General features: G+C 42.0%; 1 protein-coding gene across 2 annotated transcripts; it reads left to right on the top strand.

The window, feature by feature from the left end:
* The first annotated feature begins 15,380 nt into the window (after positions 1-15,380).
* ACP3 (acid phosphatase 3) lies at positions 15,381-61,687 on the top strand. 2 transcript variants are annotated; one of them, XM_025882222.2, is made up of 11 exons: positions 15,381-15,660; positions 22,652-22,747; positions 25,979-26,065; positions 26,728-26,880; positions 31,985-32,083; positions 36,105-36,197; positions 38,204-38,336; positions 42,613-42,695; positions 44,751-44,854; positions 47,786-47,955; positions 48,602-50,152. In XM_025882222.2, the coding sequence occupies exons 1-11, from the start codon at positions 15,544-15,546 to the stop codon at positions 48,619-48,621; spliced, it is 1,155 nt and encodes a 384-aa protein (XP_025738007.1). In that variant the 5' UTR covers positions 15,381-15,543; the 3' UTR covers positions 48,622-50,152. The 2 variants fall into 2 exon arrangements, with proteins under 2 accessions (XP_025738007.1, XP_025738000.1); XM_025882215.2 differs by lacking the exon at positions 48,602-50,152 and adding an exon at positions 59,085-61,687 and having other exon boundaries at positions 15,413-15,660.
* The last annotated feature ends 10,402 nt before the right edge of the window (positions 61,688-72,089 follow it).

The following is a 72,089-nucleotide window of genomic DNA, read 5'->3' as shown; positions in this document are numbered from 1 at the left end:
AAACATCACCAAAGGCAAGGGAAGCAAGGATAAAAATGAACTATTGGGACCTCATCAAGATAAAAAGCTTTGCACAGCAAAAGAAAGAGTCAACAAAGCCAAAAGACAAGTGACAGAATTGGAGAAGATATTTGCAAATGACATATCAGATAAAGGGATAGTATCCAAAATCTATAAAGAACTTCTTAAACTCAACACCCAAAGAACAAATGATCCAATCAAGAAATGAGCAGAAGACATGAACAGACATTTTTCCAAAGAAGACATCCAAACGGCCAGTAGACACATGAAAAAGTGCTCAACATCGCTCCGCATCAGGGAAATCCAAATCAAAACCTCAATGAGATACCACCTCACACCAGTCAGAATGGCTAAAATTAACAAGTCAGTAAACGACAGATGTTGGCAGGGATGTGGAGAAAGGGGAACCCTCCTACACTGTTGGTGGGAATGCAAGCTGGTTCAACCCCTCTGGAAAACAGTATGGAGGTTCTTCAAAAAGTTGAACATAGAGCTACCATACGATCCAGCAATTGCACTACTGGGTATTTACCCCAAAGATAACAAATGTAGGGATCTGAATGGGTACATGCACTCCGATGTTTATAGTAGCAATGTCCACAATAGCCGAACTGTGGAAAGAGCCAAGATGTCCATCGACAGATGAAGGAATAAAGAAGATGTGATATATATATATATATATACACACACCCACATATACACACACACACACACACACACACACACACACACACACACACGCAATGGACTATTATGCAGCCATCAAAAAGAATGAAATCTTGCCATTTGCAATGACATGGATGGAACTGGAGGGTATTATGCTGAGGGAAATAAGTCAGAGAAAGACATGTATCATATGACCTCACTGATATGAGGAATTCTTAATCTCAGGAAACAAACTGAGGGTGGCTAGAGTGGGGGTGGGGTGGGAGGGATGGGGTGGCTGGGTGATAGACATTGGGGAGGGTATGTGCTATGGTGAGCGCTGTGAAGTGTGCAAGACTGTTGAATCACAGATCTGTACCTCTGAAGCAAATAATACATTATATATTCAAAAAAAAAAAAAAACAACAACAAGAAGAAGAAGATAGCAGGAGGGGAAGGATGAAGGGGGGAAATCGGAGGGGGAGATGAACCATGAGAGACTATGGACTTTGAAAAACAAACCGAGGGTTCTAGAGGGGAGGGAGGTGGAAGGATGGGTTAGCCTGGTGATGGGTATTAAAGAGGGCACGTTCTGCGTGGAGCACTGGGTGTTATATGCAAACAATGAATCATGGAACACTACATCAAAAACTAATGATGTAATGTATGGTGATTAACATAACATAAAAGAAAAAAAAAGATGTGCGAATTGTTATTTTCCTGTGCAACCTTCCACTGTGTTCTGGATCCCATTCCTTCCTCCCATTCCTTCCTCCTATTCAAGGACTTTCCTCTATACTCTAGTACATCATCATACAAACTCAACACTTTAAACACTCACAAACACAGAAGGGGGAAAGCCCCCATCTTCTTCCTCAACTTTTCCATCTGTCTCCCATTTTCCTCTCCTTTTCACAGCTAATATTTTCCAGAGTCATTGATTGTTGCTGCTTCTACATCCTCACTTCTCAGTGGGTTCTGACTCTACTTCCATCTCCCCCACTCCACGGGCGCTGCTCCTTATCAAAGTCAACATGCCCTCATCTTGCCAAATCCAGTGGTCACTGCTTCTGTCCTCATCTTTCTTCTGCAAACACTCGGGGCTTTCAAAACCATCAACCACTACCTCTGTGAAATTCTATCTCTGCCCAGCGTCTGTGATTACACCTCCCTATTCCCTTCCAAGTCCTCATCACACCTTTCCAGGCCCCTCCTCTGTTTGCATGCCAAATATTGCTGTGCCTCAGGGCTCTGTTCTTCTTTTCTTACATCATTGAGGTATAATTATACCATAAAATTCGTCCATTTTAAGCATACCATTCAATGATTTTTAGTAAATTTACAGAGTTGTACAACCATCACCACTATCCAGTTTTAGAACATTTCTCTTGCCACAATAAGATCCCTCTTGCCAAGTTATAGCTAATTCTGGTTCCTACATCCAGCCTAAGCAGCTACAAGTCAACCTGCTCTATATATAGATTCACTTTTCCTTTTCTCTTTCGACACATTCTCTGTAGGTGATTTCATATACGCCTGTGGCTTTATACCCCATCTCTACGTCCAGGGTAACTGGATTTATGTCAAGAGCCCCAGTGTCCCTGCCAAACTCCAGACTCACATATTCAACAAGCATTCAACATCTCTACTTGGATTTTTAATAGACATTTCAAACACTTCTAAACAGGATTGTTGCTTATAACTCCACATGATATAGTGGCTAGGAGTGTGCCTGCAGCCAGACATCCAGGGTTTGAATATTGACTTCTCACTTATTAATTGTGTGACCTTAAGCAAGTAACTTGATCGCTCTAACTTTAATTCCCTCATCTATAAAATGGTGTTTAATAATGGTACCTATCTCATTGGACTGTTAAGGGGATTAAACAAATTAACCACCCTAAAGCATTTTAAACAGAGCCCTCAGTATAGTAAATCAGTGGTTCTCAAATTTTCCAGCACATTAGAATCTCTTGGGGCAGCTTTTAAAATTCTGGATGCCCAGACTACTACAACCCATATCAAGTAAGTTAGAATTTCTGGAGGTGACAACCAGACACAGATATTTTTTGATTCCCAAGTGATTTCAATGTGAGGTTCAATGTGAGAACCAGGGCTGTAAGAGCTCGCTAAGTTTGTATTAAATAAGTAAGATAAAACTGTTTCTCTCTCGGGGCACCTGGGTGGCTCACTCGGTTAAGTGTCCAACTCTTGATTTCGGGTCAGGTCACGATCTCAGGATTGTGAGATCGAGAGCCACATCGGGCTCCACACCTGGGATTCTCTCTCTCTCTCTCTCTCACTCTCTCTCTGCCCCTCCCCACAGCTCATGCTCTCTCTCTCTCCCTGTCACTCTCTCAATAAAATAAAATAAGAAAAAAAACAGAAAACGTTTCTCTCTCAAGCTTAACTTCCTGCTCTTGCCTGTCCACGAATCTGTATCTGATACTTTTCTTGCTTACCCACAGCATCCACCCACAGTTATTTCTTGCTAAAGGAATGCAAATCTTGTTCAGGTACCAGTCAGGTGCTTCATGGGACTAGGCCCCTTCCCAGCTCCAGGGAATAACTCATGGTTGGTGTATGTCAATCATAGCGATCCTACCCCCTACCAGTGATTGGTTTAGGTGTGGTGGTGTTGATGTAATTTTAGTCAATAAAACATGGAGTTTTCTTCACTGATTAAGTGAGCCATAATGAATGAAATATCCATCGTTTTTCTACACCTGGCTGTTTCCACCTACATGCTATAGTATCATGGCTACATTATAGTATAGCAGCTATACCTACAATGTGGTAGCCACTTTGAGACCATGAATAGAGCTAATCTAAAAGAGAAAAAAAAAGGTGAAATAGTCCCAGGCTCTTAAAGACATCCTTGAGACCCTAAATTAACCAACGCTGGAATATTCTACTTCTGTATTACTTGTTATATGAAAATTGAGATGGCTTTTCAGCAACTCATGGCCCAAAGCACCCTGATATGTGACCTTAGGAACAAGAGAACCATTCACCCAATTTCTCAAACCCAAGGTCTAGGGATGCTCCTTGATTCCCCCACCCCTCACGTCTCATATCCAAGACTGGTCAGCCCTTCCTTCCAAATATGTATTTTTCCATCCATCCATTTCTTTCCACCTCCCTTAGGTCTACTCTGATCTAAGCCATCTATCTCCTGGGCCAGTGTCATAGCCTCTGGGCTCTTCTCTTTTCTCCCCCTTTTGCTCCTCTATAATCCATTCTAGATAAGCAGCCACAGTGATTTGTAACACATATCACTCTCTTGATTAAATTCCTCATTTGCCTTCCCATTGCATTCAGAATTAATCCAAACTCTTCACCACAACAAACAAGACCCTGTGTGATTTGGCAACCCCTCACCTCTCCAACCTTCTGCCCTCCAGTCCTTCCCCCATGTTCACTAATCTCCAACCACACTGGCCTTTTCTTCTTTCTGATACAACAACCCCATTCCTGTCTCAGGGCACATCGGTCTCCACCTGCTATTCACTTTGCCCAGTCCACTCCGCTCCAGAGGCTGTTGTAGCTCACACCTTCACTTCATTCAGGCCTCATCTCAGATGTCACCTGAGGGAAACCCTCCCTGGCCACCCATCTTAAGTCACCCCCTTCCACCCACAGGATTGCTCAGTGTCATATCACCTCATTTTATTGTACTTACAATAATTATTACTACCTGAAAGCATCCTGTCCATTCCTTGGACAGGATGGACACTCAAGCAACTGAGCCACCCAGGCACCCCCCCCCAGTGACATTTTTGTTCTAAGTCCCCATTGACCTTTACTTTGCTTTGTTCAGTTAGATGAGGCAAAAATTCTCTTCCTTGCCTGAGATGAACAAATCTGTCACCTGCCACCAAAAGAATCTTGAGTACCAAGGTAGGTTGCAAGCTTCAGAGAGGGCTCTGAGCGCCCTCCTAAAGGAAGCTCCACATCAGCCATTCAGACGGGGTGGAGGGCCCCGGTCAGGAGTCAGTTACCTTGACTGAGGCCCCACTCTCCCTCTCATCAACACCTAGCCAATGAGAACGGCCCTTCATTATCTGAAAAAGTAGCAGCAACAAAATTTCTGAGCACACATGGCAGTGTGACACTCAGATCTGCCTTCAAGAATAAACTTGCCAGAAATTCCAAGGAGTGCCCGTTAGCTAGCAGCCTCCATTTGCACTACTTTTGGGATCCACTGTAGCATTTGAGTTGAGGCCACCTTCTTCTCAGGCAGCCCCCAGACAATGACTGAGCATGGTGGGATACTGAACTTTGGCCCAATTCAGGATTCCTCTATTGCCCAGGAGTCCCCATTTTGCAGTCTGAGTGTTTGCAGTCTGAGCCACAGTTTGATGCTTTCTACCTAATCCTTCCATCCATCACTCCTTGTCCCAAGTACAAGGACCTGTCCCAAGTACCTGCATCACAGTCTGAAGTCCTTCCCTGCCTACTCTTCTTCGTCTCCTCTCTAATAGGCATTATCCCCAATAAAAAGCTTGTGCTTCTAACCCTGTCTTGGCCTCTGCTTCCTGGAGGACCTAACCAACACATTAACCAAATGCAAGGCAAGGCCAACAGCCCTTATGCTATCTGAGGGCCAATATACGGAAGAAAGCATGAGACGTAGGCAGGATGGAAGGAGTGGAGGCTCCTGGAGGATCCACACCTTAATAGTTGCAGGGCAACAAGCTGCTTGTATTTGGCAGGCAGCTGAGAGCCTCTGTTGAAGGAAGGATAGAGAGAGAAGGAGCAGAAGACCATCAACAGAAGCAGGGGTGGAAATAAAGCAGAGCTCAGCACCACCATCTCCCTGGGATCTTTCCCTCCTCTTCCCTTGTTGGGGCTGTGTATGGATAGCCATGATTCAGATGTTTTTAACTCTGGATTCCTGCATTTTGCCTATAACACATTCCTTTAACTATCACACTGATTTTCATGCTGCTGGCGCTAGGCACACAGAGCTCTTGGCATTTCTTGGAAAGGAAGAGAATAATTTTCTTTCATCACAAGAGTGTGTTCTGTCTTTTGGACACCATAGACATTCCCCTTAGGAAGCTGCTTCATCAGGCCCTAACCTTTCCAGGTCCAACACCTTGTGGTCTTGCTTTCACACTGATGCTGCCCTGGCCTCAGGATCTGTCTGCTTACTTTTTGCTTCCAGTTATCCCTAGTCCACTACCCTGTCAATTTTCTGTCCTTCCTGATGAAATGAGAAGAGTAGGGATTTTGAAGTTAGATCTGAGTTCACATTCTTACACTGTGCCCTTTAGCTATCTGCCTTTCAAGTATGTTGTGGGGATTCAATGACATAAGAGGTGACTTGTGACTGGCAGCGTTCACAGCATACAGTAGGAACTCCATCAATGTTATTGCCCTCTCTTCCTCTCTTTTTTGTCTAAGGGGCACTTCTATTTCCAACATCTAGCGTTCACTCTCTGACCTTGACTTTATAATTACCATTCTTTACCCTTCTGTTTGAGCCTCTTGCACAATTTCCCTGGCCAACCCACGCTTTCCCATAACTACACCCATAACTGGAGTTTTACAATCTCCCACCTGTCTCTCAGTCAGGATGTCCCATATTCCTCCTCCTCCAAAATGAGGAAATTGTAGTGACGCCATACTTAACAATGTAGTACTAACACAATGGTGGATCCAGTGGTGTGCTGGAGCCAGCTTATACTGGCTTGTGAGAACCAAATGTTGACTTTTCAGGAATTTTGTAAGCTGGTTGCTAAGCTCAGCCATCATTAAAAATTAAACTATATAAACTTAAAATTAAGTAAGTTATATTAAAAACAAAGTTAAAAGGCGCCTGGGTGGCTCAGTTGTTCAGTGTCTGCCTTTGGCTCAGGTCATGATCCCAGGGTCCTGGGATCAAGTCCCACATTGGGCTCCCTATTCATCAGGAAGCCTGCTTCTCCCTCTCCCACTCCCCCTGCTTGTGTTCTTTCTCTCGCTGTGTCTCTCTCTGTCAAATAAAGAAAGAAAATGTGCAAAAAAAAAAAAAAACAAAGAAAACAAAGTTAAGAAATACTCAAAATTCATCACTTCCAAATTATTTTACTACACTGTATTATTATCCATTCTCTTGAGGTTACTTACACTCATGGTGAGTGTACTAACTATGGTGGAAATATTATACAATGGTGTGCTTAGTTCTTCCCAGCTGCCTATTCAGTGACAACATGTTGGTAGCTTGAAATGGGCCATGGTGGGAATATTTACACCATGGAAATTGGCAAATGCTACAAATCAGATTTTTTTTTTCAGATCCAGTTGCTAAACATTTACAACATATTCAATGGATCATTTTGAATATAGTCCAGCAATAATCACCAAATATACAAAAGTAGCTAAAGACATAAGGTAAGTTTAGAAAAGATGTTTTTACCCTTAAGATACCCCAGTACAACTACTTGCAGTTCCCCAGAATGCATCATGTTCTCTGATTCCTTCATATCTTTTCTACTGACCTAAATACTAGGTTAATAATTGTTTAAGTCAATGTTCCTCTTCTTAGCAACCATGACATTCTGTGCATGTTTCACTGGCCTCATCACGTTACTATTGTTTGTCCTCCCCCACAAGATAGTATGCTCCCTGAGGGTGGGGTTGTGTCTGCCCAAACTTGGTCTTCCCAGGGCCAGTTCATAATAGATACTCAAAAAATTTTTTTAATCTCTGGCTGTCAGTAGCAATAATTCTCAAACATTTGAGGGTCTTAGGACCCCTTTATACTCTTAAAAATAGTTGAAGGTGCTTAAGAGCTTTTGTTTGTGTGGTTTGTATCTACTGATATTTACTGTATTCAAAATTAAAAATGAGGACATTTTAAAACACAAGAATACACAAGCACGCATTCAACTTGCCATCAGAGCAATGATGTCATTACATGTTATGTAGACTTTGGAAAATTCCAATGAGTACTCATGAGAGACAGAGAATGAAAAAGAAAATAATATTTTAGCATTGTTATAAAAATAGGTTTGACTCCACGGACGCTCAGAAAAGATCTCAGAAATCTTCTGGAAGGATCTCAGGGATCCCCTGAAGGGTCTCAGAGTCCCCAACTTATACTTTGAGTACCACTGCCTACTGCCTTATGGTAAATATTCACCTGAACAAACCGATTCAGAAAAAAATACTCTCTGGGGCACCTGGGTGGCTCAGCCGGTTAAGCGTCTGCCTTCGGCTCAGGTCATGATCCCAGGGTCCTGGGATCGAGCCCCACATCAGGCTCCCAGCTCAGTGGGAAGCCTGCTTCTCCCTTCCCCACTCCTCCTGCTTGTGTTCCCTCTCTCACTACGTCTCTCTCTGTCAAATAAATAAATAAAATCTTTCAAAAAAATAAAGTAAAAAAATAAAAATAAGAAAAAAATACTCTGTCCCGGATTGGGTACTGTGGATTTGACAAAAGGGATGATGATTTAGGATGGAGCATAGCAGCTACGTCCCAGTGGGGTCTTTGAGAAGAGGTGGAATTGACAACCATTTGATGTGAATCATTGTTTTGTGGATTAAAAGATGGAATTTTATAAAGCCATAACATGGTATTAAGCACATCAATAAAATATACTTTTTGATAGGACTTCGCTAAGCTAAGGTAGTTTTTGTCATACAGACAATTTGTATTTTTCAGCAACTGTTATGTTGGGATATATTTTGTGACTCCTTACACTATTTTTCCATAATGCCAGTAGCAGCACTAACTTTAAAATCCTTGAGCTACAAGGACCCTACTCTTCTGTTAGGCTTTTTGACAACAAAAAGAAGGGGCACATGAATGGAGACTCTTGTGGCTTTCCTTTGAATTATAAGACTCTTCTGATTGAAAAAATCATGTAGACTTATAATCTGGTCTAATCCACTAATATCTATACATAAATGCAGTAATTTCCTTTAAGAATTTACTGTGTCATACAAAATTGGGACTATAAAAATATTTTTGATCCTATATCTACATGATATCCAAAATTATAATTAAATTGAATTTTTCTCATGCTAAGAGTAATATTTCTGTATTCAACATTATTTCTAATGACCAGTGTCAAGTAAAGAATATGAACCCCATGTTACTCAATTTTATTTGAACAAATGTAGCCTAATAAATTTATTGAGAAGTGAAGAAGGATGAAATAGGGTAAAGTGGATATATTTAGAATGTTTTAGGAAGGCTACTCTCAATTTCACTATTATATAACAGGGGCCATCTTACTGCCTGCCACAAAGCTTCCCCATCAAGTATTACAAGGGGTCCTCATGTTTTCTTGCCTTAATACCCCTTTAAGGATGATTAATGCCACACTTCCAGAGGTATATTTATCCTGGGGTACGGATTCGTGAGTGTGTGTGTGTGTGTGTGTGTGTGTGTGTGTGTGAGAGAGAGAAAGAGAGAGAGAGAGAGAGAGAGACAGGACTGAGAGGGCAAAATCGTCATGGAGTGTGTACCCCATGATAAGTAATTTATTTTTTTTTCTTTTTCTTTACCCATCTTCCCACCTGCCTCCCCTCTGGGAACCTAACCATCAGTTTGTTCTCGATAGTTAAGAGTCTGTTTCTTAGTTTGCCGCCCCACTCTCTCTTTTTTTCCTTTGCTCATTTGTTTTGTTTCTTAAATTCCACATATGAGTGAGATCATATGGTATCTGTCTTTCTCTGACTGACTTATGTCGCTTAGCATTGTACTCTCTAACTCCATCCATGTCATTGCAAATGGCAAGATTCCATTCTTTTTATGGCTGAATAATACTCCATTGTGTATATATACCACATCTTCTTTATCCATTCATCTTTTGGTGGACACTTGGGTTGCTTCCATAGTTTAGCTATTGTAAGTAGGCTGCAATACATATAGGGGTGCATATATCCCTTTGAATTAGTGTTTTTGTATTTTTTGCATAAATGCCCAGTAGTGCAATTCCTGGATCATAGGTTAGTTCTATTTTTAACTTTTTGAGGTGATAAGTAATTTAAAATATTTTTATTACAATAAAACACAAACATTATCACATAAAATGAAGAAGTTATATTAATTTTTCACATCAAACATGGAATTCAAAAATGTCTCCTTCATCTGACTGTTTCCCCCAAAATACATCCCACTTGACAGAAATTAGCGGAGAGCCTCAAGTCAGCAGTCAAATACTGGAGAAGAGGACTTAGAAAATCACAAAACTTTGAAAGTCTCAGAATCAAGAGATAAAGACTTACATGACTTTATTTATCCAAAGAAAAACCCTTCTGGGAATGGAAGAAACAGAATACCAGTTTAGAGATATTATAAGAAAGTTTGAAACGTGTTGGGAAATTTTTTTTTTTTTAGATAAAGGAATTGTTAGTTAGGATTCATTCATTCATTCATTCAACGAATATTCACTAAACCCCTACTATGTGCTAGGTCTTGTTCTATCCAATGAGGACCCAGCAGTAAACTCCTCTACTCTCACAGAGTTTACATTCTAATGGAGGAGACAGACAATAAACGAACAAATAAATGTGTAACATAATGTCAGGTATGAAAGGGGCCATAGCAGAAATAAAGCAGGATGGTGTGACAGATGTTGTTGGGAAGCTGCCCGTTTGACTGGGGTGGTCAAGGAAGGCCTGTGTGAAGAAGTAAAGTGAGAGATAGCCACATGTGAGGGAAGAGTGTACCGGAGAGAGGGCTCTGTCAAATGCAAGGTGCGTGGAGTGGAAACTTTCCTGGCTTGCTGGGCAATCGATGTGGTTGATGTGACCAGAACGGAGTGAGCAAGGGAAGAGTTAGAAGAGACAAGTTGAAGAGGTAGTAGGCTCCTTGTATGTCATGGAGGAACTTGGGATTTTACTCCAACTATGGTGGGAAGCCAGTGGAGGATTTTTAATGGGCCACTGACACGATGTGATTCAGGGAATTCTTAAGGACAGACTGAGGACTTTCTAAATGGGTGTTGCATTATCCTGGAATTTTCACGACACTACCGGCAATTGTGGGATCTTTTTAATACAAGATACATCAAAAGACAAGACAGAAATTGGGACAGGAGAGAGAAGTTTTTCTCTCTTTGGCAGCTTAGGAATTGGTCCTATAATAGGAATCGTCAGGTGAACTATGCTATAAACTCAATGACCTTTCAGACCCACCTTCTATAACTCGGAGGGTACCTGGTAATCAAGTGAGAAATAGCATACCATTCATATTAGACATTTTAAAATTTCTATTCTGATTTTAATAAAAATATCTGTTCATTGTGAGAAATTTGGAAAGTAGAGAAGAGCAGAAAGAAGAAAGTAAAACCACTCACAATCACATCACCCAGAAAAAAAAGCACCATCAAAATGTGCACGTTTCTTCAACACATTACACAAAATGAGATAGGATAACATTTTTATAAGTGGTGAGTTCTTTCCCTTCCATGTTAAATACAGTAGAACCAATACGATGGTCAGTCTGGATGGCTATATTAGAGGTGAAACAGTGGTAGGACAATATCTGCCTGGTTATCCCTGTAACCAGAGCCTTGGAATGACTCTCAAGATGGACGACAACACAACTGTCTCTCCTGGCAGAGCCTGAACAATTAAGACTCGTTCCTGAGGGACCATTTCAGACCCCATCCCTGTTCTTCAGAGCTCCTTCTCAGGCATGAGTCACTGTCACATCTTCTCTCAGGTGAGTTAGTTCTGAATGTGAGGAAAGCAGCGTTATCACAGGGGTGAAGGAGTAGGCCAGCCCGATGCAGGTAACTACTGTCTGAGGAGTAGCTGAACGTCAGCTTGGTTCAACCTAACAGATAAAAGTCCTCTGTTCCTTTCAGTTCTTGATGTCCTTACCCTGCCCAAGCCTTCAATTCCTTGGAGACAGAACAAAAGGAAGTCAGACTATTTCATCTCAAAAGAAAAAAGAAGTTGTTCTCTCCCATGTTCCAATTCATAGAGTCATGCCTGGGAACTAGGGTGAGGAGAGCAAGGCATTCACCTTGGGCTCATAACATAAGGGGATGCCCAAAACTTCCTAATAATGATCAATAATATTTTAACACAGTATTTTTTTTTAAGATTTTATTTATTTATTTGACAGAGAGAGAGCACAAGCAGAGGGAGTGGCAGGCAGAGGGAGAAGCAGGCTCCCCGCCGAGCAGGGAACCCAAAGCAGGGCTCGATCCCAGGACCCTGAGATCATGACCTGAGCCAAAGGCAGATGCCTAACCAACCGAGCCACCCAGGTACCCATATTTTAACACAGTATTTTGAAAAACAAAAATTAATGTAAAGCAATCTATCATTTAAAAAGATGTCAAAGTTTAGGGATGCCTGGGTGGCTCAGCTGGTTAAGCGACTGCCTTGGGCTCAGGTCATGATCCTGGAGTCCCAGAATCGAGTCCCTCATTGTGCTCCCTGCTCAGCGGGGGCCCTACTTCTCCCTCTGACCCTCCCTCCCTCTCGTGCTCTCTCTCTCATTCTCTCTCTCTCTCTCTCAAGTAAATAAATAAAATCTTTTTAAAAATAAATAAAAAATAAAAAGATGTCAAAGTTTAAAATAAAGACAGGATCAGCATTACCAGTTTTCCTTTTGCCTCAGGCTCCCATCAAGTTTGGCAGGGCATTGTCACTAATCTTACGCCCCACCCCCCATACCACCAATGACATTGACATTGGATGTTTACCTAAATATTCAAAATAAAATAGACATACCAAGGGCAAACAGACTTACAGACAGACACTAAACACCTAAAATGATCAGTTGAGGGGAAAAACACTTCTATTCTAAGCCCCTCTTAAATTTTGCCTCAGAGCAGCTAACTTTGTAACCATGTTCTGATGCAACAATTTGCCCTGATGCTAACTATTGATCAATCATTACTAGTTAGTGCCCAATAGTCCTTAAGTCACTGAGAGTCAAATAATGCAATTGTGAAGGTATAACAAGTCAGGGGGTTTAAACACAGCCTTTCTACTAGGTGAGGAACCAATATATCTACTGATAGATCTTAACTCCAACCCAGACTCTTGCTATCAGAGGGACACTTAGTGCTTTTACAGCCCTTGATCTACCCAGAGTCATGAATTCTTTCCCTATGAATAATTGTTCATTGTCAAGGATTCTGTGTAATATCACCCAAATTTCCCTTGATGAGCTGAAGGATTAATTCCCTCCAGCTCTTGGGACTTTGTTGTCTGACATTACTCAGCTGTCACTTCCTTTCAGAATTGCCATGGCAGAAGAAAGCCACCTTACCCACAGTCACACTCCCCGCTGGGAGCAGCCTACATCCAATGACTGGATGAGGCAGGGGTAAAAAAATCACCCAGTGCCCTCACCCCAGTTCGGGATAACTCCAAAAGGCTACACCAGCTTCTGCACTCCTAGCAAGGTCAGCTGAGGCCTTCTCCCTCTGCCCAACCCTGCTTATTTCTCTTCCCCCTTCTGTTGTTGATCCTGAGAACATTCCTAAATAAATTTCCTGCATGCAAATCTCCATCTGGGAGTTGGCTTTCCAATGAATCCAACCTGCTCCACTTATGGGACTTTTCTAACATTGTGCTGTCTTAGTTACGTAGAGGTGGAACACTTGCTATATAAGGAAACAAAAGTGATTCAGACATTAAGTTCTGCTAATCATCGACATGAAAATTATTGGCACCCTGTATTGGGGTATCAGTAAAGACATCCCAATATTTTCTCAAGTCTCACCTTTTTTTCCTTTTATTTAAGACTTTATTTACTTATTTTTGCACACACGCTCACACAAGAGAGAGAGAGAGAGCATGCGGGGGGGAGAGGGAGAGGGAGAAGCAGACTCCCACTGAGCAGGGAGCCCGCTGGGGGACTGGATCCCAGGACCCTGAACCCCAGGACCCTGGGATCATGACCTGAGCTGAAGGCAGACGCTTAACCGACTGAGCCACCCAGGTGCCCTGAAGTCTCACCTTTAATGCTACCATATCCATATGTTTATTCCAGATAACTCTTTTAAGTCTTTGCAAAAGCCTATGAGTTCAAGGTTCAAGAGACCAAAGAAGATTTTTAAATGAATTTTATCTGAGTTGAGGTTTTTCAGACTCAATTTCATGGTGTTCAGATCTATATTTATGATCTTCTCCTCCCCTTATAATTTAATAATCAAAGTAGAAGTTAGTGTGGTGACTCGGGTGGAGAATAGAAGTATAAACCACTTATTCCAACTTGAATCAGTTTAAACGGAGATGTCTTCAACTTAATCAGCCTTTTTCTGGTTCTCTCTCTAAGTTTGCCGCTTCTGCTGCTGTTGTTCCTACTTGGAGGGCTAAGAGGAGCCCAGAGGAGGTGACGCAAAGCAAGTAGGATCTGGGTCAGAAGAGGGTTCTATCCAACCTAGCACAACATGGCATAGGTGGGTTAGAGAACCAGAGCCATTACCAGGAAGCACTAAGGCTATAGCCAGGCATCAATCCAGAGGCAGATAAGGAAGAAGACAAGAGAATGAGGAGCCAGGCTGATCCTTGAAAAAACATTGAACAGAATCATGTATCTGGCACAATTTAAGGCATGTGGGTCAAGTGAAAGGTCAACGGGTTCTGGAGCTTCCTTGGTCAGGTTGCCTGGTGCATATGGCAGGGATCATCAATGTGGCAATTTCAAATCTGCCCTGCATGATCTCTCAGTCTTCATCCCCTTTTCCCTGAACCCATCTCCTCAAAATGTCACCCACTGCAAATGACCGTGGGGACTAGCAGGTGAAGAATGTGATAGCAAAGAGAGGGTCCCAAGACCCCTCAAATGTCTAACCCTACCACACATTCATTCATTCTTCACACACTGTTTTCCCACACCAAAAGAAGCAACCGGTTCCCCACACAACACATTCGACGGCATCCTATGATCCTATGACCACAGAACCCTCCTGCCACAGGTATGTGCAATGTACCAGAGAACAGCTTATGGGACAAACCATTGTTCTCCCTCAGCTGATGGGGTGGGAGCATCATGACAGTTCAGCCTACAATGGGGCTGGCGGGTTGGGGAAAAAATGGAAAGCTACGTTCCCTCAGTCCGGATTATCCTCTTTTGTGGCGTCCCTGATGAGACCAGGGCTGGAGAGGCAAGGGTGTGACTCACCCAGAATGCAGAACATAGGGCTCCTGGCACAAGGTGGTGACTGACAGCATAGGTCAGTTTGTTGTTGTTGTCATTGTTTCTCAATTGTGTCAGGTTTGGAAAGGTACTCCTAATCCTAATTTTGAGATGCCACAGATGAACCCCAAATATCTTAAGGTTGTCATTAAAAAATTTCAAAATAAAATTTCTCTTACTTTTCTTCAATTTAAAAACACCTCTCAAAAAAAAAAATAAACAAAAATAAAAACACCTCTCTAGACTACATGAGAGTTTTACAAAAGGAAGCCAAGTTTGGCCTGGGGAATAGACCCAAAATATGCCAGTACCCACAATCCCTTCCATATTACTGTGCTTATATTCCTGGATTCCCAAAAGATTAGGAATCACTGGCCTAAGGTTTCCAAAGTCAAGGTAGATCCCTTTCCCAAGTGACAGGCAGAAAGCAAACACTCTATCACACCCTATCTAAAGAGAATGTGAAAATTTAAAAAAAAAAAAAAAAATCTCCTAACATGCTCCGTGACCTTGAGCAACAGCTTTCCCCTCCCTGGAGCTCAGTGTTCTACCTTAAATCCAGAAGATTGTGCTCTCTCACACCCAGCCCCCAAATTATCTGACCAGACACGCCAAACCCCGCCCCAAACTACCTGGTGATCTTACTACTTCTGAGTCTGACTCCTCCCAGTGACTCCTTCCCTTTCAATCCTTTGTTAAATAGCTTCCCCTCTAATGGCTTTTGCTCTGGAAACAGCACCTCCAAACTGCTGCCCGAGACAGCACTCCCCAGCATGAGGCCTGCCCTGCTCCTCGTGGCCAGGGCAACAAACCTTTGCCTTAGCTGCTTGCTTCTGCTCTCCGGGGTAGGCCGAGGTGCGGTAGCTAAAGAGCTCAAGTTGGTGACGTTGGTGAGTAGGCTTTTCTATTGTTTTTCCCTTAAAACTGTTACCAGCAGGGTCTGATATCCAAGTATCAGGTTTCACTTTACCCCCTACTACTGTCTCCCAGAGACCAAACTCAGAAAGTGAATCATCTAGTTTCGCAAGTTCCTCCTAACGAATGCTTAACGTGTCCTGACAAAAAGTATTTGCTTTGGTTATTTGTGCCTTTGCTGCTATTATTTATTTATTCACTTACTTCACAGCTGCCTTGAGTGCATTTCCTTCTGATAGCCACATGATGCTGGGGGGGGAAGCCTCAGCTAGCCACGTTAGCACCAGGAGCTAAGCAGACTTCATTCAGTGTAATGAGTATTTAAAAACAGTCATCTTCTGCATGAAGTAGCCCCTTCCCCCCCTTTTTTAATCAGGAAATTGGAAACTATATTTGTAAACAGTCTTTGAAGCATAAAAGTGAAACTAAATTCGAGATTTCGAGGACTTCCTGATATGTAGATTTGGTTGATCATTAAAATAATGTTTTTCTCCCCCGGGGCAGTGTAAAAAGTTATGGGAGGGGCGCCTGGATGGCTCAGTTGGTTAAGCAACTGCCTTCGGCTCAGGTCATGATCCTGGAGTCCCAGGATCGAGTCCCACATCAGGCTCCCTGCTCGGCAGGGAGTCTGCTTCTCCCTCTGACCCTCTTCCCACTCGTGCTCTCTATCTCTCATTCTCTCTCTCTCTCTCAAATAAATAAATAAATAAAATCTTTAAAAAAAAAAGTTATGGGAAAAGAGGGGTGGCTGGTGCGAGAGGTTAAGGAAAGAAAATACACTGTTGACGTTGTCTTCAAAATAGGTAGGAAGGGGGTTTGCAAAGTGAAGGAGATTTATCACTTTATCTGTATGAGTCCTGGAATTAATCCCTCGGTTTCTCTGTCCGTGATTTTCTCGGTATCTCTGCTTCTCTTGAGCCGTTTCACTCAGTCTCCCTCCGCCTCTGACCCTCTCTTTGTCTTTCACATCCGCTCTCTCAATCTCTTTCTCTTCCTCACCTTTTTTTATTTGATAGACTGAAAATATGCTGACAAATAAGTAAATTTTCTTACTGTAAGAATACTCAAAATTTATTTCTATAATTTGCAGGGAGGTCATCTTTTACCTAAAAATCAAACATGAAGTTCCTATTTCCTCAGCTTAGTGTATTCAGAACTCCTTTCTTTCCCTTCTACAGAAACAAATTTCTGACCATATGATTATGCAAATTATCTTTACTAGGTCCTAAGTCAACACAGGAGAGAGAATCAGAGAAACATATCAATTTATTTACAAATGATTTACCAGCTGTCAGACTTCGGTGCTGAAAAAAAAAGTGTGTCATATCATGTACCTTCTGTAGAGAAATCCGTGCAAGTTGGACTTTTACTTATATTCATGGGTTCCTGGCCAACATGTGCATTAAGCAAGTGTGGGGACGCCGCGGAAATGGCACTGTCAACACTGTCAGTCTGTGGCAAGTTGGTTGAGAGGTAATCCTCTCTGAGATACTACCATGAACTTGCAGTTAACCGCATGTGGTCGATTCGCTCCCTGTTTTACTCCAGCGCAGGCTCACTTCCCTCGACTACCAAACTGTTGTGGGCTTCCTTTCTCCCCCTTCACGTTCAGTTACCATGTGTTCAGGGACTACAAGTTAATTCTTCCCTAAGAAAAACCTGAGGGGCGCCTGGGTGGCTCAGCCAGTTAAGCGTCTGCCTTCTGCTCAGGTCATGATCCCGGGGTCTTGGAATCTAGCCCCGCATCGGGCTCCCTGCTTATCGGAGAGCCTGCTTCTCCCTCTGCCTGCCGCTCCCCCTGCTTGTGCTCTCTCTCTCTCTCTCTGACAAATAAATAAATAATATCTTTAAAAAAAGAAAAGAAAACCTTACAAAGATAGCTCTCCTGGAGCTAAAAGGAATAAATAATATTTATCACACAAGACTAATGTTAATTTTTCCTACCAAGGCTTTCTTCCGTTAATGGTAGATGAAGGGCGACTTAATACAACTTTCTTGGCTCTTACAAAACAATATCTATCTAAGGACTTACACAATTAGATACTATTTTCTTCTTTTTATTGATTATGGGGAATATATGACTATAAATGGTTAAATTATATGCCCAGGCAAATCCTTAGAAAATCATTAGAACCGGAATAAAAGAAAGGTGCCTCTGCTCAAAGTGGTAACATTTGTAACAATAACCAATCATTACTCAATGCTTATTATATGCCAGGCATTGTTATGAGAGTTCAATATGGAATATGTCACATTATCCTCCCAACAACCCTGTAAAGTAGGGTTGCTAGGAAAACACAGGATACCCAGTTAAATTTGAATTTTGGGTAAACAACAAATAATTTTATAGCATAAAGCATGTTTCGTGCAATATTTGGGCATCCTGTAGTTTGGTTTGCTACATCTGGCAACTGTTCTATAAAGTTTTATAAAAACCTTACTATCTCTATTTTATAGATAAAGAAATTGAAACGCAAAGAGGTTAAACAACTTGGCCATAGTTACACAGTAACCGTGGTGTAGTCAGGATTTGAATCCAGGCTGTATGATCGAAGAGGCTATGCCCCAAATCACTATACATATTCCATTCCTGCTGTGTGCACTTAAGCCAGCGTATGGAGCTGAGATCTCCCCGTGGAGGTTAGGTGTACAGACTTAACACATCATCAGTAGGTAGTTTCCTCGCTGTTTCTCTGTGATCCAAGAATAATAAATCTTTCCCACTTCTGAAAAGCTGTTCTTGGTAGCAAGAGGAGGAAACTGCCCTTGGTTCTTGTTCTGTCTCATGAACAGAGTTATCACACAATCTTTTAAAAACAGGTTTATCAACATGTGTCCCACGGAATACTAGTTTGACAAGTTGTTAACAGGAGTTTCTTGGTTAAAAAAATGGGTTTCAATAGTCAAATCAGTTTTGGGAACAGAACAAGGGTTACACTGTATTTCAGGTCTCTAAAGGGCAGGACTCCTCAGTCTTTAATATTCTAATATGTATGGGCACCTGGGTGGCTCAGGTCGTGATCCCAGGGTCCTGGGATCAACTCCCATATCGGGCTCCCTGCTCAGTGGGAAGTCTGCTTCTCCCTCTCCCTCTGCCCCTCCACTCACGCTCTCTCTCACTCTCTTGCTCTCTCTCAAATAAATAAATAAAATCTTTAAAAAAAAATAATATTTTATTATGTGCTGTGGCTTTAAAGGAATGGATCTAGTAGTAAACTATATTTCCTGAACTTTGACCACAGAATCCACCTCCTTCTTTTTCCAGAGTGTCCCATTAGAAAACCCTTAGAGAATCATTATATCTAACTTTTTAGAGAGACACTAATAAGTATGGTGAGTATGGGAGGTGAAGGGAGACCTCTCTTGGTTGCCTTTTTCAGGAGGGACCTGAATTTAGTGACCTCCAGGATTAGAAGTAGAAGTAGGACATTACAGGCAAGGAAGAACCAAGGACAGTTTCCTCCTCTTGCTGCCCAGAACAGCTTTTCAGAAGTGGGAAAGATTTATTATTCTTGGATCACAGAGAAACAGCGAGGAAACTACTACGGACGCGTTAAGTCTGTACACCTAACCTCCACGGGTAGAACATCACCACCCTGAAGCTAGAACAATGTATTGATGGAAGAGCAGGGGCTCTGTGTTTAGCAAGACCATAAGGTAGTAACATCGAGGTGGGCAGGGCCAGATCAGGCAGGATGATGTAACACGCCGAATCTGCTCAGCCGATCATTCATGGGGGTACCAAACCATGGCTCTTTTTTTTTTAAAAAGTTACCTGTGATCTAAAAGGATGAAGTGAATGTGATGTGGTGGGGAAAACAGTGGGTAGCAATCATGAAAACTAGGAGATCTGGACGGCTCATTCAATCTCTTTGAACCTCAGTTTCCTTCTTTATTCAGGACAGCAATAGGGCCAGCCTGGCCTCACTGGAGTTGTGAGAATTGAAAGAGTGAGTGGGGAAAAGACTGTACAAAACGTGGAGGGTTGCACCCATGTAAGGGGTTGGTCTCCTGGATGTCTTCCTATTGCAATTACCACTAGGACTGCAAAATAGTCCTAGGGCTGACCCTATATATTTAGGTTTCTAAAGGATTTCATAGAGTATGATTGTAGGATTGAGAACAGAAGTTATAAATTCAGCAGAGCTGCAGTTAAGAAGTTTGCCTTACCACAGGCTTAAAAGAGCACCGAGGCACAGTCCAAAGTCTCCAGCTGAAACTCCAGGAGCTCAAGAATGGCACGTGTGCACTTGAGGGCACTAACTGATACGCACGCAGGCGCATGCACCCGCACACATATTGATTTCCAGCATCCGGGGGCAGGGAAGGGATGGTTTATTAATTGTCTCTGGGAGATACCCCTTCTGAAGAGCTCACAGCATGTGTGAGTCACTACCTCAAAAACTCTTAAAACTTACTACAATATAGGGGAGTACAATTATTCCTGACCTGTAAGGACAGAGTAAGAAAACTTGTTCAAACCTGTGATTATGTTCCAGGGCTCTGCTGTTTAAATAACCCTCCTCTAAGGGAACCATGCTTATTTTTCTCCCCAGGCTATACTGTCATTTAGATGCATAATCTCAGTTTTATTTTTTAAATAGGATTTGGAATTGTTTCTTACATCAAGGTTTTCCTCTAGTGCAACACCACCCCCTCCCCCCACAACACACAGAGCTCCCAATCTCAGAGGAAAAGACGGGAGTTTATAAAGAAGCCCCAGATCCCAGATCACCCACTGGTGGTGGGATGCTGAGGGGTGCGTTTTAGCAGAGAAATGAGCCCCTTACACGGGTTAAGAATGCTGGCATTGAAGGCACACGGTTTGTGTTTGGATCTCTGCTGTGCCACTTACACGCTGTGTGACCTTGGGGAGGTCACTTAACTAGGGCTGATTTCCTTGTTTGTGAAATGAAGATAATAATTGTAAATGCTTTGGAGAACTGATGAATGGATTAAATTATGAGAAGCATTTAGCACAGTTTTTGGGACACAGCAAGCATTCAAAAAACCTTGAGGAGTTATTGTGGTTATAGGCTGGTAGGAAGTGTTGTAAATTATTTTGCTACAATGTCTCTCATCTGACTTCCCTTTGGCTAACTCAGGAGTTCTCAACCAGAGATGATTTTGCCCCCCAACGGCACATTTGGCAGTGTCTGGAGAACGTTTTCGTTGTCACAGTTAGGGACTGCTCCTGGCATCTAGTGCGCAAAGCCCAGGCACACTGCTAAACATTCTTCAGTGGACAGGATAGCCCCTCACAAGGAATTATCCAGCCCAAAATGTCAACAGTGCTGAGGTTGAGAAGCCCTGGAAACTAAACATTGTAGGATTTATAATCTACTGAAACCACGTAACAATTTTAGTTACTCAGATCTAGGAAAGTATTTTGCACAATTACCTGGGATCTAAAAAGTCAAAAATATGTTTGGATTATAGAAAGAGCCCTAATGAGGGGCGCCTGGGTGGCTCAGTTGGTGTCTGCCTTCGGCTCAGGTCATGATGGAATCGAGCCCCCTGCATCAGGCTCCCTGCTCAGTGGGAAGCCTGCTTCTCCCTCTCAGTCTGCCCCCCCCACATACACTCATGCTCTCTCTCTTGCTCTCCCTAATAAATAAATAAAAATCTTTTGAAAAAAGAAAGAGCACTAATGATTAGCCTTGATAATTTCTGAAATTATTCAGCCTTTCTTCCAGCCATGAAGGGACCATTCATAACAGCAGTTTCTTACCTGACCAAAATGATTTCCTAAGATCCACTACGCCATGGTCTCTGTTTGCTGTAGCCTGTTCTACTGCAATTTTTATTTCTCACCAGTTTAGGGGACCAAAAGATAAGTTTTCTTTAGACACCAGAGACACAGCCCAAGTCCCATAAGCCTCTCTCACTTTCTTGGAATCCCATCTGAAAGATGGTCAACATTTAGGACTGTTCCTTATTCCGTGTCTACTGGAGCATCTTAGCCAGGTAGTGTCAATGACAAGTGCAGGAAATCTCAAATGATGCAAGGTGTTATGTGGCCCTCCTCTGTATTAAAAATGTTTGCTGGCATCAGTATAGACGTCATCTTGGATTTCTTGAGTGTTTTTCATGTCTTATCTTTTGCTTATAAAATAGCTTTGTATTTAGCTTGGTATTTTATTCAGAAAGCACATTGGAGTCATAAAATACCAAGGTTTTGAAAATCCAAACTACTCTCCCCAAAGAGGAAAATGTGCAATCAAAATAGCATGACATGCATACAAATTCAGAGGTATGTTCTTAAAGTATTAAGAATTAGCTTTTCTAATCTCCCTCTCCATAAGTCCTTTATCTCTAATCTAAAAACTAATCATTGGCTCAAGATGGTCACAAATTATATGTGGCATTTAAATCTACTATTTCATCATATGTAAAAATTTTAACACCATAATTAAGGAAGATTACTTCTCATCAGTGTCTGCAATAAAGTGATCTTGCTAAGCTTTGTGTTCCTCCTTGCCCCAATATACAAACCAGTCTCCATGAGTGACTCGCCTGCTTTCTAATGACTGACCGTCTTGTTACTTACATTACCTGAAACACAAGAAAGTGTTAGTGAGCTTAAAACAGCGCTTCTTAACCTGAGATTTACCTGGGGAGGTCTTTTTTTTTTTTTAAGATCCTTTTATTTATTTGAGAGAGAGAGTGAGAGATCATAAGCAGGGGGGATGGTGGATGGAAAGGGAGAAGCACTCTCCCCACTGAGCAGGGAACCCAATGCAGGACTCAGTCCCAGGGTCCTGAGATCATGACCTGAGCTGAAGGCAGACCCTTAACTGAATGAGCCACCCAGGCGCCCCTTACCTGGGGATGTCTTTAAAATCCTGATTCCCTGGCCACATCCCAAGGTTGAAAACCAGTGGTTTAGAAGAAAATCTATTAGGATGAGCTGAGGCAAAACACCTAAGTGAAATTTGTAATGTTACTGTCTTGATCTATTTTCAGGTATTTAGGCATGGAGACCGAAGTCCCATTGAAACCTTTCCTAACGACCCCATTAAGGAATCCTCATGGCCACAAGGATTTGGCCAACTCACTCAGGTTGGTTGGATTTTCAGCTAAAGTTTGCTGATGAGTCTTAAGGGAAACTGTGTGGAGTTTGTAATACATTGAAACCATATAACCACTTCAGTTACTAGGAACTAAAAGTTGAAAATGTGTTTTGATTGTGAAAGGCGAGGCACAATGGTTAACTTCGATAATTTCTGATCATGACCAAGTCACTCCTAGTGACTAGTAACTGTAGGAAAATTGTATAAAATTGCCCGTTTTGATCTTTTTTTGCCCTGTTTGGCTTTATTAAAGCCTAAGAGCTGTGCATGGCAACAGATGAATACATGAGCTTAAAGATGCTGAGGAGAGCCAAGAGATACTTGGAAGCCTGCCCCTTGAGTTTCTCAGCCTCCTCCTGAGGAAGTAGAAAATAATCTTATAATCGATAAACTGAATCAGCAGGGTTGGGAAAACAGGATTCCTCTGGAAGTGCTGATATCAAATTTTATTTTTAATCAGCTGGATATACTGGGATTGAGGCCTTCTTATAAGTGGTCTTAAACACAGGGAGCCCTACTTCCTAAAGGAGAAGGTGAAGGCGGGGTTGGGTGGGGGACAGAGGCATCTGTAGTCACTGCCCCCGTGCCCTACCCCCTTCTCTTGCAAGAGTGGATCGCTCTTCTGTTTGGAGCCAGAGACCACGTGTGTTGCTTCTGTCCCGACCAAAGCAATGTTTAAATACATTAAGAAAATGTCATAGAATGTTTAGAGTTGAATGTCTCTAAACATTTAACCAAACATTTAACTAAGCATTTAAACCAATGGGTCTCAGTCTTGGCTAAACATTGAAATTATCTGGAGAGCTTTAAAAAATATCGATGTCTGTCTGCCTCCCAGACAGAGGTTCTTATTTAATTCATCTAGGGTACGACCTGGACATTGGGATTTTTAGAAACTCCTCAGTTGATCAGTTGACTCTAATGTGCAGCCAAGTCTGAGAATCACTTCCCTAATTCGACCACAATGTTTCATAGAGGAGAAATCCCGCAGAGGCTGTTTGAGGTCAGCATCTTTTGGCTCCCCGGTCAGAGCTCCTCCCACCATACCTCACTCCTACCCAGCTTTCAGCTCCTTAAACGAGAGAACATATATTGTGAAATGATCACTGTTACAAATTTAGTTAACATCTGTCATTTCATAGAGATACAATAAAATGAGAAAGCAAAAAAAAAAATTTTTTTTTCCTTGGGATGAGAACTCTTGGGATTTACCCTCTTAACAACTTTCATATGTATGATAGAGCTATTTTATCCATAGTCGTTATGCTGTACATTAAATCCCTACTACTTATTTACCTTGTAACTGGAAGTTTGTACCTTTTGACCACCTTTTTCCCAATCCTCTTCCCCCCCCTTCCCCTGCCTCTGGTAACCACAAATCTGATCCCTTTTTCTAGGAGTTTGGTTTTTAAAATTTTTTTGAGATTTTACATATAAATGAGATCATACAGTATTTGTCTTTCTCTGGCTTATATTATTTATATTATTTAGCATAATGTCCTCAATGTTTATCAATGTTGTCATAAACAGCAGGATTTTATCATTTTTTATGGCTAAATAATATTCCATTATGGGTGTGTGTGTGTGTGTGTGTGTGTGTGTGTGTGTGTGTGTGTGTACCAAGCTGTATGCTGTATATCTTAAACTCATACAGTGATGTATGTGAATTATATCTCAATAAGACTTGGGGAAAAAAGAAAAAATGCAGATTCTAATTCAGCAGGTCTGACATAGGCCTAAGAGTCTTTATTTCTAATACACTCCAAGGTGAAGCCAGTGATGCTGGTACATGGCCACTCTTGAAGTCGCAAGGTTCTAGAGCTCAAATTCCTGCCCTTGGCCAGGTACTTGCAAGCTACATAATGACAAGGTAATGGCTTTCTAGGTCAGTGGTTCTCAAAGTGTGGTCCCTGGACAGGCAACATCACCATTACTTGGAAACTTGTCAGAAATGTAAATTGTCTGGCCCTCCCCACTGAACCAGAAACTCTGGGCTTCATTTCTGGGAACCTTATTTTAATGAATCCTCCAGGTGATTCTGTGCATGCTGACATTTGAAAACCACTGCTCTATAGAAGATGACTCTTTAAAATTCAGCTGTAAGTTAGTATAACAAATTAGGCCCAAAGTACCTGCTTCTTTAGCTACCCATGTCATCCAGGAAACTAGCAGAACTCAAAGCACACATTACTCTTTCCCCACCTCCTTCCCTATCCTAGGGGGGTGGTGATGATCATGGTAGCCAGGAATACAAGCAAAGGAAGGAGTCGGACCAAGCAGAGGTTATAGGGACCACATCCTCTCTGACTACTGAAGTTCTAATAAAACTCGGGATTAAAGACAGACTTGAAGGCAGTGTTTCTCAAAGCATGGCACTCTCCTGCAAGGATCTGAATCACTCAGGGCCCTTGTTAAAATGCAGATTCCAGGGCCACACTGGGATCTAACAAGCAGGAAATCTCTGGGGGAAATGCTGAGGCATCTGCATTTCAACAAGCATCCCTAGGTAATTTTGCTTCTGATGCACAGTAATGCTTGAGGATCACTGAACTAAAGCAATATTTCTCAGTGATTACTGGCCATCAGAATCTTAATAAGCTTGTTAAAAAGGGGTTCCTGAGCTCCACTCCCTGACAAAAATTCTGGCTCAGAAGGTCAAGATGGGGCCCAAGACTTTGGTTTCTAACATACTCCCAAGTGATCCTAATACTGCTGATCCCCAGACCACACTTTGGGTAACAGACTCTAGTTTTTCAGGAACCAGGCATAAATAAACTGTGCAGATAATAAATCATTATACTGAGAGGTTGAAAGTGATCTGCAGATTCGTCAAGTCCAACCCGTTATCAGGTGGTTGAATTTCTTCCACAAAACCTCCATCAAGTGGTCAACCAGCTCTCTTGAATGTTTCACCAACAAAGATGAGCCAGTGATGTTCTACCACACCAGAGATGAACCATTTACTTAAACCAGATCAGTCACCAGCCATTAACTGTGCAAAGCTCTATGTTAAGTGCTAATGAAGATGCATGAGTTTTCTCAAGGAGTCATGGCTAAAGATTACAACTCTCTTTTCTTGTTTTCATTTAAAAATATGTTCTTGTGGAACTATTAAATTACACCATGGTTTGCTCTACACATTCAATAAGGAGAGATGAGACTCATACATGAAATGCACAGAATTTACTTTCACTGATTTTTGCTTTTATTTTTCCCATAGCTGGGCATGGAACAGCATTATGAACTTGGACAGTATATAAGGAAAAGATACAGAAAATTTTTGAATGAGTCCTACAAACATGAACAGGCAAGTTGGGGAGCCAAGAGTGGGAACCTATTTCCTTGAAAGAATTTAACATAATGTTGCATTTGTAAAAGTGCTTTTCCAGTTTCCCAAAGAACTTACACAAGTCAGAGATCTTATTTACAAATATACTCCTCTTTTTTTAAAGATTTTGTTTATTTATTCGAGAGAGAGGGAGAATGAGAGCATGAGTGAGGGGGACGGGCAGAGGGAGAGGGAGAAGTAGACTCCCCGCCAAGCAGGAAGCCTGATGCAGGGCTCTATCCAAGGACCCTGGGATCATGACCTGAGCCGAAGGCAGTAATTTAACCAACTGAGCCACCCAGGCACCCTAAATGTACTCCTCTCCATACAAATACTTTGTTCCTAAAAAATTTATGAATATGACTAAGTGCAAAATTTTATGGACCCCTATGGCAAATATTTTGGCTTGGCAATTAGCCACCACTTAATTGGTCTCTTTGTCAATTCAACTATTGACATACCAGGTGGCATTCTCATAATACTGTCTCTTCTATAGTAGATATTATGATCATGATGCTACCACAATGTTTGCTAATGTTTTCGTGTGAGGGTCCTGGCCTTTCTCAAATGTACTCTTTGCTCCACAGGGAAAAATGCACAGTTCCAATTAGTTGGAATCTCCTTTGATTTTCCCACTCTAGGTTTATATTCAAAGTACGGACGTTGATAGGACTTTGATGAGTGCTATGACAAACCTTGCAGGCCTGTTTCCCCCAGAGGGTATCAGCGTCTGGAATCCCAGCCTACCCTGGCAGCCCATCCCAGTGCACACACTCTCTCTTTCTGAAGATCGGGTGAGTATTCTGCTAAAACCTCCTATTTGGCCTAGGAGGAGGAAGGCAGGTTGCCCAGTACTTGTGAGTTTGGAGGTCTGGAGACTGCTTGGTCTGTGAAATCTTAATCCTTTTCTAAATAAAGCTGTGAAGGACAAAGTAGGACATAAGAAGCCCCAGGCAAGAGAGAGTAGGAACAGAATTTGAGTTTGGACCTTTATCATCCACTTTGTTTTGCCACCCTTTCAACAGATGGCAACATGGGGGCACCTGGGTGGTACAGTCAATTAAGTGGCCAACTCTTGGTTTGGCTCAGGTCGTGATCTCCCAGTAATGGGATCGAGCCCCACATCGGGCTCTTTTGCTCCACGCTCAACGCCAAGTCCGCTTGAGTTTCTCTCTCCTTGTCCCTCTGCCCTTCCCCACCACATGCTCACTCTCTCTCTCTCTCTAAAATAAATAAATAAATCTTTTTAAAAAAATGGCAATTTGCCCCTCTCCATCTTCACATGTACACACACACACACACACACACACACACACACACACACAGAGTTCCCCTTGTTCTACTTTCAATTCCCAGGCTTTTGGTGCCCCACAATAGGGTTCTCCTCCCTCCAGAATATTCTGAGACCTCTCTACCTACAAAATACCCCTCCCCACATGAAAACCCCCATTCTGAGGTAGGGGAAAAAAGAAAGATTTGAGTGCATAGTCAGTGACCAGCACTTTGATATGTGCCACCATATTTACCTTTCATAACAACCTTCAATGGACAATATTACTGTTCTCCTTTTATAGCCAGGGACATATGTGCTTAGAGAAAGAAACAAAATAGGCCCAGTGCCACAGAGCTGGTAAGCATCGCTACTGGGACTAGAACCAGGCCTATCTCATTCCAGAGCAATTTCCTTCCCTATAAACTAGTGGTTCTCAAAGTTATTATATTAGAATTACCTGAAAAAAAAATTTTTTAAATCCTGGCACCTAGGGCACTCTCTATAACAAATCGGGATCTCTGAGGGTGGGATGCAGGCATAGTACTTTTAAAATAATCCCCCTGGATGATTCTAGTGGACAGCATGTGTGAGAACCAGTACCATAAGCCAAGCTGCCTGAATGAGGCTTTTGAGAGAAACTCTCAAATCTATTTTGCACTGGGTAGGATGCACCAAAAGCTCTTTAATATTTTCAGAGGAATTGCTTTTGGTTTTAAGTAGGATGAAATAAATCTAACTAATCTCCCAGGTGTGGAATTTAAGACTATATGAAGGAGGGGCACCTGGGTGACGCAGTCGGTTGGGTGTCCGACTCTTGATTTTGGCTTGGCTCATGATCTCAGGGTTGTGAGATCGAGCCCCGCTTCAGGCTCTGATGCTGGGCGTGGAGACTGCTTAAGTTTCTCTCTCTCTCTCTCCCTCTGCTCCTCCCCCTTCTAAAAAATAAAAATTAAAAGAAAAAAAAAGACTATTTGAAGGGAATGTTTTGGGACAAGGAATCCGTGCTGATTCCCCTGCAGTCTCACTGTAAGCATGACCATGTCATCTCTTGGTAGCTGAGGCTGAGCATGACTTTTGCACTTGGACTGTTGCCCAGGGGCCCCTGGGGTAAGCTTCCGACCTCTTTGCCCTGCCAGTACTCCTAGACATTTGACTTAACTGTTGCATCTGATGACATAAGAATCTTTCCCAAATACTTTGTAGAAGCAGCCTGACCCTGTGAACCTCACTCTAGGTAAGTCTACTCCAACCACTTTTCTGATGTTTCCTGAAAAGACAGGATGATTTATTTGTACCTCTTTCCTTCACAGAATCAAGAGAGAAGTATTATGATGATCAGTATTCTTAGGAGTTTGTGAATATTTTCTTCCAAAAGAAAAAAAAATCGCTTTTGCCACAGCCTTTTCTGCATAGATAGACATGGACAGCAGCACCAGATTTAGCCAGTGTAGACCAAGGTAGATGTTTAACCCTTAATCCCGAAAGATAGTAATAAAATTATGTAGGAAAGAGACTATAGGAGCTATCAGAGGAGGAAAAGAGAGGGGCGCCTGCGTGGCTCAGTCAGGCGTCTGCCTTCGGGTCAGGTCATGATCTTGGGGTCCTGGGGCCAAGCCTGCTCAACGGGGAGCCTGCTTCTCCCTCTGCTTCTGCTCCTCCCCCCGTTCATGCACGCTTTCTGTCAAATAAATCAATAAAACCTTTAAGAAAAAAAGGAAAAGAGAAACAACGGAGAATGAGGAAGAGAGAAGCAAGATTATCTACCCATGGCTTCCAGCTATGTCCTCACTAAGATAAAAACAGTTTTAACATCAGCTAAGAAACCTAACAGTCAACACAGTCAACACACAGTCATTCCCAGAGCTGTGCGAAGTGCTGTAGAGAAACATGAGGCCAGGTTTCTTCCCTAATTCATCATCCACTTGATGAAAACAGATTTGCATGTGTGACGCGTGTAGACCACGATACGAAGTGGTGGGTGATGAAGCAAGGACAAGCTGCACCTGCGAGAGGGACTCGCAGAAGGACGCCCATGGCTCTACCACAGGCAGCCATTCTGGTCGTCACGGAGAGAGTGAGAGCTTGAACTAGACCTCGGAGGGGGGAAGGAAAGGAGAAGAAAGCAGCCCAAAAACATGGCAGTGGGTGAATATATAGAGGGCTTGCCCTTCTGTGTCCAGAGTTCTTATTTAGAAGGAATGAAAATGTCTGACTATGTTGGGCACAGACAGGAGAAACTAAATATTTCAGGACGACTTGTGAAAACCTGGTTAAGAAATGGAAGAGCTTGGGCGCCTGGGTGGCTCAGTTGGTTAAGCCACTGCCTTCGGCTCAGGTCATGATCCTGGAGTCCCAGGATCGAATCCCGCATCGGGCTCCCTGCTCAGTGGGGAGTCTGCTTCTCCCTCTGACCCTCTTCCCTCTCGTGCTATCTCTCATTCTCTCTCAAATAAATAAAATCTTTAAAAAAAAAAAAAAAGAAATGGAAGAGCTTTTGTGAATTGCAAAATGTTGATCAAATATTTAGATGATTATCCCACTTATTTTCAGCCTCTTTCAAGATGTGGGATGGGAAAACAAAAGTCTAGGAAGGCTGAGTAATTCACTAAAACCTAGATCTTTAAATGGAGAGTCCCATGCCTATTCCTCCGCAGTGCCGTTCCTTCGGTAGGAAAGTTGGAAGGCCATACAGGGAAATTGAGCTATAAAGCCGTGGACATAAAAAGAACCTGTGCACGTTCGTTCCTCAGTACTGTGCACACGTGATGAGCCGTGCTCCGAGGCATCTGTCTGACCACGGTTTGGAAGGAAAGGATACTGGAACCTCGGAGAATACCTGTGGAAGCCATTCAGGAATGAGGAAATGAAGGTTTGAAATTATATGGTAAAGACACGAGAAGAAGGAAAGCAGAGTGAGGCAAATGACAGAATCAGGAAGCAACTTATTTTTATTTTTTTAAGATTTTATTTATTTGAGAGAGAGAGTATGAGTTGGGGGGGAAGGGGCAGAGGGAGAAGCAGACTCCCCACTGAGCAGGGGGCCGGATGCAGAGCTTGATCCCAGGACCCCAGGATCATGATCTGAGCCAAAGGCAGACGCTTAACCCACTGAGCCACCCAGGTGCCCCAGGAAGCAACTTATTTTGAAAAAGTTTTCTGAGCAGCTACAAATATGCCAGGCTCTGTTCTAGGCACTGACAACACAGCAATGGATAAGACAGACAAGATCCTGGCTGTCCTTGAGATGACATTTTATAGGAAACAGATGGTAATGTAAAAAATAGTAATAATCTCAAATGGTGATGAGTTCCCCAAAGGAAATAAAGCAAGTTAATGTGATCATGGCTGGGGCTGAGTTAGAAGAGCCTGGCAGGAGTCACCAGGGGCAAGGTCTCGGGCAGGGAACAGTCTGCAGAGCCCCCAAGCCTGTGAGTTCAGGGGACGACAAGGAGGGGAGGCCCCTGTGTTGCTGGAGAAGAATAAGGGGGCAGTAGCAGGAAAGCAGGGCAGAGATCTTTAGGGTTAACTGAGTTTGGATTTTATTCCAAGTAAGATGAAAGCCAGTGAAGTTTATAAACTACAAAATGGCATGATCTGATTAATGCTTTAAAAGGATTTGTATTTATAAAAATAAAACAAAAAGGATTAGGGTAGCTGTGGTATGGAGAATGAATTGTAAAGATGGAAAGAATGGATGGATGCCTACTGACCAGACAGGAGGCTCTTTCATTAGTCGAAACACAGGTTATGATGGTTTGGACTGGGAGGGAACAATGAATATGATGAAGAGGAGTCTATTTTGGATATATTTTGAAAGTAAACAAGCAAAACTGATTAGTCTATGAAACAGGGTGATAAATTTTACCATTGGCCAAAGTAAATAGATTACAAAGGCAAAATGGTTAAAAATGAAGTTGACTTCAGTTTCGTACATGTTAAACTTGAGGAAGCAAAGAAAGCTCCAAGAAGTGATGTCCACTAAGGGCTGGAAAGAGAAGACCAGCCACAAATGAAAAGTCAGAGCAACAAAATAAGCTGAGGAGTCACCAACCTAGACATGAGGTTACAGAGGATGAGGATTGTCCAATTTAAACTCACCCCTTTGTCCTCATAATGGGTTTTAATAATGATATTATTAATTAATAATAAAAACCTTATTTTGACTGGAACTTAAGTCAGTGAATGGTTAATCAATCTCTCTCCAGAGCCTCTTACTCATTTCTCTATACTCGTGTGCATGGAGTGGAGGGGCAGGATGCCTTTGCACACACATGTGTATCTCATGCTAGAAATGTAAGAGGTCCAGTAGGAATCGAAATAATAGTTATATCAACATGGAAAACCAGGAAGTGTGAATATTTACCAACAACACAGTCCTATTTAGGCAAGTTCATGAAAGGGAAAAAAAAAAGGCTTTTCAGTTCTGGGTGCATATCCTACCATGTAAGACCTACAGACCATTTATCTCTTTTTCCTCAATTTTAGAATTTCCATTCAGCTCAGAACACATGTGAATCTTTTATTCAGATCACTTTGCCCCTAATGAGGCTTAAAACATGGCTGCAGCTTCTTTAGCAAAGTTCTTCTGACTAATAAAGAATTTGTGGTTTTTCTTTTGTTCTCAGTTGCTGTACCTGCCTTTCCGGGACTGCCCTCGCTTTAAAGAACTTAAGGAGGAGACTCTCAAATCGACGGAATTCCAGGAGAGGTTGCATCCTTACAAGGTTAAAAATCATGTCATTTAGTGGTGCACGGGAGGGTGAGGGCCAAGACAAAGGATGAAGCTCCAGCTTCTTAAAAGTGTGGGAGAAATGTGTCTGCCAGTGGCCAGTTAGAGCAGTGGGTTGAAACGTTTAATGACGGTCAGTCATCACTGTCTGGTCCCCTTCCCTGCGTGGGGCCACAAGCCGGTAAAGAAGCCAGTCCCTTTCTAATCCTATACCCGCGTGCCAGAAGGAACCGGACGAAAGTGCGTGGCTGGGTCAGAACACATGCAAGGCTAAAATGATCTTCCCTAATGAGGCTGAGGGTCTGGGACCATTGATTTCATATATAAAGATTAGTCTTTCTTATTTTATGTTTCCACTTTGCAAAATACCCCTTCTTAAGACGATGCTTAAAAAGTAGATATAATGCTCTGTGTTTTTAAAAAACAAAATTTTGAATCTCTAACACATTTCCGTGGTTCCAAAATTTTAAAAAATATAAAAAGGAATACAATGGAAAGTCTCTTAATGACCCCACACGTAACTGGTGGCAGCATTTTCTTATATAGTCTTGCAGTTTCTTTATGCATATGCAAATAAATATGAATATATTCTGGTAGTATCCCCTTTGCTACACAAAAGTAGTATACTGTATTCACAGAGTTGGGCACTTTGGGTTTTTTTCATTTAACAATATATCTTAGAAATGTTACTCAATCTGTACATAAAGAGTTTCCTCATTTTTTATAACTGCATTGGAATTCGTGGACGTACCATACTTTCTTTAACCAGTCTATATTGATGGACAAGTGAGTCATTTCCAATCATTTACAGTCTGTATGAGTATCTTGTGCATCTAAATAATTTCACAAGAATATCTGTGGAATAATACCCCAAAAGTAGAAATTCTAGGACAATATGAAATATTATCAAATTGTTCTCCAAGGAGGTTATACTAATGTCTGACCCGATCAACAATGCACAGGATTGCCTGTTTCTCTATAACCTTGCCAACGGTGTGTAGACAACTTTGGGGATACTTGACAGTCTGTAAGTAAAAAACCGTACCACTAGAAGCATCCCCTCTAAAATCAGCAACAAGACAAGGAAGCCCAGAACCATCACCATTATAAAGCATTGTGCTGTAATATTTTTCTCTTGTGATGAGTGAGTTTGGAATATTTTTATCTAGTTAAATGCCTTTTGTATTTCCAGTTGTCTTCCTATCCCTTGACCATTTATCCTTTGGATTATTGGTTTTCTCTTTCCTGTACATTGTAGGAGCTTTCTCAATATATTTTGACATTTTTTTCCACAAACGTGAATGGCATGGTTTCTATTGTTTGCCTGTTGATACTGGTTATAGTGTTTTTGCCATGGCATAGTCCTAAGTGTGCTGATGTGTTCCTATATGGTTTGTATATTTGTAGTCATATTTAGAGAAGCTTTCTCGATTCCTAGGTTACAAAGGAAGTCTGTAATGTTTTCTTCTAATTCCACTATATCTTCATGTTTGCATTTACATATTGGATCCTTTTATACTGGGGTTAGGTGCAAAATTTGCATCCTGCTTAAGTTTTCCCATATTACCCAATAACCCCATCACTATTTATTGACTAGTCCATCTTTTTCCCATCTTTTTCCTATTAAATATATTAAAATTCCCCTATTTTTATTTATTTTTATTCCCCTAAATTCTATTTATGTGGTCTGTTGCTGGAATTTTTATCCTATCCAATTATTCTTTCATTTCACTAGCCAAAACTACACTGTTGTACTTAGTAAGACTTTATACATGCTTTAATATCTAAAAGGCTTATCACCCCTCATTCTCTACTTTTCTGAGTTTTCATGACTGTGTTTTTATCTTCTTTATGAACTTTAGAATCAGCTTGTCTCAGTTCCAAAAACTTTTCTTTTTACTTTCTAGTGTTTCTAGGGGTCGTATTAAATGTATAAATTAACTTGGAGAATTCACAACTCTATGATGTTGAGTATTCCTTTCTTGGTACATTATCCTATTTGTTCAAGAATTTTTTAAGGTTTTCTTCACATAGGTCTTTACATTTATCTTGAAACTTGTGCCAAGCTTATAATATCTGCAAATAACCTTGGCTTACCTCAACTTTTCCAATATTTTTACCTCTGATTTCTTTTGCGTATTTGCACTGGCCAGTACTTAGAATAGAGTAGGACGTAACTATTTTTACCTCTGATTTCTTTTGCGTATTTGCACTGGCCAGTACTTAGAATAGAGTAGGACATAACAGTACTGGCTGTGGGCATCCTCAGCTTATTTTTTATTTTAGAAGTGTTTCTCTATTAAGCATGCTGGCTTTAGGACCAAATAGAGATATTTATACCAAATTAAGGAAGTAACCATCTTTCCTATTTTTTATTGTTTTTATACAATACTAGTGTTTAATTTTTTGAAAAATCTTTTTGACATTATTTAAATACAATCAAGGAGCACCTGGTGGATTAGGCGGTTAAGCATTCGACTCTTGATTTCAGCTCAAGTCATGATCTCAGGTTGTAAGATTGAGCCCCAGGTAAGGCTCCGTGCTCAGCGGGGAGTCTGCTTCTCTCTCTCTCTCTCCCCCTCTGCCCCTCCCTCCAGTGTGTGAGTGCTCTCTTTCTCTCTCTCAAATAAATAAATCTTTAAAAATATATATATAATCAAGTTATTTTTCTCCTTGGATCAATTACTAAGATTAATTATATTCGTAGATTTACTACTAATGAGCCATCTTTACATGTCTAGACTCAAGCCCCTTTGGATATTGAATTATTTGTTAATATTTTACTCAGACCTTTTGCATTCATATTCAAAGTATCATTGGACTATAGTTTTCTTTTCTGGCCAGTATTTTGTTAGTGTCTGTGTTGCCCTTAGTTCATAAAAATATTTTGGAGGGCGCCTGGGTGGCTCAGTCAAGCGTCTGCCTTCAACTCAGGTCATGATCCCGGAGTCCTGGGATCGAATCCCGCATCGGGCTCCCTGCTCAGCAGGGAGCCTGCTTCTCCCTCTGCCTGTCTCTCTCTGTCTCTTCTGAATAAATAAATAAAATCTTTTTAAAAAGTAAATAAATAATAAAAATAAAAATATTTTGGAAATTTTCTTTTTTTTTTCTTTCCCTATACTCTATAACAGTTAAAATAGCATTAGAATAATTTACTCTTGAAAATCTTGGTTGAATTTCTCCATAAAGTCATCTGGCCCTGGGGCTTTTGTTTGGTTTGGCTTGGTTTGGGGGAAGATCTTCAATAATTATATTTGTTTTGTGGATATCTGTTTAGGTTAAATTGGCAAATTTATATTTTCCTAGAAAATTTATCCATTAAACAATATCTTCCACAAGGATTCCCAGAAATTGCTGCCAAATTCATCAGGCAGATAGCTGAATAGTGGATCTCATTACCATGACAATCCAAGAATGATACAGAACCTAGAGAAATGTTTGTATCCCACCCAAATTTCAAATGTATAGCCAGATAGCAGGTCCAGTTTCTGTGGTATATTCCTGAGGTGCTCTGGCCTAAGACATGGTTTCCCTTCACATCTTGATCAGTCATTTATGTGTGAGTTCTACTTCACCTACTTCCCCCAAAATTTTGAGGTAGTACACTTGGCCTGATTCTGGGACAAACCAGGAATACATGGCAGTAAGCCAGCATCCACCCACATTTTTACTGTAATCATGAAAAATGATCAATTTAGTGTTCATGAAATTCTTTGGGTTCATATTACCACAGCCAATATTCCTGGTGCACTTTTATGTGAAGAACAGTGTTCTCAATGGGGGCAGATATGCCCCACAGAGAACCCGGGCAATGTTCAGAGACGCTTTGGGTTGTTACAACTGAGGGAATAGGGATGATGCTCATCATCTGGTGGGTAGAGAACGCAGATACAGCCAAACCCCCTACAAAGCACAGGGCACCCTCCACAAGAAAATTATCCAGCCCCATATGTCAGTAATGCTGAAATTGAGTGACTCTAATGTAGAAATATTTTCTCTGTCCGTGTGTGTTTCAGGATTTTATAGAAACCTTGCCAACATTCACAGGATACCATACCCAGGACCTTTTTGGAATGTGGACTAAAGTCTACGACCCTTTATTTTGTGAGGTAAAAGAAAAAAATATCAAAAATTAACTTGCAATCTGATTTTTTGACTTATGGCTGTTTTGAAACAGATGAATACACTTTCTGGCAGATATATTAATTATGCTTCCTTTGACATTGAAACACAATTCAAGATTTCTTTACATTAAATTGAAAACTAACTTTTTCTCTCCATTATTTATGTTTTCACACTTTCGAAAATTGCAGGCAAAATTGCTTTTCTTCTGTGTCTTGCCGTTCACTTATTTTTCAGTCACTCAGGAATGCAGGGCTCCTGTTATGGATTTTAATGAAAAAAAGAATATTGTTATATAGACAGAGCCAAAAAAAAAGGGGGAGGGTACCTGATTTCTGGATATAGAAATAAGCAAGACAACTTTAAGCCAGGCTATTGAAATTGGTTTATTGGTAATCTCTTCCTTGCTATACATGCATATGAAATAACCTGTGAAGCTCCATCAGTTACCATTGGGGTTTTCAAGGCTACTTGGTATTTTTCACTCACTATGCACCACCTACTGGCCCAAAGGAGTACTCTGTAATCCTGTTTTCCCGACTGGGTTCCCTGATTCCTGGGGCAAAATTCTGACCACCCACAGGACTTATATCCACCTTAAGATCATCATAAGGGCCTGGGGGCCAGCAATTATTTTCATGGTTCCGTGTCAGTAACAAACGACAGTTTGCCCCCCCTCCATAACAGTTTATTGACCTTCACATGACCTCCTGATATTTTCACTTTATCATTAACAGCTGTTTCAAGGAAGATTTATTAGCCTTATAAAAGACTCTTGAGGGGCGCCTGAGTGGCTAGTCAGTTAAGCATCCAAAGCTTGGTTTAGGCTAAAGGTCATGATCTCAGGATTATGAGATGAGCCCCATGTCGGGCTCTGCCCTGGGTGTGGAGCCTGCTTGGGATTCTCTTCCTCTTCCTCTGCCCCTACCCGACCCCCTCCCCCCTGCCAAATAAACAGATCTTAAAAAAAAAAAACTCTCCAATAGAGACAAGAGCCCATATTTTTGTTCAAGTCTTAATTTTCTTTTTTTTCTTCCTCACTACAGGTTGATCTGAGCTGTTGCATGATGTGGCCGTGGTGCATGGTTTCTTTTTCACTTCTTTCCCACTTATTTCCTCCCTAGGCACTCCACTTTGATCTCCTCTCTCAAGTACTCTCTCTCTCTCTCTCTCAATCCTACCTTTGAATCTGGGGGATTCTTAATCAACTTTTCATAGCAAGTAAGAAATATTGGCAGGAAGTCTACACCAGTCCGGCTGTCTAGCTTATTCATCCATTTAATACGTATTCACTAAGATCCTACTGTGTGTACAGTGCACATTCCCCAGAAGGCAGTAAACTAGAAGCTGTTGGGAGTGGAGGGTCTGGTACTGAAGGCTCCAGAAATACATTGCCTCTCCCAGCTGTCCTCTAAGGGCACTCACTCAGCTTTGACAGAAACATCATCTAACCCTGTCAGTGTCACCTTCCCCCCAAGTTCATAGATCTCTAAACCTTTCATAAAGGAAAGAGGTACATTCTTGCCCTGCCTCACGCTTTCTCTGCAAAATAGGAATCCCCCTTTGCCCCCACAGTTCAGCCAAAAGCTATGGACTTGGTAGGAAGGAGCAAATCAGTCTCTGTGAATTTCCCTTCTGAAAATCAATACCGCTACTAATCACAAAATAGTTTTCCTAGGGGCGCCTGGGTGGCTCAGTCGTTAAGCGTCTGCCTTCGGCTCAGGTCATGATCCCAGGGTCCTGGGATCGAGCCCCACATCGGGGCTCCCTGCTCAGCAGGGAGTCTGCTTCTCCCTCTCCCGCTCCCACTGCTTGTGCTCTCTCTCTCTCTGTCAAATAAGTAAATCTTTAAAAAAATACATAAAAAATAAAAAAATAAAGTTTTCCTAGAGAGAAACAACAGGATAAGGCTAGACCCAGTAGTTCTTGTGGGACAAAGAGGACAAAAAATCATTTAAAAATACACATTTTCTTCCCTTTTTCTTTGCTATAGAGTGTTCACAATTTCACTTTACCCTCCTGGGCCACAGAGGACACCATGACTAAGCTGAAAGAATTATCAGAGTTGTGCATCCTGTCCATCTATGGAATTCACAAGCAGAAAGAGAAATCTAGACTGCAGGGGGGTAAGTCTATAAAAACGTAAAAGGACTGTACTAGATTTGTGGTGGAGTGATCAGGGCCTGAGTGCCGTCCCACCACTAATCAGCTGTGTGACCTTGGACTGGTCCCTTCATTGCTCCTACACTGGTTTCCATTCTTCAAAATGGGGATAATAATGATACCCTCCTCACGGGTGGTAAGGATTAAAATAAATGGGTGTATTCAAAAAGTTTGGGACAAACAGTACCTGGTACGTAACACACTGTCAATAAACATTACGTGTTTTCATAGTCATTAATGTTACCCACTCTGGACCTTAGTTTTCCCATCTGGGAAATGGACGCTTTGGGCTAAAGCTAAAGGATCTTTTTCATCCTTTCCAGATGAAACAATTAAGGATTTTGTATCTAAGCCCCACGGAAAGCAGTTGTGTCTGGCGGCCTATAAGATGAATTCTTCTAGTGGGAAGTATGACAAAAGGGGCCCATTTTCCTGAGGTAGCATTGTTAAAGTTAGTAAAACACATTTTGCAGATTAATTATGTTATGTAGATTAATACATATTGCAATCGATAAATTTATGACACAACTTAAATTTTTCCATTGGTGTTGAATGGCATTTATTTCTCAGTGATGCCTCCTTTCAGCTGGATTTGGCCCTTCATAGCATAGGACATCCTATCATAATAAAAGTAGACCCGGGCAAGAGGCTGCCAAGCCCTTCTAATCAGGATAGGTGGGTGGAAGAGAGAAGGTAGAACCAGGCAGAACAGCAAGAGATGCTGATGCCTCTAAGGGCAATTGCACTGCAGGCCAAGACACCAAAGGGGGCGTCACCTCTAGGGGTTGTTAATGTAGACATGAAAAGTGAGGATGGAGAGCAAGAGGAGGTCCATTATGTCAGGCTGACATAACAGCGAAGAAATTCTCAGCCACAGGAGATGTTCCAAGTCATAGACTCTAGACAGGTGGAGAAAAACAGAGCAATCACATCAAGACTCCAACCATTACCAGACCCTCTTCACTGTGGGGTCAGGACCAGTTCAGCAGAGCCCCGGGAGGAGACAGAGGCAAAGCATCCTGGTTGTTGGACCAGACTGGGCAGATGTTCACTGGTCATGGCCCAGGCAGCAGCCCAATCTGATGTGTAAACAAAAAAGGAGGCAGAGGGTGGACGTTGGGCCCCACTGGCTACACATACACCAGGTCTTATTCCTGAACCACCAGGTCCCAGAGGTAGGACCCAATCCCAAGTCACATCAGAGGGTGGAGACAGCGCTCTTGATTGAGTTTCCCCCCACCCCAGTCAAAATGGGCTGAGGAATTCAGCCCTCACTACTCAACATGCCATCCATGAAGCAGCAACAGCATCACCAAGCCTCTGGAAATGCAGAATCTCAGGCCCCACCCCAGGCGAGCTGAATCAGAATCTGCATTCTTCTGAAATCCCTAGGCACCTCACGAAACATGAAAGTTCAGAAGCACTTCTCTAGATGCAAGAAATGCTGAAGAAATGGGCAGGGAGAGCCAGGCAGAAACTGAGAATAGTCTAATAATGGATGCAGGAGTCTGCATAGGAAGAAAAACTGGGGGATTTCCTCGCAGTTTGTTCATGTTTCCTCTTCTTGTTTTCCTTTGACTACTAGACATTGCATTTCAGGGAAGTCACTTTCTCTTTGAATCCGGTTTCCCCCTCTCATGAGTGCGTTAAATTAGATTCTGTCTATTAAGAGTCCTTCCCTAAGCTGTTCTTTTAGTCTCAGACTCCAAAGGCAGGTATTTGTGTGAATGCACCTGTCCTATTTTCTGGAGAAGTCCAGGCTATTGATTGGCCAGGAAATTGTTTCCTGAGTGATCCCTACCAAAACCCGAGTTCAGCCTATTGTTTGGATCTGGGTAGGCAAGGGAGATTTGGCAACTGCATGCTTGTTGGATGATGAAGTGGCTAAACACAATCCTACAGAGAAAACCTGTATTGTCTGGGTGACACAGAGTCACACAGGAACATCAGGATTTTGACATCTTCTGATCTTTGCCAAAACTTTTGTTCCATCAGTTGGTTTTAGGGATGACACAATTTGGTACTCTGTACTCCTCCACCCACCTCCTTCTACACACACACACACACACACACACACACACACACACACACCCCACAAAAATTCCTAAGGTTCATTTAGGAATTTTTGATACATGGCTGGTCATATCTGCACTAATGCAAACCTCGGTGTACGCCCCAGGTTGATGTAAGCTACTGCCTGCAAGCCAAATCCAGCCTGCTGCCTATTTTTTATAAATAAAATATGATTGAAACTCAGCCACACTCATTTAGGTAGTGCTATGGCTGTTTTGGGGCTTCGCCCTGAGAGGGAACCGTTACGGCCGAACATAGGGTCCACAGAGCCTAAAACACTGACTGTCTGGTCCTTTACAGAAAAAGTATACCAGCCCCTGCTCTAGCTCAAGAGTGTGGGAAGGGAAGTTTGTGTCTTCCAGTCAGTGATATTTTGTCTAGTGTATGCAGTCAGTAAATGATGCAACAGGGAACTCAGAAACTAGCCTGTGTTACAGGGTAGTCAGATGATTAAGACATGCTGGGTTCAGAGACGTTCAGCCCCTCTGTGCACAGGGTGTGGAATCTTGGGCACGTTGCTGAATGTCTCTGAACCTCCGTGCCCCCCCCGCAAACATAATTATTGGCACCTCAGAGCCCGGGGGTAACTGTGGTGGTTACCCCTAGGTTCTTCTGGGGCAAGGTGGACAACCACCCCCAGAACCAAGAGCTGATACCATATCCCATTATCAACACCGAAGGCTGCTGCAGAGGCACCTGTCGAAGGACAGGTTGCTGATGGGTGATGGTGTTGTCCCTAAAGGACGCTGAGAAAGCCACCTTCTCTGAAGCAGAGTGATGTAGACCTGTTGGAGATGTGGCTTCCAGGTTCTTCTATTCCTAGTCAAAAGAGTCCCAGCATCTACAGAGAGAGCAGACCGCCTCCCTTCTTAATTAACCCTTTATGGTGCCTCTTGGTAGACAGATGAGAAAACAGTCTCTTTGTACTATGTTATGAGGTTTTTGAGGGCAGGAGTCTGATTTCAGCTAGCATAGCATCTGACCCATGGTAGCTGCTCAGTGTGTTTGCTAAGTGGACCACAGAGTCGGGAATAACAGTCTGTTAACATCAATGCCCTGCTCTTTACAAAAACAAACTGGTCATTCTGAAGCCAGGAGAGTACATGTGTAGTAAAGAAACCACCGGGGCGCCTGGGTGGCGCAGTTGGTTGAGCGTCTGACTCTTGGTTTCAGCTCAGGTGGTGATCTCCAGGTCGTGGGATCGAGCCCCACACCCCGCTCCACATTCAGCATGGAGTCTGTTTCGGACTCTCCCTCTGCCCCTCCCCCTATGCGCGCTCTCTCTCTCTCTCTCTCTCTCTCTCTCAAATAAATTAATAAACCTTAAAAAAAAACCCACCAGAAATATAAGGAGTCTTCAGGTGATGGTTGTGGAAATCCCTGGGGCACCATGTCCTCAAGCCAGCACCTGCCACCCCAAGATACCTCTCAGCCTTCAGCATCTGCCAAGAGGATGGAGACTCTGAGTTGTGTGCCTGCCCTTCACCACCTCAGGAACAACAACATGAAGGGCAAGAGCTCTCTTCTATGGAGCCCTCAGATGGAAGATGCTGGCTGCCCCCTAATAGTAATCCCCAGGGTAACCTGGAGGAATGGTCCACAGAAAATAGTCCAGGACCTATACAGACATCCAGAGAGCTGCTTTCTCCCATGGCCTCCCAATGGTTTGACTCGCAGAGAGTAGAAGCAAGAGGGATGAAGACAGAGTAGATGCCAGGCTGTCATTTCAGGGCTGCCCTGGAGAAGAGCACTAGCTAGCAACTGTCTGAAAAATGCCATTTGTAATTCCTTCCAAGTTCCTCAACCTCCTATCTCAAGCTTTGACAAAACCTTGGGATAGTAGGGTCCTTGTGTGTCAATCCAACTCTCCTTGCCCAGCCTGTATATGAGTCACTTTATGTCGCCGGGCCTCAGCTTTCCCACTGTTAAATGGGGGATAGAAGTCGGGATTCAGTAAAATAACATAAAGCACATAGTAGATGCTCAACCGAAGTAATTTCTTTCCCTCTCTTAAGTTTTCAGAATCATGGCAGGGTCTACGGCCATACCACCCTGAACGCGCCCGATCTCGTCAGAATCATGGCAGGGAGAATCACGAAGTAGCAATTAACAAAAAGTTTAAGCCCATGTTTGGTTCAGCTCCTTTGTTGATCTGTCTTTTCTAAGGTATCCTGGTCAGTGAGATCCTCAATCACATGAAGAGTGCAACTCAGCCATCGAACCACAGAAAACTTGTCATGTATTCGGCAGTAAGTGTTTTCACCTCCGCTCAACATCCATTTGGTTGGACAGTGACCTCTTTAAGGCAGGAGCCTCATTTTCTTCATCATCATTTCCCTATTGCCCAGTAGATGGTAGACATTTTAGATATTGATTCTTCAGCTCTCCTAAATATGTGTATAGATGACCACCTATGTGGTTGGCATTTTTAAATTGTATGTTGTTTTGTTTTTATTTTAAATTTTAATTTTAAAATTAGATACATAATTCTGGCCCTTGAGGAACTTACAGTCTAGGACTGACAAGAAGACATAAACACCATGCAGAGCAGTATAGAAATGCAGCGTAAGCAAGTGCTTTGGTGACACAGAGAAGGGAAGCATCACTTCTGTTCCAAACTAAAAGCAGAGCATGAACGGGATGCGATGATGAATGGGATGCAGGTGGGGAGTGACGATGTGGAGGTAAAACCACAGACGAAGGCCATGTTTCAAGCCTCCAGGACTGGGAAAAGAGTGTAGCCATTAACCGAGGTGCTCTTGGGCCAGGGGAATGTAACGATTTAGACAACTGGGTTTGAAATGCCAGGGAGCTTCCAAATAGAAATCTCCAGAAGGCAAAGGGACTAGAAGAGAGAAGGGGAAAAAGACCTGCAACATGAAGTTAGAGCCAAACTGGGTGCAGAAAGAAAAAGGTAGGTCTCGGAGAAGACTCCAACCTTGGGAGTAGAAGCCAGGAAAAGAGGCAGTGTTCAGGGAGCCAGGGAGATTGGCAGGGCACGGAGATTCAAGGGGTACATTGAGCACTGAAATGGCTGTCCGTGGAGTCTGCAATGAGCAGGGAACCGGAACACACAGTATGGGAACTCAAGTTTCCCACCCACTTCTCTAGGACAGAGGATTTCTCAGATATGGTTTGGCTGGAGAAAGCCATGTTTTCATTCTGCAGGAAGCTGGAAGGGGTGACTCCAGATACAGGGAAGTTTGTTTATCAGCAGAGGCTCTGAATGGTATAAGACAAAGAGCTTATGGATGGAACAGAGCGTGGTTCTCCCTGGAGAGGGACTTTCGGAAACCAGTCCGTTCTGCCAGTTTCTTTAGTTTCTCATCTGGTTTCCCGTTATGACTTGTATGATTTCTGGCAAGTCATAAATCTGTAACTCTAGTTCTTTCTCCAGTAAATCAGTTCTGAGCCCTTTTTAATATGTGTATACTGCCATATAGTTTAGGCAACCAGATGTTATACCCATTTTGTAGATATAGAAGCTGAGGACTTTCAAAGATTATGTAATTAAATAGTGGCCAAACTGGGACTGAAAACCAGCCCTATGCCTTCCAGCCACTCTGGGATAAACAATTAACAATTATTTTTCAATTATGCGCTCTATTTCCTCACATTTTAACCTATCATTTATAATCTTATATATTCTTCCCCAACTTTACTTTTTTAAGATTTTTTTATTCATTTCTTTGAGAAAGAGAGAGAACACAATCAGGGAGAGGCAGAGGGAGAGGGAGAAGCAGACTCCCCACTGAGCAGGGAACCTGACATGGGGCTCGATCCCAGGACCCTGGGATCATGACCTGAGCCAAAGGCAGATTCTTAACCAGCTGAGCCACCCAGGCAAGCCTCTTCCCCAACTTTAAAATCACACATTATTCTAATCTGCAGAAGAAATATAATCTAGCATTAATATGTTCCAAAATATTTTAAAATATAATAAAAATCAATGAAACAAGCTAAAACAGAGATGTTCCACTGGGAAAAAGCATGGTACAAAACCCGAACACTAGACTCAAATTTCTTCCATTTTGGGGTTATATGACGTTAAGCAAGTTACTTAATTTATCTGGGTTTGTTCATCTTTTTAATGGGAATAATGATATGTAAAAAAAAAAAAAAGCATACTGCCTCGCACACAACAGATGCTCCACCAAAATTAGTTCTTCCCTTCTACCATGGGGGTATGGCAACTTTAAGTGAATCAGAAACCACAGTTCTCTACAAGTGCTTAATACTACCCATGGAATGTACATCGGAACCAGAGGTAAAGATCAAAAATGATTTATTTCAAATCCCCACAGCATGACACTACCGTGAGTGGCCTACAGATGGCACTAGATGTTTACAACGGAATCCTTCCTCCCTATGCTTCCTGCCACATAATGGAATTGTATCTTGAGAAGGGGTGAGTATCTAAGAGGTGTTTTTCACAATTAATACCACTGGCCCCCAGGTTTTGTTATTATTGTTATTATTAGCTTAAAATTTTAAAAAATATTTAATTTTCAGTTAGGTACATAAATTTAAAATCATAAACTGAACATAATAAAAAATAAATAAATAAAATCATATACTATGTAAAATAATTCCCTAAGTTAAAAATATTGCTATTTTTCCACTTTCAAATTTCATGAAATAATTTATCCAAACTCTTTGTATGCATCTTAATTTGTGTCTTCACCACTAGAGCCAATTTTGAGTCCCCTAAAACTGTTTTCCAGATATATTAACTAATAAGGGTAATTTTGGCTGCTGTACAAATTAACCTCAGATTCTCAGAGGCCTATCCCAATGGACATTTTCTCATTCATGTAATACCCCAATAGAGATGTCCCTCACTTGTGGCGCCTGGTGGCTCAGTTGGTTTAGCGTCCAACTCTTGATTTTGGTTTAAGTCATGATCTCAGGGTTGTGAGATAAAGCCTGGCATCAAGCTCAGCACTGGCCATGGAGCCTGCTTAAGATTCTCTCTTTTCCTTTTCCTCTGCCCCTCCCCCCTAAAAAAAAAAGAGAGATGTCCCTGGCCATTAGGAGGTGACTCACCCATGGTGATTTGGGGACCCAAGTTTCCATCTTTTTAAGGCCTATAGTAAGGCTTTAACTGCCATAGATACACTAGTGATTCCTCTTTTTTTTAAGATTTTATTTATTTTTTTGAGAGAGAGAGCGAGAACATGAGCCGGGGGAGGGGCAGAGGGAGAGGGAGAAGCAGGCTCCCCGCTGGGCAGGGAGCCCGATGCGGGACTCGATCCTAGGACCCTGGGATCATGACCAGAGCCGAGGGCAGATGCTTAACTGACTGAGCCACCCAGGCACCCCTAGTGATTCCTCTCTGATGGATTTGGGCAAAGTATATTGAAAGGATTCACCATTTAAATCCATTAAGAACATTCATGATTCAGGGGAAGAAGTCAAAATGTCAACATTAACAGAAGTGTGGAAAAAGTTGATTCCAAAACCCTTGTGGATGACTTAGAGGGATTTAAGACTTCAGTGCAGATGTGGTAGAAATAGTGAGAGAAATAGAACTAGAAGTGGAGCCTGAAGATGGGACTGACTTGCTGCAATCTCATGATAAAACTGATGGATGAGGAGTTGCTTCTTATGGATGAGCAAAGAAAATGGTCTCTTGAGGGAGCCTGGGTGGCTCAGTCTGTTAAGCGACTGCCTTCGGCCCAGGTCATGATCCTGGAGTCCCGGGATCGAGTCCCACATCGGGCTCCCTGCTCAGCAGGGAGTCTGCTTCTCCCTCTGACTCTCTTCCCTCTTGTGCTTTCTATCTCTCATTCTCTCTCTCTCTCTCAAATAAATAAATAAAATCTTTAAAAAAAAAAAAAAGAAAAGAAAATGGTCTCTTGAGATGGAAACTACTCCCGGTGAAGATGCTGGGAACGTTGTTGAAATGACGACAAAGGACTGATAATATCACATAAACTTAATTGTTAAAGCAGCAACAGGGTTTTAGGGAATTGACTCTAATTTTGAAAGAAGTTCTATAGGTAAAATGCTATCAAACAGCATCACATACTACAGAGAAATCCCGCTGAGCAGGGAGCCCGAAGCGGGGCTCGATCCCAGGACCCTGGGATCATGACCTGAGCTGAAGGCAGATGCTTAATGACTGAGCCCCCAGGCACCCCAAAAGTGAAGGTTTTTTTTAAAGATTTATTTATTCATTTTAGAGACAGAGAGACAGAGACAGAGCACGAGCAGGAGGGGCAGAGAGAGAAAGAGAGAATCTCAAGCAGACGTCGAAACTAGCGCAGAGCCCGACTGGGGGCTCGATCCCATGACCATGAGATCATGACCTGAACGGAAACCAAGAGTCGGATGCTTAAACAACTGCACCACCCAGGCACCCCTGAAAGTGATATTTTAGAAGACTTGTTTGTAGTTGTGAGGTTACTACCCCAAGAATAATCACTAAATCCTACTTCCGTTTCTCTCCCGCCTCTTTGGCAAATGAGTCCATAAGGCCCTCATACTAGTTTTATAAGGTTGGCATACACCTTGTTTTTTCAAATAAAGTATCAAATGTGAGGGAGTATAAGGACTTAGGAATAAGGAATTACACCCTCTTTCTGAGGTGTAATTTTGACAAAGTCTGGATGTATATTTAAGCACATGTGTTAAGTATTGCTCAGTTCCAGGTTTATTGCCTGGATAAGGAAAGCAGAGATACCTTCATTCAGAGGAAAACCTAAAAGAAATCCTGAGAGAGGAAAAGAGAAAATGAAGCAAATGAGGATCATGAAGGGGAGAGAATAAGAGAAGGAAAACCCAATACCCTACCTGCCCCCCACTTCTTACTCAAAGGCTCATCAGATCACCCCAATTCCCCCAACCATCGCCTCTCAGCTCCCTCTCCAATTAAGCATCCCGCTCCCCACCTCTTTTGCCCCTGGTTATCTAACAAACCAGCCCTACCATTTCCACCCTCTGGATCTGGTCCACCTGCCCCAATCTCCCCATTCCCACACTTAAGTTAGCTAATATCTACTCACTCCTGTAAATTCTTCCCCTCTTAACTTGTATCTTCTTAACTTCTTTTTTTTTTTTTTAGATTTTATTTATTTGAGAGAGAGAGTGCATGCATGGGGGTGGGGTGGAGGCAGGCTCCCCGCTGAGCAGGGAGCCCAATGCGGGGCTGGATCCCAGAACCCTGGGATCATGACCTGAGTTGAAGGCAGATGCTTAACCGACTGAGCCACCCAGATGCCCCTAACTTCTTAACTTTTTAACTACAGCTGACATATTACAGGCCAGGTGGAAAATAATTCAGTGGCAGTTTAACAACACAGAACTAACAGCTCCGTCTTCTACCTTCCTCCACCAGGGAGTACTTTGTAGAGATGTACTACCGGAATGAGACCCAGCATGAACCATACCCCCTCACGTTGCCAGGCTGCACTTCCAGCTGTCCTCTGACGGAGTTTGCTGAGCTGGTTGCCCCTGTGATCCCCCAAGACTGGTCCATGGAGTGTATGACCACCAGCAATGACCAAGGTACTGGGGATGTTATGGATTAGAAAGGCAGAGTACCCTTTCTCCAGGCAGATGGTGGCTTGGAGAATATAACTTGGCCATCACCCCCAGCTTTGAGGGAAATGGGTTTGGGGTGATAATTGTCTGTTTCAGGGACCCCCAATTTCAGTCAACTCCTACCTCTCCACCAGGCCCTGCCCCTACTTGGCCTAAACTTTGACTTGGTTTTTTCAGTGTTAATAGAAAAGGACGTGTCAAAAGAGAATCAGAGATAAAGTTTAGATCAAATTTCATGGGGCTCCCATGAGCTATATGATTGGCCACATAGAACGTTTTGGGTTTGTTTGTTTTTAAGAGCTCCCAGCTATCACTTGAGCAGGATTAAATGAGGTCGTTCTTTAAGTGTCGGAAGTGAAACAGATTTCAAACAAAATCCACAATCTAGAGTGAGAGCAAGGAAGGGAAGAAGTTAATCCTAGGCAGATGGGCAAAGGACCAGCTTATCTGTTAGTTCCAGTCTTCTCACAAGGAGAGGCAGAGAAATGGATACAGTGGAGTGATCCAGAGAAATCCTCTACACTGGGAAACTGGTACTATCTTTTTCTACTTATGTTAAAACATATTGGGTAGGAAATCTGAAAAGTAAATACCTCTTTGTGTCCTTTAGCCCTGGAAAATCCATGTTAACTTTTGAAGAAACCAAAAGCAAACTTGCCAGAAAACTTTGCTGTCTATAATATATACAGCAGCTCTTGGAGCACAAACATCCTAGCGAATAATTTTATTTAGGTGCACAACACATCAGAGATGAGAGCCCTACATCAGTGGTCTCTCTTGAAGATGGTAAGAGATGTTGACTCTGGATTTGATTAAAGAGAGAAAGTACAATGACACGTATCAGACTGGAACAAAATTAGAAATGTAAGAATGTTCTAAATGCCTCCAAGATCAAAACTTACTGGAATGTCGAAGGTATGGCTGTGTGATAGCTCTTCTGAGGACAAAAGGGATGTGTAAGGCTTTGATCCTGAGACCTTCAGAAAACCTAAGCAAGCTCACAGGTCCTGCGGAAACTACTCACTGTACAAGAAGAAATCGTGTGCAAATGACACCCTTTAGAGTTCTGTAGATTTGCCGGTGGCAGATGCAACGCATCTAGAGAACACCATGCCACGTTACCGTTACAGATAAAGATGAAATGATTTCTGGAGATGGTTTCTACTGGATGCCAGAGTCTAGAGCAAAGCCATTCCCTTGCCTAGTGGGTTATGGGATGACTGACATTAGACATTGATTCATATAGTTATTTGTACTATTTTTTCCCAAGTAATTATTTGCCCCAGCGCTACTATCTAATTACCCTTCCTCCCGCATGCATGTACCTTTCCTCCGGCAGTAAGCCAAATGTAAAACAATGAATAAAGTCACTAGTAGGGAGTTAAAAGACATTACTTTTATAATGAACTGTGAAAAATGTATGTGTGTTTAATTAGAATAAAATCCCAGAAGGACAGATATGAGGGGTTCTATTTTTGTTTGGGGATTTTATTTTAATGTAACCAGAGGGAAAATATTAATGTAAAGTAAAAATGATTTTGACTGGCTTAGATGAATATTTTACATTGAAAATGTGTTTAGTGTGGACTTTACTGCTTCAGAAAAAGGCTAAGCTGATGGATGGCTCTACTTCATGAGGAACTTGCAAGAAAACACCCTTGGAAAATGTACAATGTAGCAGGGAAGCAAAAAGATACAGATTACACAGAATAACAAGGGTTATATCTTATGACTACAAGGGTTGCTAGAGGACAAGAGTTAACTGGATTCCGAGGGAGGGAGTCAGTAAGGAATGGCATGAAAGGCTACCTATAGGAGCTGCACCATCTGAAATCAGTTTGGATGGTGGTTTCTAATGGTGTGGTACAAGGTGCACCATCTGAAATCAGTTTGGATGGTGGTTTCTAATGGTGTGGTACAAGGTACTAGACAGCCATTTACCAAATGTCTCAGTGGCTTGAACCTGGAAAGCGTAGGGGAGTTACTCAGCAGAAGATTCTGGGTCTAAGGAGATTCCCACAGGTTTCCCTCAAGGGGCCAGTTCTAATAAGATAAAATATCATCTCCACAAGAGCAAGGATTTTTATCTGTTGTGTTCTCTCTTATATCTATCCTCAGAAATACCTGTGCCTGACATGGATTAGTGCTCAATAAACATTTGCTCGAGGAATGTATAAATTACTTACCCTTCCTCCCTGAACCTACTGTCTTGTCTCTGTCTTGATTAGTAGTGATCCCCGGGAACCCGTGAGTTATTTTTGATCTCATCCTCTTCTTTATTCTCCATAGCCAACCCATCACCTCCTCTTATCAAACCTATGTGTAGAGTGTTTATAAAATTCTTTTCAAGGGCACCTGGGTGGCTCAGTCGTTAAGCGTCTGCCTTCAGCTCAGGCCGTGATCCCAGGGTCCTGGGATCGAGCCCCGCGTCGGGCTCCCTGCTCAGTGGAGAGCCTGCTTCTCCCTCTCCCTCTGCCTGCCTCTCTGCCTACTTGTGCGCTCTCTCTCTATCTCTCTGTCAAATAAATAAATAAAATCTTAAAAAAATAAAATAAAATTCTTTTCAAGACACCAGTATCAGGGCACCTGGGTGGCTCAGTGGGTTAAGCATCTGCCTTCAGCTCAGGTCATGAGCCCAGGGTCCTGGGATCGAGTCCCACATCGGGCTCCTTGCTCAGCGGGGAGCCTGCTTCTCCCTCTGCCCCTCACCCCACTTGTGCTTTCTCTCGTGTGCGCTCTCAAATAAATAAATAAAACCTTTAAAAAAAAAAGATACCAGTATCAACAACTCAATATTCAAAGAGTGAAACTAATTACAAAATATGTCAATAAAAAGAAAACTTAGGGATTGTTGTGCTGGAGCTAGCGCTTACCAACCTCAAGAGTGGAATGTGCACATCCCTTCCCAACTCTGAATTCAAAGACTTGACTTCGCAGTGTGAAATTGGTCATGGTGTCATAGCAGGAGCATTTTCACCACAGAAATCCGCATATGCCACACATCAAAGTTTTATTTTTTGTGTTTTTGATCCAGTTTACTAGCACACCGCTGGTTTTAGCTCATAGGGAGCTTATTAAGAGTCTACCACATGAGGTGGTCTCCAACAAAGTGAATTCAATTACTGAACTCCTTTAAGGAAAAAGGATTAGATTTGTTCTGTGGTCTCAAAGAGTGATGTTGGAGCAGCAGGTCAAAATTTCAAAAAGACTGTGATCGGTGTTGGGTAAAAATTTCAGAAAGACAGACTGTGATCAGTGTTGGGAAATTCCTGGAACAGGAAGTCATATTTGCCTTGACAGAGACACCATCAAGCAGGCCAAAGTATACAAGGTTATAGGCATTGAATGATTCCTTAGTAGGGCCACAAAATTTAGCAAATAAAAGTATAGGGTGCTCAGATACATTTGAATGATAGCTTTAACTGATGGATTTTTATAATATGTTGGGGGGGAAGATGGTTACAGAATATTTCAGGTGTCCTGAGAAAGCCAATACAGAAAGCAGGACAAACCATTAAACACAGGACATATCTTGGACACGCAGAATGCCTGGCAACCCCACCACCCATGAAATCCTACCCATACCTGTAAGCAGTGTTATTCACCAGTGCTGGTAGACCCAATCAGTTTCATTCTCCTATCAACTAAATTAAGCAGAATCTTTGCTGGGAAATTCATAAGTCCAAGTTCCATACTATGTTACTTGAAAATGATAAAATTCTTTCTTTAGAAAATACTTTCTTGGGACTTTCTTGAGTGGCTCTATCGTTAAGCATCTGCCTGCAGCTCAGGTCATGATTCCAGGGTGCTGGGATCAAGCCCCGCATTGGGCTCCCTGCTCAGTGGGGAGTCTGCTTCTCCCTCTCCCTCTGCTACTCCCCCAGCTTCTCTCTCTCTCTCTCAAATAATTAAATAAAATCTTTAAAAAAAATTAGAAAATACTTCCTTAATTCCAAAATTTTACTGACACTGTCAGACTTTCTTTGCTAGCCCTCTCCCAAACCCTCTCTCAATCTCCAACATCACATATTTAGTGGGAAGGAGAATTACTGGTGGGAAGCTCTAGTTTCCCCTTATAATCTTTGTAAAGCTGAGACTCTGCAGTAAATATGCACATGCCCAAGGCAAGATCCAGACCTTTTTCCTCCTTGAATCTTCAGACAATGCCTAGAACCTGGTACCTTCAGTCAAAATTTACTAATTGAATAAATGTTCAGCCCCGGGGTGTCTGGGTGGTTCAGTCGGTTAAGCGTCCCACTCTTGATTTTGGCTCAGGTCATGATCTCAGGATTGTGAGATCCAACCCCAAGCCGGGCTCCCCGCTCAGCAGTGCATCTGTTTAAGATTCTATCTCTCCCTCTCCATCTGCCCCTATCCACCCCTCTGTCTCTCTCTCTAAAAATAAATAAACCTTTAAAAATAAATAAATAAATGTTCAGCCCTTCATACTTAGCCTGACTTCCTCATGGCTGGACCCAGATATCAGAAGCCTAGAACCCAACTGTTCAATAAATAGGGGAGAAAGGCTATGAATGAGCCTCAAATGTGACTGTACTATAAAGACCCAGTCAGTGACTACATACACATACGTATCTGCCAATATGTCTGTTATGTGGTCTGTTTTCCACATAGTTACCTTGGCATTCTCTTGTTCCCCCATTGCTATTTAGAGCCCCTGTTCCATGATACCCCTTCCAGCACCTCCCTTCCCTCAGAGCAAAGGCCAATCACAGCACCTGTTTCTCATTCTTGTTGCCACTATCATCAGTTTCCCAGGACGTGTGTCCTCATTCATTAATGACATTGGGAACTTGCTTTGGTATATACCAACTCACTCCTCACTCCCGCTTCTGTCCTCATCTAGGCAGTTCTGACATCACAAGAGTGGTCCATCCCATACCCTGCCCACCACAGCAATATCCAACCTAGATTAAACCAACCACACAGTTTCTGCATTCTGATCGGCTGAGTGAAGCAGAAGCCTGTTGTTACCACCGCAAATTAGGAATATTGAAATTTCTATTCCAACCCCAGCTGGATCTTTCAACACTGCTTGGCAAACATATTCACCCTTACTGGACTCTTTTCCTGTATTCTACAGGAAAGCCTTGTTATTTTCCCCCAAACTTTTAATTCCATCTTGGCTTCTTTAATTCTTATGAGATATCCTGAGAAGAGCAAGATAGTCCATTGAAAAGTCTTTTAGGTTCTCCTGTCACTACCTCAAAATATCTTAGTAGCCCGAACCTGCCTTTTCTGCTGCCCCTCAGGAAAACATGTTCCTCCTTGAGTTACCTAACTCCTTTCCTCATGCGTATGATCCCACCCCTCATCTCCTGGGACCTCGATGAATCTTAGCTTCATTTTCTTCCTCTGCACTGGCTTAGGAACATGCCCAAATCTCTCATCAAAGAACAGCTTCAAGCACCTGCTCTCACTCTTCAATCCCAATTTTCTTGAACTAATCATTTACATTCTGTATTTCCTCATCTCTCTCTCTCTCCTGAACTTTTCAAAAAAATGACGTTCTTCCCTCCATCTCTCTTTGGAAACATCCCTTTTGAAAGTCATTGGTGCCTAATTCAGCAACCTGTCTTCATTTTCCTACCAATATCACATATCCCCATTTTACAGAGAAGAAAACTGAGCCTCAGAAAATAACATGCCACAAGTGGTAGGGTCAGGATTTCAAGCCTCACACTCGTAAACACCATAGTTCTACTGTATCATCTTCCTTTTCCATCCTACACTGGCTTGTTGACCATCCCCCTGGGACAAAATTCCCCAAAATTAAATTAGTGGATCAAAGAATATGAATATTTAATAAACAGTAGCTATTTTTTGAGTACCTATTATGTGCCTAATAGGAACATTAGGTTAGCAAGAGGAAGCATTAAGTCTGCTGAGGAAACAGCAGCAAGACAAGAAAATTGTTCCCCTGTGACCTAGACCCCTTGGCGAGGTTGGGGAGGGAGGCAGGCGAGGAGGACAGGGGATACAGAATTAAACAAGCCCTAATGGTTTTAAGTATGGTGAATACTGTAATAAAGGACATACGGGAAAGGCAATTCGCTTAAGTCTAAAAGGTCAGAGAAGACATTTCAAAGGGGGTGATGTTTAAACCAAAGCCTGAAAGAGAGAAAGAATTAACTGGGTGAGTGGAGGTGAGGAAAGATGAAAATGTTACAAACAAGAAAATGTGGAGAAGACCAAAGGCTAGAGACAGCATGGGGCATTTTAGGAATTAGAAGGAGTATGTCTGGTTAGAGCGCGAAGATGCTGAGGAGGTGGGCATTAAGTGTCTCGGGTCAAGTTGAGTAGCTCTGGCCATTAAAAGGTTTTAGGCAGATAGGAGCACCTGGGTGACTCAGTCGGTTAAGGTCATGATCCCAGCGTCCTGGGATCGAGCCCCGCGTCAGGCTTCCTGCTCAGCGGGGAGTCTGCATCTCCCTCTCCTGCCCCTCCCCCTGCTCCCTCTCCCTCACTCTCTCTCAAGTAAATAAAATCTTTTAAAAAAAAAGAAAGGTTTCAGGCAGAGGACCTATGACGGGACAGGCTTCTTGTTTTAGAAAGACCTCTGCCCTCACGGGGAACGTGGACTGGGGAGCAGTGGGACTTCGGGCAGGGAGCATGGCTGGAAGGCTGTTGCAATCATCCAAGGATGAGAGTGAGGGCAGACTTATTCAAAGAGGAAAGAGGAAGTGTAGACAGGACTTGGGGAGTAACAGCAAGAGGAAGAGGCTTTTAATACTTATTGCCAAAATAGCTGGGTGATGGACATTAGGGAAGATATGTGCTACGGTGAGCGCTGTGAATTGTGCAAGACTGTTGAATCACAGATCTGTACTTCTGAAACAAATAACGCAACATATGTTAAGAAAAAAGAAAAAGAAGAAGATAGCAGGAGAGGAAGAATGAAGGGGAGTAAGTCAGAGGGGGAGACGAACCAGGAGAGATGATGGACTCTGAAAAACAAACTGAGGGTTCTAGAGGGGAGGAGGGTGGGGGGATGGGTTAGCCTGGTGATGGGTATTGAGGAGGGCACATTCTGCATGGAGCACTGGGTGTTATGAACAAACAATGAATCATGGAACACTACACCAAAACAAATTATGTAATATATGGTGATTAATACTTATTGCCAAAATAGTTTTCAGAAAAGTAGTGCTGATTCACACTGCCTTCAGCAGCCTTCTCGTGTTCCCATGTGGTAAGAGGGCTTTCAGTCATTTCCAGCACTGTCTCTTTGTAGTAGATACGATGGATCACTCCCTCTTTTTCTCAGATTCTAGAACATTACTCTGTCAAACTCACAAAATCCTTCACAGTACAAGGTAGTGTGTAATTTAAAAAATTAAGGAGGGAGGGAGAGAGAGAATCTCTCCTGAGTATCTTCTATGTCCTCAGACTCATACCTTCCTCCAGCTCCCTAAATGATCAGGTCCCTGGTGCCCTCACTCCACCCTTCCCATGGGCCACTATTACCCAGGTCTCATCTTCTACACCTACAATCCTTATTTCCATGTCTCCATACAGAAGACCTGTTTTTTCCAGCTACCTACTGACCCTTTCTACGAGGATAATAAGCCTACATTTGAAATGAAATTTATTGTCTCCTCCACTCCAAACTGATCCTTTTTAATGTGCTTCCAATCTCAGTTCGTAGCCTAATCATCTTCTTCACCCAAACTAGAACCCATGAGTGGCCGTGATTCCACTTCTCCTTGACCAGTACATTTAGTCCACGACGGAGCCTGTCGGTTCTACTTCAGGAGTATGCTAGAATTCCCTCATCCGCATCGTCAGGACCACACGTCCAGTGCTAAGCCCTCAGTATCTTGTCAAAGGCATATCTATAGTCAGCAGGCCTAGAGTGTCTCCACCACCCTATCTTTCTCTGCAGTTGTTTTCTTGTTGTAAACACAAATTGGGCCAAGTCACTTCCATGGGTCATACTTGATGATTTCCACGTGCCCCATGACAAACCAGACCTTCAAAGACCTAGGCCCCAACCTACCTCTCTGGTCTCAACTCACCAGGAGCTATCCTCCAGCCACGGGCAGCTGCTCATTGGCACTCTTGTGCAACTCATTCTGTCTCACGGCAAACTCTTATTTACTTCAAAGTCCAGCTCAAATCTTAAGCATTTTCTGAGAAGGCTTTCCAACCTCTTTCTCTTCTAAATAGAAAGCTTTGTATTAATCTCAGCTTTTTCTCTACTCCAATGGCAAGTCTTTTACACTTTTATTTTACTATTTATCACATGACCTCATAATTGTCTATCTGGTTCTCCCACTAGATTTTGATGATCCCAAAAGCAGGGATCATGGAACCCCAGAACCCAAAACTGGGTTAGGCCAATAGGTGGCCTAGCATATGGTGTGTGCCCACTGCATGTCTGGGAAAGAATGAAGGAGGAAAAAAGATTGAGAAAGCATATTCCATGGGACTACTATGACAACAGAGCCAATAAAAAAAAAATTGAAAATAAATTTCCAGATACAGAAAGTCACCCATGAACATTAATGAACATTAATTTTAAAGATTCATTAGTCTCTGCCTTCTTCCCTCGTTTCCATTTATTCCTTTCCTTCCTTCCTCAAGTCTGTTCAGTTCCCTCCACCTTTATATTAACTCACAGTGGTAATGGCACCTGTCCACCAGGATCTAATTTTATTAATATTCACCTTCTCATGATGCTAAGAGGCATCCTGACATCATGAGAAAAGCACTGAACTAAGAATTGAGAACCTGTGAATTCTAGATCATTAATTCTTTCCACAAGTATTTATTGAGCACCTGCTATGTGCCAGGTACTATTCTAAGTGCCTGGGATACATTCAGGAACAAAAAAGACAAAGATTTCTGCCTTCATGAAGCTTATATTCTATTAGAGGGAGAGAGGGATGGGTAATAAATAATAAACATAATAAATAAATACTTTGGAAGGTGAGAATCCCAAGTGCCAAGCTGGGGGTGGGTGTGGGGAAGGGGCATATTGGTTGCATCTTTAAAAAGAAAGCCCTCACTGAGAAGATGAAATTTAAGGAGCGCCTGGGTGGCTCAGTTGGTTAGGCATCTGACTTTTGATTTCAGCTTGAGGTCCTGATCTCAGGGTTGTAGGATCGAGCCCCACATCAAGCTCCAGTTTGAGTGGGGAGTCTGCTTCAGATTCTTTCCTTCTGCCCTTCCCCTGCTTGCTCTCTCTCTCTTTCAAATAAATAAATCTAAAAAATAGAAAAAGATGAGATTTGAGCAAAGAAGCTGATGGAGTTAGCTAATACAGAGATTCATGAGCAGAGCATCTAGGCGGTGGTAGCAACTACAGCAAAGGCAGTAAATGGGTGTGTTTCTGGCATGTCTAAGGAAGAACAAGAAGGCCCATGTGGACAAAAGAGTAAGTGAAGGGAGAGTGGTAGGAGAGGAACTCCAAGAGGTTAATCAGGCCAGATGATATAGAGTCTCTTAAACTGTTATCATTAGGACTTTGGCTTTCATTCTGAGTGAGATGAGCATTCATTGCAGACTTTGTTTTAAGTAGAGGAGTGTCATGATTTGACTTGAGGTCATTTGGCTGCTGTGTTGAAAACAGATTGTAGGGGAGAAAGGATAGACACTAGGGAACAAGTCAGGAGGATGTTGTAATAATTCTGGCAAAAGTTGATTATGGTTCAAAACAGGGCGGTGGCAGAGAAGGGGAGAAATCCCTGGTTTCTGGGTATAGTTTTTGGTAGAACCAACAGGATTTCCTGACAGATTGATTATAGAATGTGAGAGAAAGAGAGGAGTCAAGGAATTTTCAAGACTTTGGGGCTGAGATGCTAGAAGAAGGAAGTTTCCATCAAATGAAATGGGGAAGGCTGCAGGGAGAACAGAGTTTGGGGTAGGGGAGGGCACAAGGGAATCAGGAGTTTAGTTTTTGGACTTGCTAAGATTAAAATGCCTATTAGATGTCCAAGGGAATAGGTCAAGTACACAGTTGGATATATGAGTCTTGAGTTTGGGGAAGATTTAAATTTGGAAGTCATTAGTGAACAGATGGTTTTTAAAATCATGAGACTGATAAGCCCACATATTCCAACCCAAATACAATTATTTGCTTATCCTTAGCCAAATTATCTAATCCCTCTACTTTTTTTTTTTTCGTCTCTGTAATGATAAGGTTAGGTGAAATAAGTGATTTTTCAACTGTGTTCCATGGAGCACTAGGGCTTCTGTAGACAGAGCTGCCAGGATCAGAGAGATGTTTGCTCTCCTACTGTCTAAGCCAACAAGCAATCCTTTATTTTTAGGGAAGATCAGACATACATTTAGAGGTGGTACAAATTTATATTTGCGATGTGTGTGTGTGTGTGTGTGTGCGTGTGTAAGGTAATTTTCCAGATAAAATAATGAATAGCATCTCATAAAAAGTGACCCCCTATATCTTTCCATGACTGGTCAGCTCTCAAAGGGATATGTATAAATAAAGGTACAGATTAGCAATAGTACACATCCCAAAAATGCTTGCCACTGTTAACAGGTACTCAAGGTTTCCTCTCTAAAAGATATTTACTGAAAATCATATTCAGAAACTAGAAGATGCTTTTCCATTTCTTTTAGACCTAATTAATGATAGTATTTCCTTTGACCCTGAGACCATGAGCAGTTGATCATTTTAACTGTATAAAAATGCATGAAGTTAATGCTGGGAAAGGACCTTAGAAAAACTTTAATCAAAAAAAAAAGAAAGGCCGGGGGCGGGGGCGCCTGGGTGGCTCATCAGTTAAGCATCTGACTTTGGCCAGGTCACGGTCTCAGGGTCCTGGGATCCAGCCCTGCATCAGGCTCCCTGCTCAGTGGGAAACCTGCTTCCCCCTCTCCCTGCTTGTGTTCCCTCTCCCGCTGTATCTCTCTCTGTCAAATAAATAAAATCTTTAAAAAAAAAAAAAAAACACTATGCTGATTTCAAGCTTGCTTCAGAAATGCCACTGAAGTTCACAATCAAGGCACTGATGTGTGCTCTTCCTATTTTCCTCACCTATTAATTTTACAATCTTTATATTTTCCTAAACCATTAATTTTACATTATTGCTCTTCCAATTTTTCCACAGTTCTAAGGGTCGCCCTTGCCGTTGCCTTTTGCCTGGTGTCTGGTGTCCTAGTGGTGCTGCTGTTTATCCTCCTCCGCCACGGGCCCTGCTGGCACAGGGACCCCTATCGGAACATCTGAATAGATGGCTGGCTAAGGGCGGACACACCGGATCAACCTTCTGGGACACAGCATCTCTCAGTGATGCCTCATTCGAAGGACAGGCTTTCACCGTGTGGACATCACCCTCCCCACACCCTTCCTTTCGAGCCTGTCTAGAGCAGGGTCTGAGCTCATAGAGACTCAGGGACTGAAGGATGAGCCCCAGGTTACCTGGTTAGGTCTCCAGATGGTTACCCTCTTCATTGTAGTGCAGGCTTCTCATTCTCGGCTAGAAGGAGGCTCTTCTGCAAAGGATAGTTACACTCTCTGGCACGGATGTCTAGAAAGAAAGAAGAAATCGAACTCCAATCAGCCTTTTTCCTGCAAAGAGCAAAAGGTTACAATGTGTGCCAAAGACATAGATTAAAGAAGACTGGAAAATGAGGACAATTAAACTAGAAGTAGTATCATGTAGGATGCTTCTTAGGAAGTAAGACCCAATTAGAAGGTATAAATAAATCATCTCTTTAGCTGTTAAGTAGATTGAATACAAACATGTACACACTCCTGAAAAGAAACTCCTACCCAGTGTTTGGTAGCTAACAGATTTCTGTATGTGTATGTGTGTGTGTTAACACATAGCTGTATTGAAACTGCCTTAGAGAGAGGCATTTCATGCTCAGAACCTGTAATATCAACTCCTGTAATGGTAGCTCAGGTCATTTCCCCCACAACTTCTATAATGGGAAATAACTGGAAATTCCAGGCAGCCACGTTTCTTCTTTTTTACCTCTACCATCATCAGACCTAGATACTTTTATAGTTCCGATTTCTTTATTTTATCTTAAAAGTAAGAGATTTACTTTGATGAGAACTTTTCATGGCCATGATGAAATAATAATGTATTTAATCACCACAAATAGATCTGAATTTCTCAAGTGACAAACTAGAAAGAAAAGTGAGCTGAAGGTTGATGACACCCTGCCTCAGCTCTGCACTGGCTTCAGACCAACAACTTGGAACAAGTTATTTTAAGTCTTAAACCTTGGTTTCGTAATCTAAAAATGAAGAGTCTGGACTAGATGAACATAGGAGTCACATCTAGTTCTCATGTTTGGTGAACAACTTTTCATTTCATGCTACGGACTGGTCATTGTCCAAGCAAGCACTTTCATGAATGATACCATTGCATTTAGCCTGAAATGTATTCTAAACAATCTTATCCCACACTGAGCCTTTAACCATCCAGTTGGTGGGAAATTCAGTCTCATTCATTGGTAGGGTTCTTCACCTTCTCAGGTATTACTAAAGGTCCCAGAATGTAATTGGTGGGAAGAGTTGGATAAGGGTCCTAGTCTAGGCTGCTGTCCACCCTGGTCTCCAATAAACACACTGTCCATTCATTCCCACATGGTGTCCTGAAGGTAGGCAGAGGACATCTGTGCATGGCTTCCAAGGCCACAAACTGGGATTTCGCCATCCTGACATTGTCCCGTCCCCTTCCTGGGGTGATGCCTATAAACCAGAAACCCTCCTAGAACCCTGCCCCATCTCTTAGTCTCAGGAATCTTCCTCTCCCCTTGGATTCCACAGCTTTCTCCTGTAAACTTCAAGCATTTACCTCTATCACTTTCTACATAATTCTCCCTGAGCCAAAGCTATTGCAAAAAAAAAAAAAAAAAAAAGCCTGAGAAGGAGAAAGTTGTGTTCTCTTGCCTGGCAACTGCTGCTTCCTCCTGCAACACAAAAGGCATGTAGGCAAAGAAATGCAAGATCTGGCTTCATTCTCAACCTGAGAAGGGGAAAAACATCTATAGCAGCGAGAACAAAGGACAAATTACTCTCTCTGTAAAGTGGCCAGCCATTTTAGTAACGAGACCATAACATCTTATGCTAAGTCATGAGATTTGAAAATAGAAGTAGAAAATAGAACCATAAGTCATGAATTTTCTTACTTACTTAACAAACATTGATAAAGGACCTATTTGCTAATCGCTGAACTAATTGTCCATCCCTAATGCAATTATTAAGGTGTTTGACCCCAACAATAGCCTTATACAGGGTTGATAGAATGTAAAAGTAGAAGCATTCACAACCTTTCCCTAATATCATCTTTTAATACTGGCAGTGGCTAAAAGGACTCCTACTTTCTATTGTTTCTGGATTTTTTTTTAAGATTTTATTTATTTATTTATTTGACAGAGAAACACACAGCCAGAGAGGGAACACAAGCAGGGGGAGTGGGAGAGGGAGAAGCAGGCTTCCCGCTGAGCAGGGAGCCCCATGCAATGCAGGGCTCCATCCCAGAACCCCGGGACCACGGCCCGATCAGAAGGCAGATGCCTAACGACTGAGCCACCCAGGCACCCCTGGATTTTTTTTTTAATATCCCCCATTTCTCTTCCTTTACCATCTCTTGATTATTGTAAAGAAAGCTCTCACTCCCAACTTAATTGTGTCTTTTACCTTCCACAGAGCTGCTCTGTTGATAAACACTGTAATTGTTTTTCATAGTTCATGACAGAATAAAAAATCACAAGTGAGAAATGATCTATAGTGACAAGAGAACACAAATGCACTGTAACATTCCTCAGGAAATAAGCTAATCATCCATCTTTTACAGAGAAATATGCAAATTCCCTCTACTGATAAAAGTGATCTTTTCAGATGGGTCGGAGAAGCTCAGTTGACACGAGGATAAATATTGTTTGAAAGATAACTGCTAGGATTGAGATAACTTCTGTTCTGCAATGTATTGCCCACTTTGGGCAGTTTGAATCCGTATAGAGGCCTTTGTACAGGATTAAAATAATGTTGTAATTACCACATCAATGTAGGAAATGCCCTAACATAAAAAATACCAATATACATGTAGAAAAGTTCTGAGGAAATTGTAGGTAGAGAATTCCTAGCTAGAATGGCATTGCGTAAAGAAAGTATTAAGAGAATATGATTATAAAAAGAATAATTTATGGTATTAAAAGAGTACAAGCCTTAGAAGCAAACATTTTATTGGAAGTCATTCAACCAACAAACTTTTTTATATTAGAAATGGCATTCCTTCTCCCTGAATTCAGTCATGTTCCCTCTTCTCCCAACTTCCTGTTCTCACTCTGTCTTGTTCTAATATTGCTAGCATTGATCCTTTCTTCATTGCCAGGGGAGTGTCTTGGCAAGTGAAAGCCAAAATGTGAGTTTTCTCCTTCAAAACTCTCTTTATAGAAACCCCCTTTGAGTAGTAATGGATGTGTGCTACATATTGATGCTTTAGAACAGCACTGAATAATAGAAACACAATGCAAGCCACGAATAAGGACCACATATGGGTTTTAAAATAAACATAAAATTAATTCTAATAAAATTTAGTTAACCCAGTGCTGTGAAAAAAAAACACTTCAACATGTAATTAATATTTTAAAAATTATTAATGAGATATTTTTCAGTTTTTTTTTTTAAGTATTTGAAATCTGATGTGTATTTTACCCTTACAGCACATCTCAGTTTGAACTAGATACATGTCGAGTTTCAACAGCCATATGTGGCCGGTGGCTACCATATTGGACAATCACACTTTACACCACAAGACAAAATTTTTGAAGCAGAAAGAAAGTTTTGGATTTTTTTTTTAAGTTTTTTTAATTTGCAAGATTCACTTTCAGGTTATTGTGAAGAAAAGAAAGTCATCTTTCTTATAAGTCTACATCTGACTGTTTTTGTATGTGTGCTGAATTGATCAAGGATTTTTCCGAAATGTTTTATTTGCAGACCTGTCTTAACAGCAGCACCCCAGACTGGTTCCAAAACCATCCTATACTAAATGAACTAGTTCATCTTCTAATAAAATTTCTAAAGAAGGAATCTGACAACACACTTAGAATATAAGTACTGTTAGATTGGGGTAGGAGTGCCTTTTAAATTTTTTATTAAAATTTTTGTTACAAGTGATTGTATTTAAAACAAAAATAAATTCATTAATACAGAAGGGTATAAAATACAAGGTAAAAGTTCTTTCTACCCACTTCCGTTCATCAGAGGCAATCCTGTCAAAAATATCTGGTTTTAGTTCTTCTAGTGACTAGCATGAATTTTATGAGCTATACTTATACCTAGATTTTCTAAAATTTCACATTTTTCCCTGCTCTTATAATGCATGATGTCCTCTTTCTTATACTATTTTTTTTCATTTTCTTGAAGTGATTTTTTTATTTTTTTTAAAGATTTTATTTATTTATTTGACAGAGAGAGAGATAGCAAGAGCAGGAACACAAGCAGGGGGAGTGGGAGAGGGAGAGGCAGGCTTCCCGCTGAGCAGGGAGCCTGATGTGGGACTTGATCCCAGGACCCTGGGACCATGACCTGAGCTGAAGGCAGACACTTAATGACTGAGCCACCCAGGCGCCCCTCTTGAAGTAATTTTTTAAAAGATACTTGAGCACTAAGCTTTCTGATTATGCCATGTCCAAATATGTGTGTATTTTGCCCTTCCACTTACCTATCAGTCAGCAAGGTATACATTCTCAGGTTGAAATCATTTTGCCCCAGAATGTGAATGTAGTATTCTGTTGTCTTCTAACATACAGGACGGCTGATGAAAAGTCTGATTGGTATCATTCTAATCCAAAGTAAGTAATCTGGTGGTGTTTCTTTCTTTTCTTTTTTTTTTCTTCTAAATCTTTTTAAGATATTCTTTTTATCCATGGAATTCTGAAATTTCACTAGAACTAGATACACGCTAGGCATGTATATCTCTTTCCTGTCTAATTAAATCTGGCTTACACTTGTCTTTGACTCAGGAAAATTGTATTCTTGAACTTGAAATTCCTGGATTTATCCTCCATGCTCAACTTCTCTCACCTGTTTTCCAGCTTTTTAATATTTCTCTACATCCTAGGAAATTTTATTTTCCAGACACTAATTTAGTCTTCAGCAACTCCGTTCTTCTTTTTTTATTTCTAAGAATACGTTCCTATTTGATTGCTCCTTTTTCATAATGGCCACTTCTTATTTTATGAATGTAATCTATTCTTGAATCTTTAAGAATCCTACTTGGGGGGCGCCTGGGTGGCTCAGTTGGTTGGGCATCTGCCTTCGGCTCAGGTCATGATCTCAGGATCCTGGGATCAATCCCCGTGTTGGGCTCCCTGCTTAGCAGGGAGTCTGCTTCTCCCTCTCCCTCTGCCCCTCCACGCCCCCGCCCCCACTTGTGCACGCTTTCTCTCAAATAAATAAAATCTTAAAAAAAAAAAAAATCCTACTTGGAATTTTTTTCAAGTTCTCCTCTGCTCCCTAAATTACCTCTGTTTCTCAGGGCTCAGTTGTTTTAATTTATTAATCTTGGACTTTCTCTTTCATGCTCTGGGTTTTTCTCAAATATTCAGGAATCATAATCCACAAATGAAGAATTCTATGGATTAGTAGGGATGGCTGGTCTTGATTTCCCTTTTAGTCATGTATATCTGTTTTCCCAACAAATATCTTCTTGAATAACTGCATTAAGAACCTCGTTTGCTTGGAATATTACTTACAATGTGATGAGTGAAGCTCCAACCTTATCTGTGGCTCCCTCAGAATGAATCACGTTCATCTCTTGTGGGTCTGACTACAATTTCCGCATTTTGACTTCTTCATCAGTTCAATCCTATCTGCTTATCTTTGAAGAATTTCACAAAATATCTAATCTGCCACTGCCACTTTCTGTAGCACTGTTATGATTTCATTCTTATTTTTAACATCTTTTACATTACTGCAGGAAAACATTGGGAGGAAGGGAAGTTAGGTGCAATAGGTCTTTTTTTTTTCCCCCTAACAGGAAACCCTGAGTTTGTTTTTCTAGCAAAGAGGTCTATAATTGTGTCCACCAAAGTTAAGAAAGTTAGCCATGCCATTCAGTGAAGGAAAATCAAAAAAAGACATAACGCTATGTACACAATTTAATCTCACCAACATTTGCTAAGTGCCCACTCTTAGAATGAAGTAGGGTACCTAGTTTCTCTCATATTTTTCTCTTTTTTTTAAGATTTTATTTATTTGTCAGAGAGAGAGAGCACAAACAGGGGAAGTGGCAGGCAGAGGGAGAAGCAGACTCCCCATTGAGCAGGGAACCTGATGCGGGGCTTCCATCCCAGGACCCAGGGATCATGACCTGAGCCGAAGGCAGGTGCTTAACTGACTGAGCCACCCAGGCATCCCTCTCTCATATTTTTCAAAGAGAATCTTAGCTCAAGGAAAGGTTAAGTACCATTGTGCCATTATTTGACATAAGGAATACAGTACTAAATTATTTGTAGACCTTCATAAAGCTCACAAATCCATAATTTCTTTAACTGGGCTTTCTGTTTTTACTAGCTTATATTATTTTTCCTTCACAGTGCCTCAAGGACTTGGCCCTTCCTTTGTAGTGCTGTCACCAAATTTTACCTTTCAGTACATGTCTGGTTTTAAACCACATGGCCTCCTCATCCTTCTAGTTAATTTTGCACAAAACGTACATATTCCCCCTGAAGGTCGCTGTAGAAGTCTGGACTGTCTTACCAAGAAGGGGCCTGGTGGGCTGCCAGGGTATCCCCCAATATGAGAAACCTGAGAGCCTTGATGACTGGTGAACGAACACAGGACCCCATAGGCAACGGCTCCAAATGGGGACTGATGTCACCAGCTTAAAGCTGCTGCCTCAGAAAGAGTTTTGGGAGGTGGGTTCCCTCCACCCCGGGGGTTCTGCAGGTGGTTCGGAACTGACTGAAACTCTGCAGGCCTGGAGGCAGCTGACAAGATGTGTTCCAGTGGAGCCAGGGACCTAGAACAGAGCAACTATAGGGAGAGACAGGACCACCAGAGTACGTGCATCTGCCTAACCCAAGCTGTAACCGACACAAATGCGCATTTTCTCCCTGAAGGCCGAGCTGGAGAAATCTGGACTGCCTTGCCAGAGTTGGGATGTGCAGGATATCCTCCAGTAAGAGACACTTGCTGGATGGAGAAGCCGATACCCCATCAAACAGCTAGTCCAGACTGGGGCTGTTGTCAGTTTAAAGCTGCAGACTCAGGAAGCTTTGGGGGAGTGGGCCTCCCTCCTCCCTGTAGGCTCATTCTGGAGCTCCACAGGCCTGGAGTGCCCCCACAGGCTAAGGCCAGCTGACAAGGTGTGGTTTGGGCCTGCACACACCACACAGTTCTGTGTAGCCAGGGAACTGGAAGAGGGCAGGTGTGGGGGTAGGCTGGGTCAAAAGAGAAGGCTGTTCCAGGTAGCCGGCATCTTCTGAATTCCAATCTGAACCTACGCAAGTGCACATATTCGCCCTGAAGTTACAGCTGGAGGAATCTGGACTGCCCTTCCAGAATGGGGTCTGGTGGGCAGCCGGGGTATCCTTCACTAAGACGTACCCGGGAGCCTCGATTATTGGTATAGACCCTATCCAGCAGCCAGTCCAAATGGGGACTGCCTGTGGGCAGTCTAAATTGCCTCCTCAGAAGGAATTTTGCACGGTGTGCTCCCTCCACCCTAGATGCCATGCAGGTGATTCTGGACTGGCTGGGGTCCACAGGCCTGGAGGGCTCAGGTTTCCCAAGGCAGGCTGACGTGGTATGTACAGTAACAAGGGCCAGAACTGGAAGAGAGCAAGTGTCTGGAGAGGCCAAGTCTCACGGGAGCGGGCTATTGGGGGTACAAGACATCTGCCTAATTCCAAGCCTTAACCAACACATATTCATATGCAGGCATACCTCAGAGATATTGGGGTTCAGTTCCAGTCACTTGTAATAAAGCAAATACTACATTAAATGAGTCCATTGAAATTTTTGGTTTCCCAGTGTATATACAAGTTATATTTGGGGCACCTGGGTGACTCAGTTTGTTGAGCATCCGACTCTTGATTTCAGCTCAGGTCATGATCTCAGGGTTGTGAGATAGAGCGCCGCATTGGGCTCAGAGGGCTGAGTGTGGAGCCTACTTAAGATTCTCTCTCTCTCCCCTTGCCCCTCCCTGCTCACGCTCTTTCTTTCTCTCTCTAAAAAAAAGGGGGGGTATATTTATACTGTACTGTAGTCTATTAAATGTGCAGCAGCATTATGTCTAAAAAAAAGTACATACCTTAAAGAACACTTGATTGCTGAAAAATGCTAACCATCATCTGAGCTTTCAGCAAGTCATAACCACTGATCACAGATCACCATAACAAATATAATAATGAAAAAGTTCAAAATATTGCAAGAATTACCAAAATGTGACACAGAGACACAAAGTAAGCAACTGGTGTTGGAAAGATGGCACCAATAGATTTGTTCAGTGCAGGGTTGCCACAGACTTTCAATTTTTAAAAAAATACAGTATCTATGAAGCACAATAAAATGAAGTACGCCTGTATTCTTAAGATTCCTTTCGGACCCTTGTTCAAGAACATACATTGGTTTGATTCAAACTACATTCACTATGAATACTTGTTGATCTACCGAGCTGACACTATTTTTGGTGCTAACTGTATCACATTTTGATCAGTTTCAAGCTGGAGGGGTTTCATGAAACCCCACCTCAAATTCATTGATTACAGAGACATTGCCAAACTATAACTAAACCAGTAGTTCTCAAACTTCAGTGTGCATAAGAATCTACAAGGATGCGGGGCGCCTGGGTGGCTCAGTTGGTTAAGTGGCTGCCTTTGGCTCAAGTCATGATCTCAGGGTCCTGGAATCCAGCCCCGCATCGGGCTCCCTGCTCGGTGGGGAGTCTGCTCCTCCATCTCCCTCTGCCCCTCTGCCCTGCTTGTGCGTTCCCTCTCTCTCTCTCTCTCTCTCTCATGAGCGTGCACTTTCTCTCTCTCTCAAATGAATAAATAAAAAATATTTTTAAAAAAGAATCTACAAGTATGCTTGTTAAAAATTCAGATTCCCAGTCCTCAGTCCCGGAAATTCTGATTTAGTAAACCTAGAAATTTGCCTTTTTAGCAGGTATCACATCTGATTCTGCTACAGGCTGTTCTCGACCTTGTTTTGAGAAACCCTGCTCTAAACTATGCAGTAAAGCCCTCAGGCTGAGCAGAGCACTTATCGGCTACTTCAGGTTTATCTACTCCACCAAGAGTCTGTGAAGTAAGGCACCCGGGTGGCTCAGTTAAGCGTCTGCCTTCAGCTCAGGTCATGATCTCAGGGGTCCTGGGATCAAGTCCAAAAAAAAAAAAAAAAAGAGTCTGTGAAGTAACTCAGAGGTCTAAACTGCCTTAATTAAGTAGACATCGAAAATGTATTTTCAAAAAAAGAATCATAGAAGAAGTTGGAAACAAGCTCACATTCTGAAATGTAGTTTTAGTAAGCCTCACCTGAAGAATAGAGGAAATTAAAGAATTAAGGCCTATTAAAATTGTGGTTTTAAGAACAAAGAGTGATGGCTCTTCAAAAAGGTCAGCCATTCACAATTTGCGGTTCCCAAAATAAGAAATTGTGTTATTAAATGAATAGAAATATGTTTACAGTGATCATATTCCCAGTCCCAAGCATAGGAAAAATAAACTTACAATGCAATAAAATATTTGAAACAGTAACTTCCCTGAAAAAACCTGGGGCAAATAGTAACCTTACCAAAGCTAAGTAAGTAACATACCAATACCAAAGCTAAGTAAGTAACATACCAAAAGAAAATTTAAAGCCAAACTTTATTTTTTAATTCTTTTTAAGATTTTGTTTTATTTATTTATTTGAGAGAGCAAGCACAAGCGGGAGGGAGGGGGAGGGGAGAGGGGTAGAAGCAGACTCCCCACTAAGCAGGGAGACGGACAGGAGGCTGGATCCCAGGACCCTGAGCTCATGATCTGAGCCAGAGGCAAATGCTTAACTGACTGAGCCACCTAGGGCCCCTAAAGTCAAACTTTAATATGTAACTCTTTGTTGTTGTATCTTCTAAAAGAACTTGGTGGTACTTGTTAGTACCACCATTTCCTGTCTATCTTCCATCCCCCTTACACACGTTGTACAAAGTAAATCATACTTGAATAAGATAGATGGAAGAAAATAAAACACACGTCCCTTCTTCAATCTTTATAAGTGTATTTTTTTTAAAGATTTTATTTATTTATTTGAGAGAGAGAGAGAATGAGAGATAGAAAGCACGAGAGGAAAGAGGGTCAGAGGGAGAAGCAGACTCCCTGCTGAGCAGGAAGCCCGATGTGGGACTCGATCCCGGGACTCCAGGATCATGACCTGGGCCGAAGGCAGTCGCTTAACCAACTGAGCCACCCAGGCTCCCTATAAGTGTATTTTTTCCTTTTTTTTGGCAATGTCTATTCACATATATGTCTGATCTACCTATAATCAAATTATTTAAAAATTTTATAGAAGAGGAGCCAAGTCTTTTAAACCAAATTTTTGTCAAGTACTTGTGTGTTAAATGTTACTATTCTTGGGGCGCATGGGTGGCTCAGTTGGTTGGGTGGCCAACTCTTGATTTTGGCTGGCGTCATGATCTCAGGGTCCTGAGATCAAGCCTGGCGTCAGGTTCCGACCTGGGTGTGGAACCTGCTTAAGATTCTCTCTCTCCCTCTCTGCTCCTACCCCCTATAAAAAAATAATAATAATAAAATTTAAAAATGAAAAAAAGGTACTATTTTTCGTGAAGTGACTCAAGGAGAATATTATTCAATACCATTATCAAACATGGGGAACAAAAGAGAATAAGGTAGTGGAGCCAAATTGCATGGGTTCAAATCCATGCTCTGCCACTTGCTAGCCATATGATCCTGGGCAAGTTATTTAACATTCCCATGCCTCAGTTTCCTCATCTGTAAATGGGAATAATTATAGTACCTACCTCAGGGAATTGTTATAGGAATAAACAGGTTAATATTTGTAAAGTGCCAGGAACAGTGCCTGGCACATAGTAAACACCATATAAGGGTTTGTTAAATGTTGAATGAAAAGACAGGAATTTATCATTCCCAGCTAAAAATTTATGATTTTGAGTTTTATAAAGTTAAAAGAAATAACCATGAGATGTCATTTTTCATTAGTTCTTGCTATAATCTTGAAAGCAGGGTTGTTTTTATTCTCCCGATCTTCTTATACCACATCTTGAAATGACAACCATTATTAAAATGATGAAAAGTTTCATTTGGTGGAAGAATAAGAAAACTCGAGATCTTATTAAAAATATTACTTTGGTTGGGGATTTATTTCTGAGAGAATATAATATTCTTAATGTTCTCTGGAAAAATCAAAGCAACTAGATTTTATTTTTTTTTAAGATTTTATTTATTTGAGACAGAGAGAATGAGAGAGAGAGCACATGAGAGGGGGGAGGGTCAGAGGGAGAAGCAGACTCTCTGCCGAGCAGAGAGCCCGATGTGGGACTTGATCCCGGGACTCCACGATCATGACCTGAGCCGAAGGCAGTCGCTTAACCAACTGAGCCACCCAGGCGCCCAGGTGCCTGGGTGACTCAGTCAGTTAAGCATCTGACTCTTTTTTTTTTTTTAATTTTATTTATTTACTTGAGACAGAATGAGAGAGAGAGAGAGAGAGAGCACATGAGAGGGGGGAGGGTCAGAGGGAGAGTAACTAGATTTTAGCACAAGGTGAACTGTAATAGAATGCGTAGAAAATAAAAGTCATTAAAACACGAAGATTCCACAGTGAGGCCAGCTTAAGTTATTACCAATTCAGTGGGAGGGTAGATACTGCAAACAAACCAAAAACAAGCAAATGAGTGGTTTTCTAAAGATCTGTTATCTTGTTAATGATAGAATAATTTCAAGTAGACTAATACTGAATATAGGTGGTAGATAGCTTTCTTTCTTTAATCTCTTGCTATAGGTTAACTTCTTTCTTATAATTATAGATGTGAATTACCTCCTCTGTGCCCAGGCTTCAATGACCTCAATGAAGGAGACATGACAATGTCTCCAAAATTGAACAGACTGCTGGTGAATGGGGGCCCTTCAGTAACTTGGTGATTTGAGGCAGGATCTAGTCATCCCCGCGATCAGACTGTGAAGCAGCTTTTCCAGGCGGCATTTCTGTTCTCTCTCCAGTGAGTCTGCAGAAAATCATGAATGGTCCTTTCTCACAGCATGCAAATCCTGGGTAGAGTATGCTACCAAGTTCCTCAAACAGTCACTTTGCTCATCTTCTTTTTCCTTTCTACACAGATCATCTTCCTGGCCTCTCGAGGGTGACATTCAGTTCAGATCATTCATCATGTACAAAATTACCTCCCTTGGTTTTCCAAAAGACTGACAGGGACAAATGGGCGCCTGGGTGGCTCAGTTGGTTAAGCGACTGCCTTCAGCTCAGGTCATGATCCTGGAGTCCCGGGATCGAGTCCCACATCGGGCTCCCTGCTCAGCAGGGAGTCTGCTTCTCCCTCTGACCCTCTTCCCTCTCATGCTCTCTATCTCTCATTCTCTCTCTTTCAAATAAATAAATAAAAGCTTTAAAAAAAATGGAGATGAGAAAGCATTTATAATGCTTTTAATGCAATGAAGTTTCCAAACATAAGACATTAAGAAGCTGTTATTTTCATAATTTAAACATTTTACCTTTATATATATGCAATTCCTATGAAGTTATTCTTTGTTAAAATGTGGAAAAGTACCCATATGAATGGGAATTTGCGAACTGGGAACACCCTAGTTTCACTAAAATAATTGATGAAACATTCCTGAAACATTCCTGTGGTCAACAAAGAAATTTTGTACATTCATTTAAGAAACACTTATATGGCACTTACTATGGGCTAGTCCTGTGAGGTAGGTACGAATAGTAATGTCATGCCCGTTTTACAGATGGGGAGACTGAGGCGAAGTGATCTGCCTACAGTCACAGAGCTGGAATGTGGCAAGGATGGGATCTGAGCCCAAGATGTCCTCTTCTAGACAGCACGTTTTTAAACTGCTAAACCATACTACCTTCCTTTAAGGAAAAGTACTCAGGTAAGATTCTCAGA

This window comes from Callorhinus ursinus, unplaced genomic scaffold, assembly GCF_003265705.2.
Source record: "Callorhinus ursinus isolate GAN/ISIS: 27379988/994484 unplaced genomic scaffold, GSC_fseal_2.0 scaffold1, whole genome shotgun sequence".
NCBI lineage: Eukaryota > Metazoa > Chordata > Mammalia > Carnivora > Otariidae > Callorhinus > Callorhinus ursinus.
The sequence above is the reverse complement of the archived record's forward strand: the minus strand, read 5'-3'. Positions and strand labels throughout refer to the sequence as shown.

Coding starts and splice junctions, on each gene's coding strand:
- ACP3 (XM_025882215.2), top strand. CDS start 15,544: ATGAGGCCTGCCCTGCTCCTCGTGGCCAGGGCAACAAACCTTTGCCTT. Junction 22,748..25,978: donor GATTTGGCCAACTCACTCAG/GTTGGTTGGATT, acceptor TTTTTCCCATAG/CTGGGCATGGAACAGCATTA. Junction 44,855..47,785: donor GAATTGTATCTTGAGAAGGG/GTGAGTATCTAA, acceptor TTCCTCCACCAG/GGAGTACTTTGTAGAGATGT.